The sequence below is a fragment of the Thalassophryne amazonica genome, chromosome 15, assembly GCF_902500255.1.
Source record: "Thalassophryne amazonica chromosome 15, fThaAma1.1, whole genome shotgun sequence".
NCBI classification, from domain to species: Eukaryota; Metazoa; Chordata; class Actinopteri; order Batrachoidiformes; family Batrachoididae; genus Thalassophryne; species Thalassophryne amazonica.
In genome coordinates, this window is record NC_047117.1 from 52575298 (window position 1) to 52637472 (window position 62175).

The 62175-nt window shown below is 40.1% G+C and overlaps 1 protein-coding gene and 1 long non-coding RNA gene across 3 annotated transcripts; both read right to left on the reverse strand.

Annotated features, from left to right (window-relative positions):
- Window positions 1–2444: 2444 nt before the first annotated feature.
- Window positions 2445–12790, reverse strand: LOC117526522. The gene is made up of 2 exons (XR_004565317.1): window positions 12648–12790; window positions 2445–2772 (listed from the first exon to the last, which is right to left on the reverse strand). It is a non-coding gene; the product is annotated as an uncharacterized LOC117526522 (long non-coding RNA).
- Window positions 12791–19838: 7048 nt separating this feature from the next.
- spink4 (serine peptidase inhibitor, Kazal type 4) lies at window positions 19839–57778 on the reverse strand. 2 transcript variants are annotated; one of them, XM_034188251.1, is made up of 4 exons: window positions 57649–57778; window positions 56473–56504; window positions 30552–30661; window positions 19839–19977 (listed from the first exon to the last, which is right to left on the reverse strand). In XM_034188251.1, exons 1-4 carry the CDS (start codon window positions 57698–57700, stop codon window positions 19923–19925), a joined length of 249 nt encoding a protein of 82 aa, XP_034044142.1. In that variant the 5' UTR covers window positions 57701–57778; the 3' UTR covers window positions 19839–19922. The 2 variants fall into 2 exon arrangements, with proteins under 2 accessions (XP_034044142.1, XP_034044143.1); XM_034188252.1 differs by lacking the exons at window positions 56473–56504; window positions 57649–57778 and adding exons at window positions 32418–32449; window positions 38626–38761.
- Between the last annotated feature and the right edge of the window lie 4397 nt (window positions 57779–62175).

Sequence of the window (62175 nt, forward strand, 5' to 3'; positions counted from 1 at the left end):
CAAAGGAATTCCGACGAGGGGCTGGACGACTCCTCCCACAAGGAGTGCTCACAGACGAATGACGTCACCGACAGGCGTGGAAAAACTCACGCATGCGCATGAGGGTTCAAGCATGTCTGACGTAAAAACATATGAATGAAATCCATATAGTTTTTGAAAAAAATAAAAAGGACCTATACTTTATTGACAGCCCTCGTATGATGCAATGCATTCATCAGCAAAACCTCAAAACCATGTCAAACCCCAGTTTGGAAAACTGGAAAAAGATCAGGCCTCCAACCCAACTTCCTTTACCACTTTTTTAATTTTTTTTTTTTTAATGAGCCCCTAATAATACAGAGAAAGATGAAAGTCAAGTGATCATTTTCATTCAACTAATCTTTGTACAAATTTCTGCTGCAACGTAAGGAGTTTATTTCTGATAACTCGTCTTTGATTAGAGATCCATGTTTCTGAGTCTGTTCACTCAACTTTGACCATGACTGATAATCTTTGATCTTGATGATTCTGATGTCATAACCTAAAATATTAAGTCTCCCCTCATAATGTCATGAGCCAGAATGTTAGGTTTTCCTTTATGGTGTCACCTTTTTGCTTATTGTAAGATGTCACAGGGCAAGAACATTAGGTTTTCCATCAGATGTCAGGAGCCCTGAATGTGTTCCTTTATGATGCAATTGTTGTGTGTTGGGGGGGGGGGGGGTTTGGCTGGACAAGGTTGGGTTGTTTTGTGTTTATTTTCCTTCCCAGGTGATTTGGGGCTGTTCTCTGAGGAAAATGTGCTGCAGAAGAGTCTCTCTCCTCTGTTACGATGATTGGCTGCACCTGTTGCATTCTCGTGCGGCTCTCTATCAGGACAATCCACGACACCTGTGATGTTCACGTGCAGATCTGAGGACTTCCAGCTGGTACCATTGTAGTGATGAAGAACTACATTTAAACCAGCAGTGAGTTGGATAAGATTTCCGGAGAATACGACCTTGTGACGACCGTGTGGGGACGCTGAGGGCCGTTTCATCGCGCCTGTGAAGGAGGACGAGGGTGAGAGACAAACGTTGTCAGCACACGGCAGAGGTGAATATTCTGAAAAGTTTATCCGTGAATGTAAATTGGCGTCTTATACGCAGCTATAAGTAATTATTGGTGGAAAGTGCCTGGCGTGCTCCTCACGGCAGTGGCATGCGGATTAATGATCCTCCACTAGCTGTGAGCAGCAGCCTCCTTGAATTAAGTTGGAATTCAGACCTAAACATGTAGCTGATAAGTTTGCCTCCAAACAATATTTCGTAGTAATAGTGTTGAATAATCTCATCTCTGTTCCTCCTTCGCAGAGTACAGTTCTGGGAAAAAGTCACCTGGGGGGGTGTCGGCGGAACTCCTGAGTCCTGAACGTTCGGACTCCAACTGTTGAGACGCTGAGAGAGCGCACCGCCTTTTCACCTCACCAGAACTTTATTTAATTAGTATTTTATGTATAGCACAAAGGGGAGAAAAATAAATGGGTTTTCTTTTTGGAACTGCTTCTGATTATTTCATGCTGGGTTCAGTCAGATACTGGACCGCTCCTCACTCCGCGTCTTATCCATAACAGCAATAAAGTAAAAATACAAGGTTTCCTTTTCATGTAGTTAGGGGACAATTTTAAGGTCTTCTCTATATAATCATGGGACAACAGCTTAGATTTTCTTTATAATTTTACAGACTCATAATATATGGTTTTCCTTTATGATGTCATTCTGGTGTCATAGGTCTGAATATTATGTTTTCCTTTTGACTGTTATGGTATCAGTGTTAGGTTTTCTGTTATGGTATCAGAGTGTTAGGTTTTCTGTTGTGATGTCACAAATCAAAAATATTGACCTTCTACTGCATTGTCAAAGGGCAAGAATATTGGATTTTCTTTTACTGTATGATGTAATGAGCAAGAACATTGGATTTTTCCTTCAGATGTCTGGGGACCAGAATGTTAGGTTTTCCTTAATGATGCAATAAAACAAAAATATTGAGTATCCTTTATGATATCCCCAGGATAGAATATTAAGCTTTTCTTCATGATATCATGGGATGAGAACTTAGATGTTCCTTTTACATGTCATGTGGTCAGGACACAAGATTTTCCTTTATTATGTCACTTTTATAATGCCATTATGGTTGAATATTAGGTATTTCTTTATGATGTCATGTGGTCAGAATTGGTTGTCATGGTGTCAAATGTTTTGGATTTCAACCAGGCAAAAATAATGACTTTCCACTGCATCATCATAGACAGCAGGGTTCCTGTACTTGCAAGAACACTGGAGTTTTCCTGAAGAGGTTATTTTTCTCAGTAACCCTGATACTAGAAACACTAGAAAGATGATTGGGAGTGCATATAAATAATAAAATACAATGTCATATTCTAATGTATATGTGACATCACAACTGTGTCATCACATGAACATCAAATTCTGTGGTGACCGATGTTGTCTGTATGATCATGAGAAGTACAAGTCTGTAAATAAATATTTACAAACTTTACTCACTTCTTTTGATTGTGATTTGTTATCAACTCAACAATAATTTTCTCTTGCTGCTATTGTGTTTGCAGTATTCACCAACACTGTTCTATGAATGCTCGTTTTTTTTATTGTGAATAAATTGTGATTAGACGAGGACTTGCAACATTATATCATTCTGGCCTATGATTAATAATTTAAATAATTAAAGCAACAGGAAGGACTTCTGTTAAACAATGTCTCACCTGTTTTGGGAATCCAGACTGATCCTGAGGATCTGTGAAAGATGAAGACAATTTGTGAGTCAAAAATGTCCACCACCCCACAAAAAAAAAAAAACACATGAAAGCGATGATGAGACCACAGTGAAACCCAAGCCCAGATATAATCTGTTTTCCTGTTTTACAATCCTTCTTTACTTCACCTCAACATGAAGCTGTGAATGAGGATGCAGAAGGCAGATGTTACATCCAAGTTCCCAATTTCTTTACTCATATCCACAGAACCCGAAAATTCTTTCAGAGCTGCTATGGGTGTTGTTTCGCTTCATGTATTTTTACAACTCTCACTATCAAAAGTGGATCATTTATTTAATATTAATCAGCTCACCTATTATTTATAGAGCACGCTTTTAATTAATATATAGGCTGTGGAGTGAAAAGACCAAGTTGTCTGTCTTCTATCGCTCAGATCTTCCTATTTTCAGTTTTATTCACAACTGCACTGGCCTGTATCTACTGAACAAAAAGTATAAATGTAACACTTGTTTTTGCTCCCATTTTTTGAGATGAGATGAACTCAAAGATCTAAAACTTTTTCTATATACACAAAAAAACCTATTTCTGTAAAATATTGTTCACAAATCTGTCTAAATCTGTGTTCGTGAACATTTCTCTTTTGTGGAGATAATCCATTCCACCTCACGTGTGTGGCATATCCAGGGAAGTATTGTTATTCAGGGTCTAAATATAACTCTTCAGAACCTTCACAGATGTGACCTGGGACAAGCACCAAACCCTATTTTATTTTACATCAACAAGGAGAGGCTTTTAATGAATATGATTCAAACCCTTGTCAACCCTTTCCTGTCAAGTTCACATAATTTGACAGGAGACTTAATTACAGGCCTGACTGCCTTAACTACATAGCATCGAGCAAGTGAGAAGTTGTCAAAACTAGGAAAAAATGTTTTAAAGTAATAAAAGAATCAGAGTAAAATGATTAGCAAAACAAGTAACAATGATTAGTAAATGTATTTCTGAATCATCCAAATTATATCAAAAATCAATCAGAAAATTATTAAGCTCACAAATACCACACTATTTAAGGCAAACCAAAATAGTCTGAAATGTTTCAAGGTTTAATATGCTGATTTAATAAATCAATGAACTTTGTTTAAAATTATTAAAATGGTTAAAACTGTGGATTAGTTAATTTGTCAAAAATTTAATTTCTCTCCATAAAATAATTTAATTCTTTAATTTAATTTAATTTGATCTAAATCTGTGACTGAATGTTATGGAGTTATTGTGTAAAAACACCAAGAATGGTGACAAAGGTCAATTTCAGTTTGTACATGTTGTGAAAGTGTAGTGACACGGACCCACAACAGGGGGCGCAAATGAACGGTCAATAGATGAGCCAAAAAAGTAACAATTTAATGTTGTGAAGGTGCCCAACGAATATACAGACAATTTCAGAATCTGATAACAGTCAATCCACAAAGGTGACGTGTGGGCAGGCTCGAGGATAGAAGACGTCTGTCCTGAGAAGAGCCGGAACCACACGATTTCCGCCGCCACCGAACCTGGTGAATACTGGAGCCGCCAAGTCCCGAATTCCCAGGTGATCACCGTCCCCGACTGTCGGATCTGGTACTGCTGGCGAAGAACAAAGACAGTCAAGTGTGGGTGTGTGTACACCCAGTAACAACAACGGTGGGAATGCCACCTCCACCTCTAACACACACTCGTGCAGCGTCTGTGTATCCACTTATCTGATGGGAAGTAGGACGAAACAGTCGCGACCCACGCCGGTCCTCTGGTTAGACAGCTGCAACACAATAGCTCTTGGAATCAATCAATACAGGCAGAGAAAGTTACCTCCATAGAAGTACGATATCTCGGCGATGAGGTGGAGATGACGTCTGGGTTTTATGGAGTGAGATGATGAAGAATGAGTGACAGCTGTCAGGAAATAATGAGTGACAGCTGTCACTCCGGCTGTGTCCGTGGCGGCAGCGCCCTCTCGTGCCTGAAGCCCGCACTTCAGGCAGGGCGCCCTCTGGTGGTGGGCCAGCAGTACCTCCTCTTCTGGCGGCCCACACAACAGTACAGGTGTCTAAAGTTAAAGTTGCTTCGATCTAAACTATACCTTTTTGGAATCTTTATGTTCAGACAAATAATCTGGTACACTTTTCAATATGATTGGAGCATTTTTAAATTTTGACCCCTGTGTAATTTGATCCCTACCTGTTGCCACTCGAGTAATGTCTAAGGAGTTCTGTAGTTGCATCACAATTTGAAGGATTCCTCTTTAAATATTATCTTCTGCTCTATTCCCCTAAAAAGGAGGTGTTTTAAACCTTGTTCATTTTTTTCTTTTTCTCTTTCTTTTTCTTTTTCTTTTTTTTTTTACACCAGACTGAGTTTTTTTTTTTAACAATATCTTATTTGGTAGTGCATTTCAACAACCATCACTCTAAGAAATGAAACACAGGGGTTTTAAATGTAATTAATACTATTGTTTTCAATATAATTGCAATTGTTAATTTTAGGGATTTAAGTAATAATGTTTCATTTGATTGAATTAATTTCAGCTACAATATTGTTTTGCACTTAATTGACAATGTTATGTGGAAAAAGTTACCTTAACTTTATCAATTAAATTCAACATTTTATTTCTTACAGTGTACATTACACTCAAAGTGGATCATTTACTTTAAAATCAAAAACCCTTATTTGTACAGATTGAACCCTTTGATTATATAACATCATGTGGTGACACGTTTTCCCGCTCTTATCTTCTTTGTGCTGTTTATGCCTTTCTTGGACTTTGGATATCATGACAAACAGGGATCTCATTACTTTACCTTCTGTAAATAAAATGTTACCAAATCATTATCTCAAAAACAACATACTGAGCTTACTGTTTCGTTAACTTCTTATGTCTTGGTTCAGCACATAAATGCATAATTCAAAAAACAACTCTGTTGTTCCGTGCCACCAAACAGTGACAGCATCACTTCCTAAAATTGCATTTCTTCACCATCAGCAAGTATGTGGCTAAACAGTTCCTCGGCTTCAATCGTGTTATGTCTGAAGGGGCCATAAACCCTGACACTTCACACTGATTCCTGGCCAAAGTTTAACAGACATCTTGAAATCATTTTCTCAGCAGCAAAAGTCACTCATGTTCATATCATACACATAGGAACATTGGGTGTCATTTTTCACTCATGTTAATGAATTCACAACTGTTATCTTTTAATTCCCAAACATGTAATCATGTAAATTTCAGCTTTATTGCCCCCACTCTTTCAGTTCCTGTTTTTTTCCCACCTTCAGCCGTTTATTTGTCAGCGGCTTAATAAACACCAGCACTATGCTTGTTTTGAACAGGCCAAGATCTAAATATCTGAAATATAATAATGGGTCAATATCCACATATGAAAATGTTGTTGGCTTCCCTCATGAGTCTCCTGCCAGCATGGTCACTCAGTTTTTCAGAACTGTGTACTTGTACTTCCATAAAACAGTACCATACTGTTTGTATTTCTTAATGACTGAAGTCAGTGACTTATTCAGTGACTTGCAAATGTTCATGTATCCATCCCTTGACTTGTCTCAAGAAAAATGGCTGTGAAAATGGAATGTGACATGTGTATTGGTTTTGTAAATATGTAGTATGATATACAGTTCTGAGAAATGTATTATTCAACTTTTCCTCTAAAATTACTGTAAAATGTCTGGAATCGCTTTTCTAAAGAATCATGAGGATGTACTTTCTGTGGCAGCTAAGGAAGTTCAACCTGTCAAAAACAATGATGGTGAACTTCTACACTACCATCGAGTCCATCATTTCGTCCTACATCACCGTCTGGTATGCTGCTGCCACTGCTAAGCAGTGTATCATCCACACAGCAGAGAAGGTGACTGCCATCCCTACAGGCCCTGTACACCTCCAGGGCCCTGAGGTGAGCAAGGAAGGCAGTGGTCAATCCCTCTCACCCAGGACACAAGCTTTTTGTCACCCACACATTTTTTAAGTGCCAAGGGAGTGGTGTTGGATGTTCATGTGTGTCAGATGGCTGAGGACCATGAGGACTAAAACCTCAAGACACAAAAACAGCTTCTTTCGATCCACAGCTTATAAATAATGGCAGTGACCCCCATTTACCCTGCCTCCCCCGACTCCCACAAAGTACAGATTGATTATCCCTGCACTGAAAGGTACTGTACATCTGCATGCCTTGCACAGCCCCATTCTACTATGTTATATTTATTTTACAGTGAACATAGTTTTGCCTATTTGTCTATTTGACTCATTTATTTCTTACAGAAGTAGTTTTTCCTTTTCTTTTTATTGTTGTTTTTGCACCAATGAGACCAGATCAAATTCCTTTATGTGAGAACTTACTTGGCAAGAAATTTGATTTTGATTCTGATTAATTTTGTATTCCTTGGCTGATCCCATGTAAGTATCATAATCAGATATTCAGATGAGATCAACCAACGAATTAAAAACACTTTTCCAATTTATTATTTACTATCATATAAGACATCAGGAGCAGGCGAAAGTAATTTTACATGATGTGATATGTGAACATGTAATTTGTAAATGTTTTCTGCCATCCCCTCATTACCCCATCCCCATAGAGACGGTGCCTGCTCCCAGACCACCAATAACCACTAAAAATCTATTTAAGCATAAAAATTCAAAAAGAAAAAATAATATAGCACCTTCAACTGCACCACAGACTAAAACAGTTAAATGTGGTCTATTAAACATTAGGTCTCTCTCTTCTAAGTCCCTGTTAGTAAATGATATAATAATTGATCAACATATTGATTTATTCTGCCTTACAGAAACCTGGTTACAGCAGGATGAATATGTTAGTTTAAATGAGTCAACACCCCCGAGTCACACTAACTGCCAGAATGCTCCTAGCACGGGCCGAGGGGGAGGATTAGCAGCAATCTTCCACTCCAGCTTATTAATTAATCAAAAACCCAGACAGAGCTTTAATTTATTTGAAAGCTTGACTCTTAGTCTTGTCCATCCAAATTGGAAGTCCCAAAAACCAGTTTTATTTGTTGTTATCTATCATCCACCTGGTCGTTACTGTGAGTTTCTCTGAATTTTCGGACCTTTTATCTGACTTAGTGCTTAGCTCAGATACGATAATTATAGTGGCCGATTTTAACATCCACGTTAAAACCAGGCTCCCTCAGCCTGGTTGGAGCTGAGGGAGAGAACTTTAATCATATCTTAGATCTTGTTCTGACTTATGGTATGGAAATTGAAGACTTAACAGTATTCCCTGAAAACCCCCTTCTGTCTGATCATTTCTTAATAACATTTACATTTACTCTGATGGACTACCCAGCAGTGGGGAATAAGTTTCATTACAGTAGAAGTCTTTCAGAAAGCGCTGTAACTAGGTTTAAGGATATGATTCCTTCTTTATGTTCTCCAATGCCATATACCAACACAGTGCAGAGTAGCTACCTAAACTCTGTGACTGAGATAGATTATCTCGTCAATAGTTTTACATCCTCATTGAAGACAACTTTGGATGCTGTAGCTCCTCTGAAAAAGAGAGCCTTAAATCCGAAGAGCTTGACTCCGTGGTATAACTCACAAACTCACAGCTTAAAGCAGATAACCCATAAGTTGGAGAGGAAATGGCGTCTCACTAATTTAGAAGATCTTCACTTAGCCTGGAAAAAGAGTCTGTTGCTCTATAAAAAAGCCCTCCGTAAAGCTAGGACATCTTACTACTCATCACTAATTGAAGAAAATAAGAACAACCTAAGGTTTCTTTTCAGCACTGTAGCCAGGCTGACAGAGTCAGAGCTCTATTGAGCCGAGTATTCCTTTAACTTTAACTAGTAATGACTTCATGACTTTCTTTGCTAATAAAATTTTAACTATTAGAGAAAAAATTACTCATAACCATCCCAAAGACATATCGTTATCTTTGGCTGCTTTCAGTGATGCCGGTATTTGGTTAGACTCTTTCTCTCCGATTGTTCTGTCTGAGTTATTTTCATTAGTTACTTCCTCCAAACCATAAACATGTCTATTAGACCCCATTCCTACCAGGCTGCTCAAGGAAGCCCTACCATTAATTAATGCTTCGATCTTAAATATGATCAATCTATCTTTATTAGTTGGCTATGTACCACAGACTTTTAAGGTGGCAGTAATTAAACCATTACTTAAAAAGCCATCACTTGACCCAGCTTTCTTAGCTAATTATAGGCCAATCTCCAACCTTCCTTTTCTCTCAAAAATTCTTGAAAGGGTAGTTGTGAAACAGCTAACTGATCATCTGCAGAGGAATGGTCTATTTGAAGAGTTTCAGTCAGGTTTTAGAATTCATCATAGTACAGAAACTGCATTAGTGAAGGTTACAAATGATCTTCTTATGGCCTCAGACAGTGGACTCATCTCTGTGCTTGTTCTGTTAGACCTCAGTGCTGCTTTTGATACTGTTGACCATAAAATTTTATTACAGAGATTAGAGCATGCCATAGGTATTAAAGGCACTGCGCTGCGGTGGTTTGAATCATATTTATCTAATAGATTACAATTTGTTCATGTAAATGGGGAATCTTCTTCACAGACTAAGGTTAATTATGGAGTTCCACAAGGTTCTGTGCTAGGACCAAGTTTATTCACTTTATACATGTTTCCCTTAGGCAGTATTATTAGACAGCATTGCTTGAATTTTCATTGTTACGCAAATGACACCCAGCTTTATCTATCCATGAAGCCAGAGGACACACACCAATTAGCTAAACTGCAGGATTGTCTTACAGACATAAAGACATGGATGACCTCTAATTTCCTGCTTTTACACTCAGATAAAACTGAAGTTATTGTACTTGGCCCCACAAATCTTAGAAACATGGTGTCTAACCAGATCCTTACTCTGGATGGCATTACCCTGACCTCTAGTAATACTGTGAGAAATCTTGGAGCCATTTTTGATCAGGATATGTCATTCAATGCGCATATTAAACAAATATGTAGGACTGCTTTTTTTTTTTTTGCCAACAATATTTTTATTGAATTTTTCATTTAAGGCAAAAAGAACATTTGCAAACATTTAACACATATGAAACATGGCTTGCATTCAGATATTTACACTTGGGGATCTAAATACTATTTCTTTAAAGTAGAGTACATTAAACATAAAAGAGTTTCATTTTTGAGGTCCACAGAGTAAATAAAAAAAAATAGATAATAATAAAGGTCTATTCTGCTTCTTCCATTATGTTTGTTAAATCTTTTGTTGTAATATTTTTAATGAATGGGTCCCAAATTTTGTAGAATTGGTTTTGTTTATGTCTGATTGTATAAGAGATCTTTTCTAAATGGAGTGTAGTAGCCAATTCAGAAATCCATCTCCCTATACTTGGACGCTTAATATCTTTCCAACAAATTGCTACCAGTCTTTTTGCTAATAATATACACAAATCTAGAAACATTTTCTGACTTTTCTTGAATTTTATTGCCTCTGGACAAATGCCAAAAATAAAAAAAAACTGGAGTAAATGGAATCTGGACACTTAATATACTTTGAATGTGGATTGTCACTTCCCGCCAAAATATTTGTATTTCTGTACATTGCCAAACACAATGGAAGAATGTACCTTTTTCCACGTTGCACTTGGTGCATGTGTCAGGAATAGCACAATTATATTGATTTAGCTTTTCTGGAGTTATGTATGTTCTCATCAGCCAGTTGTACTGCAGCAGATTCAGGCGTGTATTAATAGTCTGTGTTTGTGCTTTTTTACATGTTTCCTGCCACATCTCTAATGAAATGTCAGTACCAAAGTCCTCCCTCCAAGCCTCCAGTTTTTTTTACAGATGTTTCGGTGCATTCATCAATCAGGTGTTTATAAAATTTTGATATTAGTCCCTTTGCCCAACAATCCATTTCCATCATTTTTTGTAGGACTGCTTTTTTGCATTTGCTCAATATCTCTAAAATTAGAAAGGTCTTCTCTGAGTGATGCTGAAAAACTAATTCATGCATTTATTTCCTCTAGGCTGGACTATTGTAATTCATTATTATCAGGTTGTCCTAAAAGTTCCCTGAAAAGCCTTCAGTTAATTCAAAATGCTGCAGCTAGAGTACTGACAGGGACTAGAAGGAGAGAGCATATCTCACCCATATTGGCCTCTCTTCATTGGCTTCCTGTTAATTCTAGAATAGAATTTTCTTTCTTTCTCTTTTTGGTCTGTATGCACTACTCGGCTTTGCCTTACAATATAAAGTGCCTTGGGGCAGCTGTTTGTTGTGATTTGGTGCTATATAAATAAAATTGATTTGATTTTGATTTGATTTGATTTCTTAGAGCAAAAAAAGAGTTACCGCCTCAAAGTGGACTTTGAATCTGTAAATACGGTGCATCAGGAAAGTACTCAAGGCACTGCACTTTATCTTTTATGTTACAGCCTTATTCCAACATAGATTAAAATCATTTTTCCCTCAAAATTCTACTCACAACATCCCATAATGACAATATGAAAAAATATTTTTTTTTTTTGAAAATTTTGCATTTTTGTCAAGGATGAAAAAAAAACACACACATACATTTGTATTCACAGCCTTTGCTCAATACTTGGTTGATTTTGACTTTTGGCATCAATTACAGCTTCAAGTCTTCATGAACATGATGGCACAAGCTTGGGGCACCCATCTTTGGGCAGTTTTTGCCCATTCCTCTTTGCAGCACCTCTCAAGCTCCATCAGGTGGGATGGGGCACATCGGTGCACAATCATTTTCAGATCTCTCCAGAGATGCTTAATCGGATTCAGGTCTAGGCTCTGGCTGGGCCACTCAAGGACATTCACAGAGTTGTCCTGAGGCCACTCCTTCACTCCTTTGATATCTTGGCTGTGTGCTTAGGGTCATTGTCCTGCTGAACGATGAACCATCACTCCAGTCTGAGGTCAAGAGTGCTCTGGAGCAGGTTTTCATCCAGGATGCCTCTGTACATTGCTGCATTCATCTTACCCTCAATCCTGACTAGCCTCCTAGTTCCTGTTGCTGAAAAACATCCACACAGCATGATGCTGCCACCACCATGCTTCACTGTAAGAATGGTGTCTGGTTTCCTCCAAATAGCTTCTCCTCTCTCCCCAGAGGGATGTTGGAGCTCTAATAGATTGACCATCGGCTTCTTGGTCTCCTCCATGACTACAGTCTTTACCCCCGATCACTCAGTTTAGATGTGCTGGATCTGAACTCCTTCCATTTACAGATGATGGAGGCCACTGTGTTCATTGGGACCTTCAAAGCAGAAATGTTTCCGTACCCTTCCCCAGATTTATACCTTGAGACATTCCTGTCTCAGAAGTCGACAGACAATTCCTTTGACTTCATGCTTGGTTTGTGCTCTGACATGCACTGTCAACTGTCAGACCTTATATGTAGAAAGGTGTGTGCCTTTCTAAATCATGTCCAGTCAACTGAATTTACCCTAGGTGCACTCCAATTAAGCTGTAGAAACATTTCAAGTATGATCAGTGGAAACAGGATGCACCTGAATTCAATTTTGAGCTTCATGGCAAAGCCTGTGAATACTTATGTACATGTGATTTCATAGTTTTTATCTTTTTAATACAGTTGTAAAAAATTTTAAAAAGTTTTTCATACTGTCATTATGGGGTGTTGTCTATAGAATTCTCAGGAAAAAATGAATTGCATTCATTTTGCAATAAGGCTGTAACATTACAAAATGTGGAAAAACTGAATACTTTTCAGATGCACCGTACCTTCACATGATAACACAAAACCACCTCACTAAAGTTATTACCTTTTTCTGGCTTGTAACAATCAACTAAGTTTATAAGAATATTTCTTTCTTTTTATTTTCTTTATAAAATTATTTTGTTATTTCTCGTTTTACCTGCAAACACAGCAACAACCAGGAGTCCCAGAAAAAGAAGTTTTGCAGCCATGTTGACGATGGACGTGGAAATAAAGAGAACTTGGGTGCGTGTCTGTTATTATCAGTGCTGATAAGAGTGTTTGTGTGAGTGCAAGCAGCTGGTAGACACAGATCAACAATTGGCTGGCTGCAGGGGCGTAGCACCAAATTCTGGGCCCAAGGTACTTGCCATATTGAAGACCCCCCTGTTATATTCTTTTTTATTAATGCAAACACCAAATTTCTAATGCGTAGTCAAACCAGGTCTAAATCATGTATACCTTCGATCACACCTGGGAGCCAGAACCCTTTTTAAAGTTGGGGGAGCACGATTGCATTGGGGAGCCTGGGGGACCAAATTGCACCATTTTCTAGAAAAAATGGTGCAATTTGGTGCATTCCCGTCTGTTAAAAAGCACAGGAATGCACCAAATTGCACCATTTTTCTAGAAAATGGTTATGAGCATTTTTAGATGCCTACTGTTATATGGCTGGGGGGGCCTGGCTGCCGGTTTGTTTCTGTCTTTTGGTTTTCCTCCCAGGTGGCGTGCGTTTGGGACTGAGTGGCTGTGTTGCTGAGGCTGTCAGGACCTCATCCTGATCACCTGCGACTCGTCAGGACTCACAGCTGTGGTGCATCTGGATGGATTGGAACATGTTGGCATTTAAGACTGGAGTGCACAGTGTGTATTTGCCAGAGACTCGACCTTGTGACCAGACGGGTGAGATCGTCGTCTTGGGAGCCATCTCATCAGCAGCGGATGCTGAGAACGTCCAGGTTTGATGCACAGTCTGTGAAAGAGGAGGGGGTGAGGTTTCACGCTCGTCAGCACACTTCCTGAGGTACGTTAGATTTTGTGACTAACAGTTATACAGTCAGTAAATGTGGTGTCCCTCACACCTTATTGTATTGAGCTGTTTGTTAGTCATGTATCAGCTTTCACTGCAGTGGAGTTTTGTGAACTGATTGTTCCATGCCTGCAGGTTGGGAAGCTGATCAGTAATCAAGCCAGGAAGTGTTTGCTGTTTGTACACCTTTAAGTGTTCTGTGTGTAGAGTGTGGACTCACATAATGGTTCCTTCTTTCACAGACTCGGTTGTTGAGGCCACCTGGAAGGTGTCGGTGGGGTCCTTGGGTCCGAAACAGCTTCTGGCTCCGGACCGTTAGCGCTGCTGGGAGCGCACCACGCCAGGCCGCACCTTTTGTTATTATATTATCACTGTTATGTATTAAATTCAGTTAGCCTTTGAACCGTGCTCTGCTTATTTCATACTGGGTCCTTCAAACGCTGGTCGGTTCTCCGAGCTGCGTCCGACACATAACACCTACAGCAACTATCTCAACCAGTGACAACATATTACAGCAAGTATTTTAAAGGCCTGACTAAAGTGTAATGTGTTATATTTAATAAGATATTTTCATGAAAAAGACACAAATGTGCAGTTTACTGCATTTTATTTATTTCTTGTGTAAAAACACAGCTTAGATGTGGCTTGACCGAAACAAATTGTCATTAAACTTAAATAAAACAGGGATGAAGTGGAGGTTTAAGAGTCACTAGGTGTTCACAGGAACCAGTTATTTCTATATTTATTTATGTTCATTGTTAGTTGGTTTAATCTTTTCTGTTTTGTTTTATCAGATTCTTTTTGTCTGTTTCTCTAAAACTGTATTGTGGCATTATTAGTTATTATTACTATTATTGTTGTTTCTGTTATTATTATTGATATATAAATAAAAATGAATGAATAAAATTTACAATTTGTAATACATTTGACTCTTTTATGACAACAAATGATGAGCCATTAATTATTATACAGAAAACAAATGTGCTGACAGCTGCAACAGCTTAATGCTAACTTTAACATCGAAAACGCCATAGACATTTGCTAACGCGTTAGCATTGGTCCCGTTTTTAAGTTATAAAATACATCTATCAACTGTTTCAGAAGACCATAACAGGTCAGATTAACGTAAAAAGGTGAATATTACTCACAGATATATGCTCTTTGGGGTTTTAGTGGGGAAAAATTAAGATTAATGCTACGTTTACACATAACGACGACAAGTCACAAATGCCACAAAGTACACATTCTTGGCCGCTGATCACGAATGTGATGATTCGAGGCAGAGGCGTCAGGTGTCCTCAGGAACTGCTGCAACCTGTTACCACACGTTATGATTAATGGCACGTGTTGACGGAGAATTATCAGGAACCATTACGCACGGTCAAGAATAGTGTTCCGCGTTGTTACGCGCTATCGCGCGCTATTGCGCGTAACAGCGCATCGTTAAGTTCTGTCACGTTGTGAACGAGGTGAATTGTCTCCACACACACACCCCCATATTCATCCAACCGAATTCAGATCGCACCAGTTTTTCAGAAGAACTTTGTGACTGCATGTGTAGTTGGGCTCTGTGCCATGGAGTGGCGCAGAGAGGAGGAGGAGGACAGAGCCAGATGTGTGGCTTCATGCGGCTCTTGTCTGGCGCATTTCCCCAAACATCAGGCACATGCAGCAGGTGGAACACCTGCATGAGCGCGCTGAAGAGCACTGAAATTTGACTTTTAGCCGACTTGGTGTCAGCAATCAAACAATGTTGTGCAGCGCAGGGTTTAATTGTGCGTGCGCTTCTTCCTCCGCCGAAATGGAGGAGGTGCAGAGATGTCTGGCTGCACGTGAGTCTCCTCTCGCTCCTCTGGTTCAGACTCGCTCATTGGTTACAGCAGGTGGAACTCCTGCAGGAGCATCCTGAGGAGCTTCAGCAGGAACTGTGGAACGACATTTGGAGCCGAGTTTAATTGTGCGCACGTGACAGAAAACTGATCCGTCGTGGCGCGCAGTGAAATGTGACGCTGCGTTACAAGTCGTGTCAAAGCTTGACAGTTTCTGTGTCACTTCGTAATAACGCGTGACAGTTTGGGCTCCAAGAACCATCACAGGAACCACTACGAATGTTGTCATGTTCTATTAAGGATCAATACTCATCAAGACAGATCAATACGCTCAGTTGCGACCTCCACGACGTGAGACGAAATGAGGGTGGTGTGTGACATTCGTGGAAGAGTTTTTGACCGGCAAAAACATGCTCCACGAATATCAAGAATATCACGCACCAACACGCACTGTTAAGAAACCTATTCAGATGCATTAAGTCACATTAAGAATGTCAGGAATGTGTCACGAATGACAGAAAAATGACATTCGTAACGCGTCTTGGTTATGCGTAAACGCACCTTTAGCGAAATAAAACACTGAATCAACAAAGCACCAGATTGAAGCACTGCTTCGATCTGTGAATTACTGCTTCAATCTGCGACTCACTGCTTCGATTGGTTCAAGGTTCAAAGCAAAGCTGCGCTGCAGAAATGGTTGATTTATATGGAAGAAACAAAACATTTGTGGTAAAACAAAGTTATTTAACTAATTGATGACTAAATTAGTTAACAACTATTTTAATAATCGATTAAATTGATTAGTTGTTTCAGCACTACTAAACACCTCCTCTTTCTGTCAGATCCTATTTGCGATGTGTGTGTGTGTGTGTGTGTGTGTGTGGCAGCATGCGGGCCTGGACTAAACCATTGTACAACTGTGCAGGGGTGGAAGGGCCCTCAGAGATCTTTCAATATTATTGTTAGAGCAGAATTATGTTTTGCAACATTTATACATTCATTCTAATTATATTCTTTTACAACATGAATTGTATGGATATTAATAACATGCAACACATAAATGTATTTAATGCCAGTTTTTTGTGGGCCCCCCATGCTCTGGGCCCTGGGTACATAGTACCCTTTACCCCCCAGTCCGACGCCCCTGGCTGGCTGCCATCTGTAGATAAAGGGAACATGACACAGAGTTACAGCTTCATGCATAACTGACACTCAGGCAAAATGATACATAAAACTATAGGGGTGCGTCAAGATGCCCTAAAATAAAATTCCAAAGGAGAAGGGTTTGTTTTTCTCCAAGGTTTTGACAAAGAGAGGCATTTACCCTGTAAAATGCAGTGAGTGAGTGAATAGACAGATGAGTCCACCTTCTCCAGGGGTCTCATGTACAAAGCGTGCTTACGCTCAAAAACCTGGCGTATATCCGTCTCAACGCCAACGTTCAGATGTATCAAAAGTGAAATGACAGTGGAAATGTGCCGTCACGCATAAATCCTGGCTGGTGTACGCATGTGTCTACAGCTATTGTTCCACTGTGGACCTGTAAAGATGATGCTGGGAACCGTCAATAATGCAAAAACAAACATCTGTTATGGTTAGGGGTCTGGATGGAACCGGACCAGTACTTGGTGACGGACTTACACGCTGGGAGCAAATAGAACTGGTTATGAACAAAAAGAGATTTATTTCCAATAAACAAATGAACAATGCTATGCTGGTTAGATGGCCTGCTGAGTAGAGAGTCAGACCGTCAGCTCATGCAGTTCTTGGAAAACAGTTCTTGGAATTAGTTCTTGGATACAGTTCTTAGTCATGCACAGTTACAGGCAGGAATGTGTGAGAGCGGAATCCAACAGAAACATGAAGGAGCTTAACTGGAACGGGGCAGAGCTGCACCCTCTGAGCTGAGAGCCGGAGAGTTCCAAAGCTTCAGATCAATCCTAGAAGCAACTTTAATTTTTCTGTGTAATACCCCATAGACCTCTCGCCTAATGACAGCTGAGATACGAGGTCTGTTAGAAAAGTATCCGACCTTTTTATTTTTTTCAAAAACCTGATGGATTTGAATCACGTGTGCTTGTATGAGCCAACCTTGAACCTTCGTGCGCATGCATGATTTTTTTCACGCCTGTCGATTGCGTCATTTGCTTGTAAGCAGCCTTTGTGTGAGGATGGGTGGAGTCTCTCGTCATTTTTTCTTTGCAAGGAAATAACGAAACAACTGGAGCAGCGCGACTGCATCAAATTTTGCCACAAATTGGGCAATAGCTGGGTGGAAACCATTTGGATTATTTAGATGGCTTTCGGTGACGATCCTCTGGGCATCACACAGATTAAGGAGCGGGACAACCGGTTTAAAGACGTCCACACAATGGTGGAGGGCGAGTCACGCTCCGATCAGTATCAACACGCTGAAATGACCAGATCATTTCCAAAGTGAACGCTGTGGAGATGTGGGACCGTCGTGTGATTATCCGAGAAATTGCGGAAGAGGTGGACATCAGCACTTTTTCGGCACATTCCACTGTGAAAGAAGATTTTGCCATGAAAAGAGTGGCGGTGAAATTCATTGGCACGAAGCTGATGGCGTAGCAAAAGTGCCTTCATGTTGAAGTCTCACAGGACATGTTGTAACATGCCAAGCTCGTCAACCATTCGGAAGATTCAGACGGTTTTCGGTGGCTTTTCAGTCGTGTGACTATCCGAGAAATTGTGGACAAGCTGGACATGTCAGGGCATGTTACAACATGTCCTGTGAGGCTTCATCATGGAGGTGCTTCGTGCCGATGAATTTCGCCGCCACTTTTTTCATGGCAAAATCTTCTTTCACAGTGGAATGTGCCGAAAAAGTGCTGATGTCCACCTCTTCTGCAATTTCTCGGATAATCACATGACGGTCCCACATTTTCACAGCGTTCACTTTGGAAATGATCCGGTCGTTTCAGCGTGTTGATGCCAATCGGAGCGCGGCGCGCCCTCCACCATTGTGCAGACGTCTTTAAACCGGTTGTACCGCTCCTTAATCTGTGTGATGCCCAGAGGATCGTCATCGAAAGTCATCTGAATAATCCGAATGGTTTCCACCTGGCTGTCACCCAGTTTGTGCCAAAATTTGATGCAGTCACACTGCTCCAGTCGTTCCGCCATTCCTTGCAAAGAAAAAAACGCTGAGAGACTCCACCCATCCTCACACAAAGGCTGCTTACAAGCAAATGACGCAACCAACAGGCGTGAAAAAAAATCACGCATGCGCACAAAGGTTCAATGTTGGCTCATGCAAGCACACATGATTCAAGTCCATCAGGTTTTTGAAAAAAATAAAAAGGTTGGATACTTTTCTAACAGACCTCGTAGGCTTGATTTTAACATCAGAAATTAGTGGAGTGATACTATTATGCTGCTATATCCATTGTCGCCTACGAACAGCTGCCTCTAAAAATTGGTCTGCCCTGCCTTCACTGCGCATGCGTCTGAGACTGACTCTGACTCTCTACACCCAAAGCAATCAAAGGGAATAATGTTGTTATTAACCATCAGATGACAAATTAAAGCTTCTTAAATCATTCTAAAGTCAGTTTTAAGCAGAAACGAAGCAGTTTTAAGCAGAAACGAGGTGATAATCGGTGAATCGCTACTGACACTCTAAAATGACAGGCGCAGCAGCATCATGTCAGACTCAGATGTGCTGCTGTGGCGCTCTGATCGGTCACCTGCCTTTTATTATGAAAAAATGCCGAATTTATGTGGAAATGATTGTTGTACAAAAGCTTCACATATCTGTCACTGAGACAGATGATGACTGGAGTGCAGTTTTAAGCAGAAATGAGGTGATAATCGGTGAATCGCTACTGATGGTCAGAAATTACACATGAGCATTGAAGGTAGGGCGGACAGATTTTTAGAGGGGACCGTTGGGTCGGCGACACTGGTTCTTCAAGGCCTCATAAAAGTTCAAAGTTTGGCACAAGGCTCCCGCCAGACACGGGAAATTTTATCATTGCAAAGTAACAACAAAATCAACATGTCTGTTAATGATAAAAGATAAATGTACCCATTTAAACTTCACAGTCCACAGATTGTTCACACTGTCACACAGGTTCAAAACTGGAAAGTTATGCTTTGCTATTTAACAGCTGGCTTCTTCTCCTGGGTTCCTCCTGTGCTCCACTTTCACCTACTATATGTAGTGCTGCTCCCCAGTGGTGAACAAAAGCTGAGCAGAGGTGGCGCCAGTGCTCAGAAGTACAGCAGCAAAAACCTGACGAGGAATTCTAATTTATCATAGAAAATAAATGTCAACATTGAACACAGAACTTTATCAGATTGCATCAGATCACAGAGACTCGAATGGCACCAAACTAAAACTTTGCATAAAAAATGCCATCCCTGAGTCACGCTGTAGCCTCTGCATCATATCACATTGTTTGATAAGATGCCACTCTCAGTACGTGGATGAAAAAGAAACCACAGGAATGTTGAGTTTTATTGATGATGTTTATTTGTTATTGCATTGATCACAGTTGTGATCCAGCTGTCATTTGAGCTTGATTGGTCTCCTTGATGATGGCATCATCACCTAGGCCTGTGGACAATCCTCGTCTTTGGCAATCAAAATGTTCACTTTGGTTTCTCTGTCGGGAAGAAACAAATATAGGATGGTTATTTATTCTGCGGAAACTGAAATCAGCCAGAATGTCTCATTCAACATTGTTTCAAAAAGCTGTATATTGTAACAAAAACCCCAACCTATTTTACAGAAAACAGCTTTCTACGAATGTTTCTAAAATCCAGGACTACTAATATACGAGGTCTATTAGATAAGAAACCGACACTTTTATTTTTTTTTTAACTATATGGATTTGAATGACGTGCGATTACACCAATCATGCTTGAACCCTCGTGCGCATGCGTGAGTTTTTTCACGCGTGTCGGTGACGTCATTGAGTGAGATGTGGTCCAGCCCTCTCGGCTGAATTTCTTTGTTTCACACGCTGCTCGAGACGGCGCGCATTGCTTTATCAAAATTTTTTCTGGACCTGTGAGGAATATCCGAGTGGACACTATTCGAGAAATTTAGCTGGTTTTCGGTGAAAAGTTTAACGGCTGATGAGAGATTATGGGGTGTTTCTGTCGGTGTAAGGACTTCCCACGGAGCGGGACGTCGCGCAGCGCTTCCAGGCGCCGTCGTCGGCCTGTTTCGACCTGAAAACATGCTAATTTAAGGCTTAATTCACCCAGGACGTCGTGAGAGAACAGAGAGGATTCAGAAGAGGCCGGCATGAGGACTTTATGCGGACATTCCACTGTTTAAGGACATTTTTTTTAATGAAAGACGTGCGCGCAAATTCGCCGAGCCGTTTCCGTGACGACTCGACGAATCTGTGTGCGCCGCGACAGGAAAAACACCTCCGTGTTGAAAACCATTTGTAAAATTCAGGCGGCTTTTGATGGCTTTCAACAAGTGAGTAACTGAGAAATTGTTTAACAGCTTGGGCATGTTCCAACTTGCCCGTTAAGGTTTCCAACACGGAGGTGTTTTTCCTGTCGCGACCCCCGCCGTCGGGTCCGGCCCGACATGCGACTCTGCCCGCACGTTCTTTCATTACAAAATGTCCGTTAAGAATGGAATGTCCGAATAAACTCCTCATGCCGACTTCTTCTGAAAGTTCTCTGTTCTCTGATGACTTACTGGGTCAACAGAGCCTGAAATGTGGAAGTTTTCAACTTGAAACGGCGAGACGCTGCCGCCTCGAAGCGCAGATCGCCGTCAGGCGCTGTGGGCCGTCCTTACGGCGACACTACCAGACCAAAATCTCTCATCAGCCATTAAAATTTTTACCGAAAACCAGCTGAATTTATCGAATGGTGTCCACTCAGTTGTGCCTTACAGTTTTGAAAAAATTTTGATCAAACAAAGCAGCAGTCTCTGAGCCATTCCTAAACAGTGAAAAAAATCGACGTGAGGGTGGGCGACTCCTCACTCAGACTGCCCACAGGTGAATGATGTAACCGACAGGCATGAAAAAACTCTCGCATGCCCACGAGGGTTCAAGCATGTCTGATGTAATCACACGTGATTCAAATCCATATGGTTTTTGAAAAAAAAAACAAGGTCGGATACTTTTCTAACAGACCTCGTATATTTTTCAGTTATTGCAGTTACTGAGATGTGGTTAAAATAAGAGTGTGTTGATTCTGTCCAGTTTGAGGGTTATGATTTTTTTTTGCCAGAAATAGCGCAAATAAATGAGGTGGTGGTGCGGCTCTTTATGTCAGATCTAATCATTGTGAAATTATTCCAAATATGGAATTTTCTTTGGATGGTGTTATGGAGTATGTTACTGTGGAGATTATTTGTGAAAAATCAACAAACATAATTATAAGTTGTATCTATAGAGTTCCCGGAACAAATATACACATTTTTGTGGAGAAATTGACTGAGATGTACAGCTCAGTTAAAAACAACACGCTTTTATTTGTTTGTGGAGACTTTAACATACATTTTCTAAATCCTCATGGTCATATATTGGCTTCTTTCATGGCTCTTGCTTGCCTCTACTGGTGGTTGGCTCTCACTGCGGTATTGTATCACTTCCTGTTCCTGAGCACAGCGGTGTTTTGCTGTATCTGTTAGCTGTTTAATCTGCGCAGTTAGATTGATCTAGTTAACGATTTGTTTCACAGTGTAATCTTCACGTGCCTTAACTAAAGCACTCCCTCTGCTGAATCACCTCTAAATTATTTCAACATTATTCACTTTGTGTGCTTTTAGGAATCTGCTAGCTTAGCGCAGCTACTAGCTCTTAGCCGGTTTAGCATGGCGGCTTCTCCTGTCTCTCCTGCACTTTTCTGCTCTGGGTGTGAAATGTTTAGTTATTCCTCGGCCTCCTTTAGCAGTAATGGTACTTGTAATAAGTGTAGCTTATTCGTAGCTTTGGAGGCCAGGCTGGGCAAATTGGAGACTCGGCTCCGCACCGTGGAAAATTCTACAGCTAGCCAGGCCCCTGTAGTCGGTGCGGACCAAGGTAGCTTAGCCGCCGTTAGTTTCCCTCTGGCAGATCCCGAGCAGCCGGGAAAGCAGGCCGACTGGGTGACTGTGAGGAGGAAGCGTAGTCCTAAACAGAAGCCCCGTGTACACCGCCAACCCGTTCACATCTCTAACCGTTTTTCCCCACTCGACAACACACCCGCCGAGGATCAAACTCTGGTTATTGGCGACTCTGTTTTGAGAAATGTGAAGTTAGCGACACCAGCAACCATAGTCAATTGTCTTCCGGGGGCCAGAGCAGGCGACATTGAAGGAAATTTGAAACTGCTGGCTAAGGCTAAGCGTAAAATCTGGTAAGATTGTAATTCACGTCGGCAGTAATGACACCCAGTTACGCCAATCGGAGGTCACTAAAATTAACATTGAATCGGTGTGTAACTTTGCAAAAACAATGTCGGACTCTGTAGTTTTCTCTGGGCCCCTCCCCAATCGGACCAGGAGTGACATGTTTAGCCGCATGTTCTCCTTGAATTGCTGGCTGTCTGAGTGGTGTCCAAAAAATGAGGTGGGCTTCATAGATAATTGGCAAAGCTTCTGGGGAAAACCTGGTCTTGTTAGGAAAGACGGCATCCATCCCACTTTGGATGGAGCAGCTCTCATTTCTAGAAATCTGGCCAATTTTCTTAAATCCTCCAAACCGTGACTATCCAGGGTTGGGACCAGGAAGCAGAGTTGTAGTCTTACACACCTCTCTGCAGCTTCTCTCCCCCTGCCATCCCCTCATTACCCCATCCCCGTAGAGACGGTGCCTGCTCCCAGACCACCAATAACCAGCAAAAATCTATTTAAGCATAAAAATTCAAAAAGAAAAAATAATATAGCACCTTCAACTGCACCACAGACTAAAACAGTTAAATGTGGTCTATTAAACATTAGGTCTCTCTCTTCTAAGTCCCTGTTAGTAAATTATATAATAATGGATTAACATATTGATTTATTCTGCCTTACAGAAACCTGGTTACAGCAGGATGAATATGTTAGTTTAAATGAGTCAACACCCCCGAGGCACACTAACTGCCAGAACGCTCGTAGCACGGGCCGAGGTGGAGGATTAGCAGCAATCTTCCATTCCAGCTTATTAATTAATCAAAAACCCAGACAGAGCTTTAATTCATTTGAAAGCTTGACTCTTAGTCTTGTCCATCCAAATTGGAAGTCCCAAAAAACAGTTTTATTTGTTATTATCTATCGTCCACCTGGTCGTTACTGTGAGTTTCTCTGTGAATTTTCAGACCTTTTGTCTGACTTAGTGCTTAGCTCAGATAGGATAATTATAGTGGGCGATTTTAACATCCACACAGATGCTGAGAATGACAGCCTCAACACTGCATTTAATCTATTATTAGACTCAATTGGCTTTGCTCAAAATGTAAATGAGTCCACCCACCACTTTAATCATATCTTAGATCTTGTTCTGACTTATGGTATGGAAATTGAAGACTTAACAGTATTCCCTGAAAACTCCCTTCTGTCTGATCATTTCTTAATAACATTTACATTTACTCTGATGGACTACCCAGCAGTGGGGAAGTCTTTCAGAAAGCGCTGTAACTAGGTTTAAGGATATGATTCCTTCTTTATGTTCTCCAATGCCATATACCAACACAGTGCAGAGTAGCTACCTAAACTCTGTGACTGAGATAGATGATCTCGTCAATAGTTTTACATCCTCATTGAAGACAACTTTGGATGCTGTAGCTCCTCTGAAAAAGAGAGCCTTAAATCCGAAGTGCCTGACTCCGTGGTATAACTCACAAACTCGCAGCTTAAAGCAGATAACCCATAAGTTGGAGAGGAAATGGCGTCTCACTAATTTCAAAGCTCTTCACTTAGCCTGGAAAAAGTCTGTTGCTCTATAAAAAAGCCCTCCAAAAAGCTAGGACATCTTACTACTCATCACTAATTGAAGAAAATGAGAACAACCCCAGGTTTCTTTTCAGCACTGTAGCTAGGCTGACAGAGTCAGAGCTCTATTGAGCCGAGTATTCCTTTAACTTTAACTAGTAATGACTTCATGATTTTCTTTGCTAATAAAATTTTAACTATTAGAGAAAAAATTACTTATAACCATCCCAAAGACATATCGTTATCTTTGGCTGCTTTCAGTGATGCCGGTATTTGGTTAGACTCTTTCTCTCCGATTGTTCTGTCTGAGTTATTTTCATTAGTTACTTCCTCCAAACATCAACATGTCTATTAGACCCCATTCCCACCAAGCTGCTCAAGGAAGCCCTACCATTATTTAATGCTTTGATCTTAAATATGATGAATCTATCTTTATTAGTTGGCTATGTACCACAGGCTTTTAAGGTGGCAGTAATTAAACCATTACTTTAAAAGCCATCACTTGACCCAGCTATCTTAGCTAATTATAGGCCAATCTCCAACCTTCCTTTTCTCTCAAAAATTCTTGAAAGGGTAGTTGTAAAACAGCTAACTGATCATCTGCAGAGGAATGGTCTATTTGAAGAGTTTCAGTCAGGTTTTAGAATTCATCATAGTACAGAAACAGCATTAGTGAAGGTTACAAATAAACTTATGGCCTCAGACAGTGGACTCATCTCTGTGCTTGTTCTGTTAGACCTCAGTGCTGCTTTTGATACTGTTGACCATAAAATTTTATTAGAGATTAGAGCATGCCATAGGTATTAAAGGCACTGTGCTGCGGTGGTTTGAATCATATTTATCTAATAGATTACAATTTGTTCATGTAAATGGGGAATCTTCTTCACAGACTAAGGTTAATTATGGAGTTCCACAAGGTTCTGTGCTAGGACCAAGTTTATTCACTTTATACATGTTTCCCAAAGGCAGTATTATTAGACAGCATTGCTTGAATTTTCATTGTTACGCAAATGACACCCAGCTTTATCTATCCATGAAGCCAGAGGACACACACCAATTAGCTAAACTGCAGGATTGTCTTACAGACATAAAGACATGGATGACCTCTAATTTCCTGCTTTTAAATTCAGATAAAACTGAAGTTATTGTACTTGGCCCCACAAATCTTAGAAACATGGTGTCTAACCAGATCCTTACTCTGGATGGCATTACCCTGACCTCTAGTAATACTGTGAGAAATCTTGGAGTCATTTTTGATCAGGATAGGTCATTCAAAGTGCATATTAAACAAATATGTAAGACTGCTTTTTTGCATTTACGCAATATCTCTAAAATTAGAAAGGTCTTGTCTCAGAGTGATGCTGAAAAACTAATTCATGCATTTATTTCCTCTAGGCTGGACTATTGTAATTCATTATTATCAGGTTGTCCTAAAAGTTCCCTGAAAAGCCTTCAGTTAATTCAAAATGCTGCAGCTAGAGTACTAACAGGGACTGTGTAGAAGGAGAGAGCATATCTCACCCATATTGGCCTCTCTTCATTGGCTTCCTGTTAATTCTAGAATAGAATTTAAAATTCTTCTTCTTACTTATAAGGTTTTGAATAATCAGGTCCCATCTTATCTTAGGGACCTCATAGTACCATATCACCCCAATAGAGCGCTTCGCTCTCAGACTGCAGGCTTACTGTAGTTCCTAGGGTTTGTAAGAGTAGAATGGGAGGCAGAGCCTTCAGCTTTCAGGCTCCTCTCCCGTGGAACCAGCTCCCAATTCAGATCAGGGAGACAGACACCCTCTCTACTTTTAAGATTAGACTTAAAACTTTCCTTTTTGCTAAAGCTTATAGTTAGGGCTGGATCAGGTGACTTTGAACCATCCCTTAGTTATGCTGCTAGGGACTTAGACTGCTGGGGGGTTCCCATGATGCACTGAGTGTTTCATTCTCTTTTTGCTCTGTATGCACAACTCTGCATTTAATCATTAGTGATTGATCTCTGCTCCCCTCCACAGCATGTCTTTTTCCTGGTTCTCTCCCTCAGCCCCAACCAGTCCCAGCAGAAGACTGCCCCTCCCTGAGCCTGGTTCTGCTGGAGGTTTCTTCCTGTTAAAAGGGAGTTTTTCCTTCCGACTGTCGCCAAGTGCTTGCTCACAGGGGGTCGTTTTGACCGTTCGGGTTTTTACGTAATTATTGTATGGCCTTGCCTTACAATATAAAGCGCCTTGGGGCAACTGTTTGTTGTGATTTGGCGCTATATAAATAAAATTGATTTGATTTGATATACGAGGTCTGTCCATAAAGTATAGGTCCTTTTTATTTTTTTCAAAAACTATATGGATTTCATTCATATGTTTTTACATCAGACATGCTTGAACCCTCGTGCGCATGCGTGAGTTTTTCCACGCCTGTCGGTGACGTCATTCGCCTGTGAGCACTCCTTGTGGGAGGAGTCGTCCAGCCCCTCGTCGGAATTCCTTTGTCTGAGAAGTTGCTGAGAGACTGACGCTTTGTTTGATCAAGCTGAAAACCTCCACATTTCAGGCTCTATTGATCCAGGACGTCGTGAGAGAACAGAGAAGTTTCAGAAGAAGTCGGTTTCAGCATTTTATCCGGATATTCCACTGTTAAAGGAGATTTTTTTAATGAAAGACGTGCGGACGGGTCCACGCGTCGGGACGCAGCCGCCGCGATGCTCCGCCACAGGAAAAACACCTCCGTTGGAAGCCTTAAGGACAAGTTGGAACATGTCCAGCTGTTAAACAATTTCTCATATACTCACTCCACTGAAAGCCATCAAAAGCCGCCTGGATTTTACAAATGGTTATCAACACGGAGGTGTTTTTCCTGTGCCGCCGCTCCGTGCCGGCTGCGTCCCGACGCGCGGACCCGTCCGCACGTCTTTCATTAAAAAAATCTCCTTTAACAGTGGAATATCCGGATAAAATGCTGAAACCGACTTCTTCTGAAACTTCTCTGTTCTCTCACGACGTCCTGGATCAATAGAGCCTGAAATGTGGAGGTTTTCAGCTTGAAACAGGCTGATGACGCCGCCTGAGAGTGCAGCGCAACGTCTCGCACCGTGGGAAGTCCTTAAAGCGACAGTGTCACCTCAAAATCTCTCATCAGCTGTTAAAATTTTCACTGAAAACCAGCTTAATTTTTCTAACCATGTCCACTTCGATGTGTCTCACAGGTTTAGAAAAAATTTTGATCAAACAAAGCGCCAGTCTCTCAGCAACTTCTCAGACAAAGGAATTCCGACGAGGGGCTGGACGACTCCTCCCACAAGGAGTGCTCACAGGCAAATGACGTCACCGACAGGCGTGGAAAAACTCACGCATGCGCACGAGGGTTCAAGCATGTCTGATGTAAAAACATATGAATGAAATCCATATAGTTTTTGAAAAAAATAAAAAGGACCTATACTTTATGGACAGCCCTCGTACATAAAGCGAAATTCCTCTATTCTGTGTTCTGTATGAGATTATATCCAGCAATAACACACCCAACCAAGATTACTACGAAAACATGAACACTCATTGACAATATATTAACAAATGTTATTGTTGGGAATTTAACGGGTGGATTACTTATTAGTGACATCAGTGATCACTTGCCGGCTTTTGTTGTTTACAATTCTTTAGGTGATAAGGTTGATCATATTGACACTCCAAATTTCAAAAGAAAAATAACTGAGGAATCTATGGCCAATCTTATTATTTATCACACCAACACTGGCGTGGCATCTATACTGAAGACATTGACCAATCATATGAATCATTTATCTCCATTATCTTCAAGTTGTATGATAAACATTGTTCAATGATATCAAATGTTGCACACAAGCGAAATACTGACAAACCCTGGATCACTAAGGACTGCTGAACGCATGCAAAAAGAAAAAAATTTTGTACAAGCAATTTTGTAGCAAAAGTGTAGAACAATTGAGGCTGAGAGTAAATATAGGATATATAAAAACAAGTTAACCAGTATTGTGCGATCTTGCAAAAGGCAGCATTACAGTGATTCGTTGGAAAAAAATTAAACATCAAAGGTACATGGAAGCTCTTAAATGAAATCATCAAAAATAGAAAAGTTGTGCAAGACTATCCAACATATTTTTACTCAAATACTGATACAGCGGTTAAAGAAAAGAACGTTATAGTAGATCATTTCAATGATTATTTTGCCAATGTGGGGAAAAACTTAGCAAATGAAATTGAACCTTCTAATATGAGTTCTTGGGATAACAACAATGAGGACTAACCTTTCAGATTCAATATTTATCAGAGAAACTATTAAATATGAAATAATTAACATAGTACATAAACTAAAAGCGAAAAAAAAATCAAAAAAATCAACTGATCACAATAATTTGTATATGTCTTTGATAAAAAAAAATATAATTGATTGTGTCATTAAACCTTTAACTTATATCTGTAACTTGTCATTATTGACTGGCAGATTTCCTTCCAAAATGAAAATAGCTAAAGTGGTACCGCTGTTCAAATCCAGCAACAAACATGTTTTTCAAACTACAGGCCAATCTCACTGCTACCTCAATTTTCAAAAATTCTGGAAAAAGTATTCTTTAAGAGGTTGGATGATTTTATATCCAAACATCACATACTAAATGAGAAGCAATATGCATTTAGGAAAAATTGTACTACTTCACTGGCTGTAATTGATTTTTTGGAACATATCACAAATGCAAATGAAAACAAACAATACAGCATAGGTTTTTTTTTTTTTTCGACTTACAGAAAGATTTTAATACTACTTATCATACTGTAGTATTGGTTAAATTATGGAAGTATAGCATCAGAGGATTAGCACGTTTGGATAGTCAACTACTTGTACATACTGATACAATAGGTATCAGTATGTTCACTTGGGTGCACTTGTGGGGTGCCCCAGGGCTCAGTCCTTCGGCCTTTGCTGTTTCTTTTTATATTAATGACATATGCTTGGTTTTCAAGTTCGTGAGTTGTATTTTATTTGCTGATGACACAACTGTTTTGTAGTGGGGATCATTTGGGACAGATTCTGGACACGATGGAGAGGGAACTACAGAAGTTTAAGGAATGGTTTGATTATAAGAAATTGTTGTTTCACTTTGGTAAAACAAAGTGAATCATATTTGGTAATAAGCCCAGCAACTCATGTAGAAATTTATGAATAAGTGATGTTGAAATTGAACTTGTTAATGAAGCTAAATTTCTTGGGGTCTTTACTGACGATAATTTAAGTTGGAAAACAGCTATAAATTATGTTAAATCTAAAATGTCAAAGATCATTGTCATTTTGTATAAAGCACAAGACTTCCTCCCCCCAACACATTAGTTACTTTGTATCACTCATTACTTGTTCCATACATGACCTACTGTATTGAAGTTTGGGGAACCACCAACAAATCTAACACAAATCCCATATTTTTACTTAAAAAATGCTATAAGAATTGTTGATAAAAAACCTTATCATGAGCCAACAAATCCTTTGTTTGTCCATTTGCATATTTTGAAATTTTGTGATTTGATTGATGACATCATAATACAAATTATGCTCAAAGTGAAAAATAGACTTCTGCCACAACATGTCCAGGACATGTTTGGAATGAGGGACTCCAGTTACAATTTACAAGGAACATTACTATTTCAGAAATCAAAGATTCAAACTACTGCAAAAAGTCTTTTTATTTCTGTTAAAGGTGTAAATATTTGGAATAACTGCCCAGATAATATAAAAGTTTGGTTGGTTTTAAAAGGCTCAATAAAAATTATTTGATTACTTGCTATGGCATGTTAAATTAGGTTTATTGATTCTGTTATGTTGTGATTGATTGTGTTCTGATTCTGTTGTGCACTGCTGCTTGCATGTTTGTGCTTTTTTAAAATCCAGATTCATGGATCAGTGTATACTTTGAAGTAGTTATGATGGGCATGTGTATAATTTTATATACATATGTATCATTTTTAATTTTGGTTAAAGGGGTAGGTGTTTACAAGCTTTTGCTTCTACCTCCACCCTTTCAGGTACATGGGTGCATTGTTGGACTGTTTTATTTCTTTCATTTTAAGTTTTTTTTTGTTGTTGTTGTTCTGGACCTGTGTATGCCGAATAAATTCATTCATTGTCATTCGTTCATTCATTCAAAAATAGAAAGTGGTTTGTGCTTTTTTTTTTTTAAATAGTAGTTTTTTTTCCTGTAATATTTTCTTTTGCACTATACGGACTGGCCACAAGAGGGAGACTCTCCTCTTAAAGTGAACTTGTCACATGCGAAACCATAAGAGTGTATCAGCTGGATGTACTCACTTTCTTGCAACACATAAGGCACACTCGTTGGGATAGAGTGTTTTATCAGTACCGCACACAGGAAGATAGTTCATTGGGCAGGCAGACACGTCTGACTCAGGACAAGACGGCTGTCAAAATAAACAGTAAACACACATATATGATGCAATGCATTCATCAGCAAAACCTCAAAACCATGTCAAGCCTCAGTTTGGAAAACTGGAAAAAGATCAGGCCTCCAACCCAACTTCCTTTACCACTTGTTGAATTTTATTTTTTTTAATGAGCCCCTAATAATACAGAGAAAGATGAAAGTCAAGTGATCATTTTCATTCAACTGATCTTTGTACAAATTTATGCTGCAACATAAGGAGTTTATTTCTGATAACTCGTCTTTGATTAGAGATCCATGTTTCTGAGTCTGTTCACTCAAATTTGACCTTGATTGATAATCTTTGATCTTGATGATTCTGATGTCATAACCTAAAATATTAAGTCTCCCCTCATAATGTCATGAGCCAGAATGTTAGGTTTTCCTTTATGGTGTCACCTTTGTGATGTCATTTGTATCAAATATTAGTGGAGAATATTAATGCCATAATTTAAAATACTGCATGTCTGCAACATTGCAATACGGCAAGAATATTAGGTTTTTGGTTATTGTAAGATGTCACAGGGCAAGAACATTAGGTTTTCCATCAGATGTCAGGAGCCCTGAATGTGTTCCTTTATGATGTAATAAAGTAAAAATACAAGGCTTCCTTTTCATGTAGTTAGGGGACAATTTTAAGCTCTTTTCTATATAATCATGGGACAACAGCTTAGATTTTCTTTATAATTTTACAGACTCATAATATATGGTGTTCCTTTATGATGTCATTCTGGTATAATATTATGTATTCCTTTCTGATGTCATAGGTTTGAATATTATGTTTTCCTTTTGACTGTTATGGTATCAGAGTGTTAGGTTTTCTCTTGTGATGTCACAAATCAAAAATATCGAGCTTCTACTGCATTGTCAAAGGGCAAGAATATTAGATTTTTTTTTACTGTATGATGTAATGAGCAAGAACATTGGATTTTTCCTTCAGATGTCTGGGGACCAGAATGTTAGGTTTTCCTTAATGATGCAATAAAGCAAAAATATTGAGTATCCTTTACGATATCCCCAGGATAAAATATTAAACTTTTCTTCATGATATCATGGGATGAGAACTTAGATGTTCCTTTTACATGTCATGTGGTCAAGACACAAGATTTTCCTTTATTATGTCACTTTTATAATGCCATTATGGTTGAATATTAGGTATTTCTTTATGATGTCATGTGGTCAGAATTGGTTGTCATGGTGTCAAATGTTTTGGATTTCAACCAGGCAAAAATAATGACTTTCCACTGCATCATCATAGACAGCAGGGTTCCTGTACTTGCAAGAACACTGGAGTTTTCCTGAAGAGGTTATTTTTCTCAGTAACCCTGATACTAGAAACACTAGATAGATGATTGGGAGTGCATATAAATAATAAAATACAATGTCATATTCTAATGTATATGTGACATCACAACTGTGTCATCACATGAACATCATTAAATTCTGTTGTGACCGATGTTGTCTGTATGATCATGAGAAGTACAAGTCGGTAAATAAATATTTACAAACTTTACTCACTTCTTTTGATTGTGATTTGTTATCAACTCAACAATAATTTTCTCTTGCTGCTATTGTGTTTGCAGTATTCACCAACACTGTTCTATGAATGCTCGTTTTTTTTATTGTGAATAAATTGTGATTAGACGAGGACTTGCAACATTATATCATTCTGGCCTATGATTAATAATTTAAATAATTAAAGCAACAGGAAGGACTTCTGTTAAACAATGTCTCACCTGTTTTGGGAATCCAGACTGATCCTGAGGATCTGTGAAAGATGAAGACAATTTGTGAGTCAAAAATGTCCACCACCCCACTAAAAAAAAAAAAAAAAAAAACCCACATGAAAGTGATGATGAGACCACAGTGAAACCCAAGCCCAGATATAATCTGTTTTTCTGTTTTACAATCCTTCTTTACTTCACCTCAACATGAAGCTGTGAATGAGGATGCAGAAGGCAGATGTTACATCCAAGTTCCCAATTTCTTCACTCATATCCACAGAACCCGAAATTTCTTTCAGAGCTGCTATGGGTGTTGTTTCGCTTCATGTATTTTTACAACTCTCACTATCAAAAGTGGATCATTTATTTTATATTAATCAGCTCACCTATTATTTATAGAGCACGCTTTTAATTAATATATAGGCTGTGTGTTATGTGTCGACGCGGGTTGAGGAGCGGACCTGCGTCTGACAGAACCCAGCGCTAAAAATAACCAGAAAGCGGTTCCAGTAACAAAAACAATTTATTTATTTCACCCGCTGGTGCATAATAAAGTGTAAAAACTAAAATAGCGTCATTCTGGTGGAGTGAAGGCTGGCATGCTCTCCAGCGCCCAAAAGCATCGAAGCCCGGCGCTTCTGGACTCACAATTACCGCCAAACACCCCCCAAGTGGACACGACAAACCGACTCTCTGCGAAGGATAGAAGAGGTGAGGTAAGTCAGCAGTTACAACTAATATCCTTCAAAAGACACACACTATCAGCAACACATTCAGGTCTGTATTTTAAGCTTTATGCAAATGAGCAGCTTCTCACAACAGGTGGAGGATCACTTGTCTGCACGCCACAGCAGTGAGAAGCGAGCTGCACAATTCTCATCACAATTCAAATATACTGCGTAACAAAATACCAAGTTACTATCAACAAGTAGTCAAACAATTAATCACCTCTGATGTGTGCTGACAGCATGTGTCCCTCACCCTTCCTGCTTCACAGGCTCGATGTGTCAAACCCAGGCGTGGTCCTCAGCGTCTCACAAACGAACATCACAAGGTCGAGTTCCCGGCAATTCTGCTTGAATCACACATGACTTAAATGCAGAACGCCATCCAATTATCTGCTTCAGCTGAAAGTCTTCAAGGCTGCACGTGAGCACCATTCACAGGTGCTGCACATGATGTTGATGAGAGTGAAGGACTCTTCAGCCAGCACCTTCTCCACAGACAAATCAGTTTTCATGCCACCTGGAAAGCAAAGAAAAGAAAAGAACACCAAAATGTCCAGCCACACCCCCCCAACACACAACACTGTGGGGTGAAAAGACCAAGTTGTCTGTCTTCTATCGCTCAGATCTTCCCATTTTCATTTTTATTCACAAATGCACTGGCCTGTATGTACTGAACAAAAAGTATAAATGTAACACTTGTTTTTGCTCCCATTTTTTCATGAGCTAAATATAACTCTTCAGAACCTTCACAGATGTGACCTGGGACAAGCACCAAATCCTATTTTATTTTACATCAACAAGGAGAGGCTTTTAATGAATATGATTCAAACCCTTGTCAACCCTTTCCTGTCAAGTTCACATAATTTAGTAAATGTATTTCTGAATCATCCAAATTATATCAAAAATCAATCAGAAAATTATTAAGCTCACAAATACCACACTATTTAAGGCAAACCAAAATAAAGTCTGAAATGTTTCAAGGTTTAATATGCTGATTTAATAAATCAATGAACTTTGTTTAAAATTATTAAAATGGTTAAAACTGTGGTTTAGTTAATTTGTCAAAAATTTAATTTCTCTCCATAAAATTTAAAACTTCTTAAAAGCTCTGTTTCTGAAAGGTATAGTTTGGACTATCTGTGACTGAATGTTATGGAGTTATTGTGTAAAAACACCAAGAATGGTGACAAAGGTCAATTTCAGTTTGTACAGGTGTCTAAAGTTAAAGTTGCTTCGATCTAAACTATACCTTTTTGGAATCTTTATGTTCAGACAAATAATCTGGTACACTTTTCAATATGATTGGAGCATTTTTAAATTTTGACCCCTGTGTAATTTGATCCCTACCTGTTGCCACTCGAGTAATGTCTAAGGAGTTTTGTAGTTGCATCACAATTTGAAGGATTCCTCTGTAAATATTATCTTCTGCTCTATTCCCCTAAAAGGAGGTGTTTTAAACCTTGTTCATTTTTATTTTATTTTTTTTACACCAGACTGAGTTTTTTTTTTTTAACAATATCTTATTTGGTAGTGCATTTCAACAACCATCACTCTAAGAAATGAAACACAGGGGTTTTAAATGTAATTAATACTATTGTTTTCAATATAATTGCAATTGTTAATTTTAGGGATTTAAGTAATAATGTTTCATTTGATTGAATTAATTTCAGCTACAATATTGTTTTGCACTTAATTGACAATGTTATGTGGAAAAAGTTACCTTAACTTTATCAATTAAATTCAACATTTTATTTCTTACAGTGTACATTACACTCAAAGTGGATCATTTACTTTAAAATCAAAAACCCTTATTTGTACAGATTGAACCCTTTGATTATATAACATCATGTGGTGACACGTTTTCCCGCTCTTATCTTCTTTGTGCTGTTTATGCCTTTCTTGGACTTTGGATATCATGACAAACAGGGATCTCATTACTTTACCTTCTGTAAATAAAATGTTACCAAATCATTATCTCAAAAACAACATACTGAGCTTACTGTTTCGTTAACTTCTTATGTCTTGGTTCAGCACATAAATGCATAATTCAAAAAACAACTCTGTTGTTCCGTGCCACCAAACAGTGACAGCATCACTTCCTAAAATTGCATTTCTTCACCATCAGCAAGTATGTGGCTAAACAGTTCCTCGGCTTCAATCGTGTTATGTCTGAAGGGGCCATAAACCCTGACACTTCACACTGATTCCTGGCCAAAGTTTAACAGACATCTTGAAATCATTTTCTCAGCAGCAAAAGTCACTCATGTTCATATCATACACATAGGAACATTGGGTGTCATTTTTCACTCATGTTAATGAATTCACAACTGTTATCTTTTAATTCCCAAACCTGTATTCATGTAAATTTCAGCTTTATTGCCCCCACTCTTTCAGTTCCTGTTTTTTTCCCACCTTCAGCCGTTTATTTGTCAGCGGCTTAATAAACACCAGCACTATGCTTCTTTTGAACAGGCCAAGATCTAAATATCTGAAATATAATAATGGGTCAATATCCACATATGAAAATGTTGTTGGCTTCCCTCATGAGTCTCCTGCCAGCATGGTCACTCAGTTTTTCAGAACTGTGTACTTGTACTTCCATAAAACAGTACCATACTGTTTGTATTTCTTAATGACTGAAGTCAGTGACTTATTCAGTGACTTGCAAATGTTCATGTATCCATCCCCTGACTTGTCTCAAGAAAAATGGCTGTGAAAATGGAATGTGAGATGTGTATTGGTTTTGTAAATATGTAGTATGATATACAGTTCTGAGAAATGTATTATTCAACTTTTCCTCTAAAATTACTGTAAAATGTCTGGAATCGCTTTTCTAAAGAATCATGAGGATGTACTTTCTGTGGCAGCTAAGGAAGTTCAACCTGTCAAAAACAATGATGGTGAACTTCTACACTGCCATCGAGTCCATCATTTCATCCTCCATCACCATCTGGTATGCTGCTGCCACTGCTAAGCAGACTGCAGCGTATCATCCACACAGCAGAGAAGGTGACTGCCATCCCTACAGGACCTGTACACCTCCAGGGCCCTGAGGTGAGCAAGGAAGGCAGTGGTCAATCCCTGTCACCCAGGACACAAGCTTTTTGTCACCCACACATTTTTTAAGTGCCAAGGGAGTGGTGTTGGATGTTCATGTGTGTCAGATGGCTGAGGACCATGAGGACTAAAACCTCAAGACACAAAAACAGCTTCTTTCGGTCCGCAGCTTATAAATAATGGCAGCGACCCCCATTTACCCTGCCTCCCCCGACTCCCACAAAGTACAGATAGATCATCCGTGCACTGAAAGGTACTGCACATCTGCATGCCTTGCACAGCCCCATTCTACTATGTTATATTTATTTTACAGTGAACATAGTTTTGCCTATTTGTCTATTTGACTCCTTTATTTCTTACAGAAGTAGTTTTTCCTTTTCTTTTTATTGTTGTTTTTGCACCAATGAGACCAGATCAAATTCCTTTATGTGAGAACTTACTTGGCAATAAATTTGATTTTGACTCTGATTAATTTTGTATTCCTTGGCTGATCCCATGTAAGTATCATAATTTGTTATTCAGATGAGATCAACCAACAAATTAAAAACACTTTTCCAGTTTATTATTTACTATCATATAAGACATCAGGAGCAGGCGAAAGTAATTTTACATGATGTGATATGTGAACATGTAATTTGTAAATGATTTCTTAGAGCAAAAAAAGAGTTACCGCCTCAAAGTGGACTTTGAATCTGTAAATACGGTGCATCAGGAAAGTACTCAAGGCACTGCACTTTATCCACATTTTGTTATGCTACAGCCTTATTCCAAGATAGATTAAATTCATTTTCCCCTCAAAATTCTACTCACAACACCCCATAATGACAATATGAAAAAAGGTTTTTTTTTTGAAAATTTTGCAGATTTATCAAGAATGAAACAAAGAAACCACACGTACATTTGTATTCACAGCCTTTGCTCAATACTTGGTTGATGCACTTTTGGCAGCAATTACAGCTTCAAGTCTTCATGAACATGATGGCACAAGCTTGGTGCACCCATCTTTGGGCAGTTTTTGCCCATTCCTCTTTGCAGCACCTCTCAAGCTCCATCAGGTGGGATGGGGCACGTCGGTGCACAATCATTTTCAGATCTCTCCAGAGATGCTTAATCGGATTCAGATCTAGGCTCTGGCTGGGCCATTCAAGGACATTCACAGAGTTGTCCTGAGGCCACTCCTTTGCTATCTTGGCTATGTGCTTAGGGTCATTGTCCTGCTGAACGATGAACCATCACTCCAGTCTAAGGTCAAGAGCGCTCTGGAGCAGGTTTTCATCCAGGATGCCTCTGTACATTGCTGCATTCATCTTTCCCTCAATCCTGACTAGCCTCCTAGTTCCTGTTGCTGAAAAACATCCACACAGCATGATGCTGCCACCACCATGCTTCATTGTAAGGATGGTGCCTGGTTTCCTCCAAATGTGATGCCTGGCATTCATGCCAAAGAGGTCAATTTTTGTTTCATCAGACCAGAGAATTTTGTTTCTAATGATCTGAATATCCTTCAGGTGCCTTTTGACCAACTCCATGTGGGCTGCCATGTGCCTTCTACTAAGGAGTTTCTTCCATCTGGCCACTCTACCATACAGACCTGATTGCTACAGAGATGGTTGTCCTTCAGGGAGCTTCTCCTGTCTCCCCAGAGGGATGTTGGAGCTCTGATAGATTGACCATCGGCTTCTTGGTCTCCTCCATGACTACAGTCTTTACCCCTGATCACTCAGTTTAGATGTGCGGCCAGCTCTAGGAAGAATCCTGGTGGATCTGAACTCCTTCCATTTACAGATGATGGAGGCCACTGTGTTCACTGGGACCTTCAAAGCAGCAGAAATGTTTCTGTACCCTTCCCCAGATTTATACCTTGAGACATTCCTGTCTCAGAAGTCGACAGACAATTCCTTTGACTTCATGCTTGGTTTGTGCTCTGACATGCACTGTCAACTGTCGGACCTTTTATGTAGAAAGGTGTGTGCCTTTCTAAATCATGTCCAGTCAACTGAATTTACCCTAGGTGCACTCCAATTAAGCTGTAGAAACATTTCAAGTATGATCAGTGGAAACAGGATGCACCTGAATTCAATTTTGAGCTTCATGGCAAAGCCTGTGAATACTTATGTACATGTGATTTCATAGTTTTTTGTCTTTTTAATACAGTTGTAAAAATTTTTAAAAAGTTTTTCATACTGTCATTATGGGGTGTTGTCTGTAGAATTCTCAGGAAAAAAATGAATTGCATTCATTTTGGAATAAGGCTGTAACATAAAATGTGGAAAAACTGAATATGTTTCAGATGCACCGTACCTTCACATGATAACACAAAACCACCTCACTAAAGTTATTATATTTTTCTGGCTTGTAACAACCAACTAAGTTTATAAGAATATTTCTTTCTTTTTATTTTCTTTATAAAATTATTTAGTTATTTCTTGTTTTACCTGCAAAAACAGCAACAACCAGGAGTCCCAGAAAAAGAAGTTTTGCAGCCATGTTGACGATGGACGTGGAAATAAAGAGAACTTGGGTGCGTGTCTGTTATTATCAGTGCTGATAAGAGTGTTTGTGTGAGTGCAAGCAGCTGGTAGACACAGATCAACAATTGGCTGGCTGCAGGGGCGTAGCACCAAATTCTGGACCCTAGGTACTAGCCATATTGAAGACCACCCCCCCCACCCCCCCACCCCCACTGTTATGTTCTTTTTTATTAATGCAAACAACAAATTTCTAATGCGTAGTCAAACCAGGTCTAAATCATGTATACCTTCAATCACACCTGGGAGTCAGAACCCTTTTTAAAGTTGGGGGAGCACGATTGCGTTGGGGAGCCTGGGGGACCAAATTGCACCATTTTCTAGAAAAAAATGGTGCAATTTGGTGCATTCCCGTCTGTTAAAATGCACAGGAATGCACCAAATTGCACCATTTTTCTAGAAAATGGTTATGAGCATTTTTAGATGCCTACAGCAACTATCTCAACCAGTGACAACATATTACAGCAAGAGTCCACAAAAGTATTTTAAAGGCCTGACTAAAGTGTAATGTGTTATATTTAATAAGATATTTTCATGAAAAAGACACAAATGTGCAGTTTACTGCATTTTATTTTTTTCTTGTGTAAAAACACAGCTTAGATGTGGCTTGACTGAAACAAATTGTCATTAAACTTAAAACAGGGATGAAGTGGAGGTTTAAGAGTCACTAGGTGTTCACAGGAACCAGTTATTTGTATATTTATTCATGTTCATTGTTAGTTGGTTTAATCTTTTCTGTTTTGTTTTATCAGATTCTTTTTGTCTGTTTCTCTAAAACTGTATTGTGGCATTATTAGTTATTATTACTATTATTATTGTTTCTATTATTATTGATATATAAATAAAAATAAATGAATAAAATATTACAATTTGTAATACATTTGACTCTTTTACGACAACAAATGCTGAGCCATGAATTATTATACAGAAAACAAATGTGCTGACAGCTGCAACAGCTTAATGCTAACTTTAACATTGAAAAAGCCATAGACATGCTAACGCGTTAGCATCGATCCCGTTTTTAAGTTATAAAATACATCAACTGTTTCAGAAGACCATAACAGGTCAGATTAACATAAAAAGGTGAATATTACTCACAGACATATGGTCTTTGGGGTTTTAGTGGGGAAAAATTAAGATTAAGGGAAATAAAACACTGAATCAACAAATCACCAGATTGAAGCACTGCTTCAATCTGCCAATCACTGCTTCGATTGGTTCAAGGTTCAAAGCAAAGCCGCTACAGAAACGGTTGATTTATATGGAAGAAACGAAACATTTGCGGTAAAACAAAGTTATTTAACAACTAACTGATGACAAAATTAGTTGACAACTATTTTAATAATCGATTAAATTGATTAGTTGTTTCAGCACTACTAAACACCTCCTCTTTCTGTCAGATCCCATTTGGAATGTGTGTATGTGTGTGTGTGGCAGCATGCGGGCCTGGACTAAACCATTGTACAACTGTGCAGGGGTGGAAGGGCCCTCAGAGATCTTTCAATATTATTGTTAGAGCAGAATTATGTTTTGCAACATTTATGCATTCATTCTAATTATATTCTTTTACAACATGAATTGTATGGATATTAATAACATGCAACACAAAAATGTATTTAATGCCAGTTTTTTGTGGACCCCCCATGCTTTGGGCCCTGGGTACATAGTACCCTTTACCCCCCAGTCCGACGCCCCTGGCTGGCTGCCATCTGTAGATAAAGGGAACATGACACAGAGTTACAGCTTCATGCATAACTGACACTCAGGCAAAATGATACATAAAACTATAGGGGTGCGTCAAGATGCCCTAAAAATAAGATTCCAAAGGAGAAGGGTTTGTTTTTCTCCAAGGTTTTGACAAAAAGAGAGGCATTTACCCTGTAAAATGCAGTGAGTGAGTGAATAGACAGATGAGTCCACCTTCTCCAGGGGTCTCATGTACAAAGCGTGCTTACGCTCAAAAACCTGGCGTATATCCGTCTCAACGCCAACGTTCAGATGTATCAAAAGTGAAATGACAGTGGAAATGTGCCGTCACGCATAAATCCTGGCTGGTGTACGCATGTGTCTACAGCTATTGTTCCACTGTGGACCTGTAAAGATGATGCTGGGAACTGTCAATAATGCGAAAACAAGCGAAAACAAACAACATCTGTTATGGTTAGGGGTCTGGATGGAACCGGACCAGTACTTGGTGACGGACTTACACGCTGGGAGCAAATAGAACTGGTTATGAACAAAAAGAGATTTATTTCCAATAAACAAATGAACAATGCTATGCTGGTTAGACGGCCTGCTGAGTAGAGAGTCAAACCGCTCGTAGTGTGGAAATTAGGGTGCTGCAGGTTTCTGTTCTGGAGTTGGGAGCAGGTGGGATGCACAGAGCCGAGAACAAGAACTAGGAGAATGGAGGAGAGAGATGGTGAGTGATTGCACTCGTAACACTGGAAGCCTTTAACAATTCACAGTTCATTGAAGGCTTAAAACAGAAATGTTCACAGTTCTGGAAATAATGTTCTCCATTTAGGAAATAAGGCTTGCTGTCCAGGAATCGTTCACAGTTCATGGATTATCTTCAGAGGTCAAGTGCTGCACATCTGTGACGCAGTTCTAATTAAACAGGACCTGACAATAGATTCAGCTTGGAAAGTTCTTAGTAGTGCAATATCAGAGCTCATGCAGTTCTTGGAATTAGTTCTTGGAATTAGTTCTTGGATACAGTTCTTAGTCATGCACAGTCACAGGCAGGAATGTGTGAGAGCGGAATCCAACAGAAACATGAAGGAGCTTAACTGGAACGGGGCAGAGCTGCACCCTCTGAGCTGAGAGCCGGAGAGTTCCAAAGTGACGTTGTTGTGCAGGTAGCTGTGGAGCCAGGAGTTGGTGCAGCTTGGAAGCTGTGCAGGATAGTGTCTGGAAACACCAGGGAAATCAACACGCTCTAATACGGGAATTAGAGAGTTGGCCAGGTTACCTTGAATATAGCTGCGGGAAGCTCTGTTGTCAGAGTGAATAGAAGTGCCAGGAAAGGCAAGGTCATGGTCATGGAATCTCAGGTGGAGAAACTGGCTTCATGGCAAGGACGTCAAAAAACCAAGAATCTGGAAGGCAGTAAGCTGAAAGCCTGGGTTTAAGTAGCCCACTACTAATCAGCTGCTATGCACGTCAGGTGTGTGGCGGTGATAAGCAGCAGGTGTTACTCAGCTCTGAGTGCACCATCTGGGGGAAAAAACCCGCAAGCTACACTCCAGGTTAAAAACAGACAGGACAGGGAGGCAGACAAAGGCAGACCATGACATCATCAGAGTGATGTGCACATCAGAGAGACAGTGATGAGCAATTAACACACCCACATTTTTGCAGTTACAACCCCAATTCCAATGAAGTTGGGACGTTGTGTAAAATGTAAATAAAACAGAATGCAATGATTTGCAATTCCTCTTCAACCTATATTCAGTTGAATACACCACAAAGACAAGATATTTAATGTTCAAACTGATAAACTTTATTGTTTTTGTGCAAATATTTGCTCATTTTGAAATGGATGCCTGCAACACATTTCAAAAAAGCTGGGACAGTGGTATGTTTACCACTGTGTTACATCACCTTTCCTTCTGACAACACTCAATAAGCATTTTGGAACTGAGGACACGAATTGTTGAAGCTTTGGAGGTGGAATTCTTTCTCATTCTTGCTTGATGTACAACTTCAGTTGTTCAACAGTCTGAGGTCTTCGTTATCATATTTTGCGCTTCATAATGCGCCACACATTTTCAATGGGTGACAGGTCTGGACTGCAGGCAGGCCAGTCTAGTGCCCGCACTCTTTTACTATGAAGCCATGCTGTTCTAACACGTGCAGAATGTGGCTTGGCATTGTCTTGCTGAAATAAGCAGGGACGTCCTTGAAAAAGACATTGCTTGGATGGCAGCATGTGTTGCTCCAAAACCTGGATGTACCTTTCAGCACTGATGGTGCCATCACAGATGTGCAAGTTGCCCATGCCATGGGCACGAACACACCCCCATACCATCACAGATGCCTGCTTTTGAACTTTGCACTGGTAACAATCTGGATGGTCTTTTTCCTCTTTTGTCCAGAGGACACGATGTCCATGATTTCCAAAAACAATTTGAAATGTGGACTCATCAGACCACAGCACACTTTTCCACTTTGCGTCCATTTCAAATGAACTCAACCCCAGAGAAGGCGGCGGTGTTTCTGGAGGTGTTGATGTATGGCTTTCACTTTGCATGGTAGACTTTTAACTTGCACTTGTAGATGTAGCGACGAACTGTGTTAACTGACAATAGTTTCTGAAGTGTTCCTGAGACCACATGGTAAGATCCTTTACACAATGATGTTGGGTTTTAATGCAGTGGTGCCTGGGGGGGGTCGAAGGTCATGGGCATTCAGTGTTGGTTTTTGGCCTTGCCGCTTACATGTAGAAAGTTGTCCAGATTCTCTGAATCTTCTGATTATATTATAGACTGTAGATGATGGAATCCCTAAATTCCTTGCAAGTGAACGTTGAGAAACATTGTTCTTAAACTGTTGGACTATTTTTTCACGCAGTTGTTCACAAAGTGGTGATCCTTGCTCCATCTTTGCTTGTGAATGGCTCAGACTTTTGAGGATGCTCCTTTTATACTCAATCATGGCACTCACCTGCTTCCAAACAGGTATTCTTTGAGCATTCATCAACTTTCCCAGTCTTCTGTTACCACTGTCCCAGCATTTTGAAATGTGTTGCAGGCATCCATTTCAAAATGAGCAAATATTTGCAGAAAAACAAAAAAGTCTATCAGTTTGAACATTAAATATCTTGTCTTTGTGGTGTATTCAATTGAATATAGTTTGAAGAGGATTTGCAAATCATTGTATACTGTTATTATTTACATGTCACACAATGTCCCAACTTCACTGGAATTGGGGTTGTATCGGGAGACACTGACAAGCCAAAATGAGGCAGGTGGTAGGAGGTTAAATAAAAAAAAATCAATTAAATCAAAACATTGTCATTATGGGGTGTTGCGTGTAGAATTTTGAGGAAAAAAATGAATTTCATCCATTTTGGAATAAGGCTGTAACATAACAAAATGGGGAAAATCTGAAGCACTTTGAATGCTTTCCTGATGCACTGTACCTTCACATGACAACACAAAACTACAGTACCTAACTAAAGTTATTACTTTATTATTTTTCTGGCTTGTAACATTAAAACTAAGTTTGTAAGGATATTTCTTTATTTTTATTTTCTTTATAAAATTATTTGCTTATTTCTTGGTTTACCTGCAAACCCAGCAATGACCAGGAGTCCCAGAAAAAGAACTTTTGCAGCCATGTCAATGGTGGACGTGAAAGTAAAGAGGGTGCATGTCTGTTATTGTCAGTGCTAATAAGCGTGTTTGTTTGTATGAGTGTGTAATCCAGCCATGGGGAAGATTTTAATTTGTTTGCATGTTTCATGGTTTTTTGCTGTGCCTTTTGAGTTCTGCCTCCCCAGTGGTTGCCATGGCAACCCCAAAAGCACCTGATTCTTGTTTAATCTGATAACACCTGCAATCATCACACTTGGGGCATGGCGCGTAATGTGGCCAATAAAAGACAGTGGAGTTTGGCAAATTGTGGGGTGGTATCCTGAGCTGTGTGGGGCAGAGGGCAGAAGACGGGAGAAGAGTTGGGAACCACACCGATACAGGCACCACAGGGCCCAGCTGGATTACTGTCCAGAAACAGCACCACAACATGGATCACACGTAGCGGCAGGAGGAACTCTGCCGTGTCTGTGAGAACATTTCATGTATTTTAATGGTGCTTGTGAAGCAAGAGTCTTGGGGGCCAGTCCAGGGAGGTGTTGTTGTGCGTTTGCTGGCCCTGTGTGTGTGTCTGTTTGGTGTAGAAGAGGAGTGATGAGAGGGGAGACGAGCACGGCGAAGTTGATCACACACAGTGGCAGGGGAGGAACCCTACCCCGCCTGTGAGTATTTGTAGCAGTCCTTGGAGCAGTGTAACAGGACAGACTTTAGCAATTGAAGTACATCCAGTGTTGGCGGCGTTGTACTGGCTTTGTCTTTATATTCCCCCGGGGGGAAGATTGCGACGCACTTTAGATGTTAAGAGGACCCTCCCCAAACAAGCCAACATCTTGAAGATCCCACAGACCGACCCGACTCCGGATGCTTTGTTTGGCCTGGACCGCCCACTCTCCACCTACTGGCATAAGTAATATTCTTATTTTAGAGACTCCTCATTTTAACTTGTGTTTTTATCTGCTTAAATCCTATTAGCTATTTTTAAAATAAATTGTTAACTGTTAATGGGTGGTTGCCTTGTTTAGCTGCTCCAGTTCTCCTTTTAAACATCAGTTCAAATCAGCCCATTTGATTCATAAAATCCACTTTTTCAAAAAAAATTACAATACTTTACTTACCCCCTCATCACAAGTGCAGCATCTGATGTACACAGATCAACAATTGTCTGGTTGCCATGTGAAGATAAAGCGAAACATGACAGAAGCCTAAAAACAAGATTCCATCAGGGAGAAGGGTTTGTTTTATTCCTACGTTTTGACAAAAACCCTGTAAAATGCAGTGAGTGACTAGAGTCCATCATCTCCAGGTTCTTACCCTGATAACTTAAAAACAACAAATGTTTTCTTATTTTCCACATTAAAATGTCATATAATGAGGATGCACCGATTAAAATTGGAGTAATGCTGATGCACCAGATCAAGTGATTTTCTTTAATACAGCAGGTTCCACCTTAGAAACAGAATCAACTTTCTTGGCAAGTGGATTTCCACTGATGAGCAATTTCTCCTTGTGTTATGGCACAAACTGGGCCAAAAATAGAGCCGTCTCTTGCTGTCACTTACTTTGTCCCTCACAGAAAAAAAAAGGCACACTCTTGTGAGAAGCTCTCTCCTTGAGGTGTTTGCTGACTCCTGATATGTGTAAGAATTTACTCTCTCACCAAATTAGCAAAGTCTTAAACACAGTAACACTCTGGAATACAGGACCACATAACATGACGGTTACAACATAATTTAACAAGACGCAATCAGTCTATTTAAAAACAAATCCATCTCCTCTTGGATGTGGAACATGCCAAGGCTGCCCGTTTTCACCTTTGCTCTTTGCTATTGAGCCTCTACCCATTGTGTTGCCTTCTTCCTCTTTACTGAGATGCATTTTCTCAAATGGGATTGAACACAGATTGTGTTTATATGCGGACGATCTGTTGTTATATGTATCAAATCCTATTAATTCTATCCCCATGGTTCTGAGTATTTTAAATAATTTCCCATAAACACTGCTGCTTGTGGTCTTCAACAATCTGACTTAACTTTTAAATGAAGTCTCACAGGAATTAAGTATCTTGGTATAAATGTGACACATTCTTTATCTGGCCTTGCTTCAGCTAATTTCTCCCCTCTTTTTACAAAAATAACTTTTGATATGCAGAGGTGGTGTGATTTCCTTCTCTCCCTCTTGGGTAGAATTAATGTTGTCAAGATGAATATATGATCAAAAATTCTTATTTGTCTATTCCTCTTTTTCTGCCAAAAATCTTTTTTGATTCCTTGGACAAGTTCATTTGTGGTTTCGTTTGGGATGGGAAACTTCCTAAAGTTCATCAAACATGACTGCAAAGACATAAACTCAGTGGGGGACTTGCACTGCCAAATTTTCAGTCATATTACTGGGCTGCTCACGTACAAAAACTGTTATTGGTTAAAATTGTCTAGCTCCCCTTGGTGCAGATTGGAACTATCATCTAGTACTGGCTGGGTCTTTATTACCTGGTCTCATTTTTCTTCTTTGCCTATTAAACCCTCTTTATATACTAATAATCAAGTCATTGTTAATACATTGAAAATCTGGTTTCAGTTGAGATGTCGTTTTTAATTTTGTCCTTCAACAAATAATTATGTTTCCTCCGTCTTTTTCAGATCCAGTTCTCGGCTTTCTGAGTTATACCCTGAGATTACACGGTACAATCACCAGTGTTAAATTAACACTGACAGTGAACATGTGGCCCCACTCTGACCAGAGTAGGATCATATGTACACCGTCAGTGTTAATTTTACACTGGTGATTTTACTGTGTATGGCTGTATGTGACAAATGTAAAGGCTCTCCATGTCACCTTAGCCACGTGTCACCTGGAATTTGGCCGACATCTGCCGTGAGAGGGTTTGATTGGCTCTCACAGTGCACACTCTCTTTCAGCTACTGGTGTGCACATAGCAACAGGTGTACAAGGTGTTAGAGGCAGCTATGATTTTACACGTTTTGCATACGATTCCTGCTTCATGCGCACTCCATGCGCAGTTCAACGAAATTCACATTATGTGTGAAGGGGCCCTTAGGCTTTGTTCCCAGTTGCTGGGTTTTTCTGGTTCATTGTGTTCTTGTTTAGTTTTTCTGCATTGTTCCTATCTTCTTGCCCTGGTGTTGCTGCTCACTCTCATCCTGTCCTTCAGGATGAACTTCGCCGTGGACTGCTTCTCCAGAGCTTTAGCAGTCACTGTTCACCTCGACATGGACGACATCACCTTTGGTGAGGGTGGCACCATGCTGCACTGCGACATCTCCATGGGACAACCATGACCCGTTGTCCCCGCAGCATGTAAGTGGTGCGTCTTTGATGCTGTGCATGGCCTTTCCCACCCGGGGAGTAAGCCATCACAAAGACTCGTAGCAGCCAAGTTCATGACACTCACTGAGGGCTGCTACAGCCCCCATATTATGGCCCGTTTCAGGTATTAGAAACAGGAGCCAAAAACTTTGTGGCCAATATCGGTGGGAAGACTCAACGCATTTCAGTGGACCACCTCAAACCAGCCCACCTGGATATGTGGGCTGGTTTGGTATGTGGGCTTGTGGTGGGGGACGGGCCATGGAGCTGGCCCGTCCCCCACCACACCCTCACCAGCCCAGCCACCCAAGACACATGCCAACAGCTCCTTTATGCCACAGTGCCTCCAATACCCTGGTACGAAGAATTCGTGGGCAGATTATTTGCCCGCCCCCTCAATAACATTTTTCCCTATTTGTTGTTCTTCCTTATGGTGAATTTTGGGGGGACCTGTGTGGCACACATGCAACACTCTGTTCAAACACAAATTCACCAAGTCAGCTCACCACCTGTGACTACAAAGTGTGTCCAGCTCTTTATGTTCAAACCTGTCTCACATGTGTATGTGAATTCTCTGTTGTATTCATGTTAATAAGCCAAAGACGTGCACACTGCTTCCTCAGCAGGACGCCTGTTGCGCGATGTACGATTGTTCTCCAAGCTGTCTGATAACGCGTACTCAAATGCTGACCAATCACTGCAGGGCAGCAGGAGCAGGTGACAGTCTGCTCCTGCTGTGTCTGTAACCAGGACCCCCGTGGTGTGAGGATCCACGCCAAGCTTTTTAAAAGTCTGTGTGTGTGAAACTTTTCAGTGCGCTTTTCACGGAGTAAAGTGACACGCTTTGTGTTGCTGTCTCTGTTTATTTCGCCTGGTTCAGTTTCTACACTGGTCTGGACTGAAATGAATCGTGAAGCCCCCCGTCAGTAAAACTACAGCACATGGAAGTTATGTTAACAACAGCCGCGCAAAAGCTGAAACAATCATCCGAATGGTCATAAGGGCATTTCCATGCTGAATGAGAAAATTAGGTAAGATGTTTCTCCACAGTGCTTCTTCTGCATTTTCAGTGTTCTAGATATAAAATAACTTCTCTTTGACAGAAAAGAAAGGGCTTTCATTGTAATGCTGTAATTATGTAGAAGACTAATTAAAGACTTATGTTACTTTTTGTTTATTTCTGTTGTCATTATGGTTTAAAAAGAGTAAACAGTTGTTTGACAATAAATGGCTTCACACAACCGCCTCCATTGAGTGATTTGTGTGTGTGTGTGTCTTATCATTCATATTCTCTGAAAAATGGTCAAAAAACTGAAATTCTGCCAGGAGCACAATTGGAGGTACACAAAAAAACTAACAATGACACATAAAATGAACTGATATGCATTTGATGTGTACGTGATCATCATGAACCCTGAGCTCATAAACATAAACTGCTACTATATGTAGTGCTGCTCCCCAGTGGTGAACAGAAGCTGAGCAAAGGCGGTACCAGTGTGCAGAAATACAGCAGCAAAAACCTGAAGAGGGATTCAAATTTACGTATTATAGAAAATAAATGTCAACATTTAACAAATAATTTTATCAGATTGCATCAGATCACAGCGACTCTAATGGCACCAAACTAAACTTTTCCATAAAAAAATGCCATCCCTGAATCATGCTGTAGCCTCTGCATCATATCAGATTGTTTGATAAGATGCCACTCTCAGTACGTGGATGAAAAAGAAACCACAGGAATGTTGAGTTTTATTGTTGATGTTTATTTGTTATTGCATTGATCACAGTTGTGATCCAGCTGACATTTTAATCATCGTGTTTGGATTTCAGCGTGATTGGTCTCCTTCAGGATAACATCTTCACCTTGTCAGGTTACACACCCCCTTTTTGGCAATCCAAATGTCCATATTGGTGAGTCTGCAGGGTTAAAAACAAAAATATGATGGTGATTTATTCTGCTGAAACTGAAATCAGCCTGAATGTCTCATTCAACATTGTTTCAGAAAGTTGTACATGGTAACAAAAAAAAAAAAAAACAAACAAAACAAAAAAAAAAAAAACCTGTTTTACAGAAAAATCGCAAGTGTTTTGTGCTCGTTACATCTGCCAAGGATGTAATAAAATCATTGGTGTTTATTTATTTGTCTATCTGTCAGCAGGATTACGTCTGCACGGATTTTGACAAACTTTTCACCACAGATAGATATTAAGCCATGGAAGACTTCATAAATTTTTTTTTGAAGTGATCCGGAACCAGATTCTGGATCAAGTTTCACTTTACATAGGCTTTGACGGATTACTGTTAGCAGGACAAAGTTACAAATACTGCACAGTTCACAGTTCAGTACTGCATTTTCAACACAGATACATGTTAGGCCATGGAAGACTTCATTAAATTTCAGAGGTGATCCGGATCTGGATTCTGGATCACGATTTCCCGTGATATAGGCTTTGAAGGATTACTTCAAAACTACTTCACGGATTCTCACAAGATTTGCACTACAGATAGATATTAGGGCATGGAAGACTCCACTGAATTTTGGAGATGATCCGGATTGACAGATGTTAGAAATCTCTGATTGCTCTTGTTTTTTTAATATAGTGATGATCATGTTTTACTGTAATATTTTCTTTTACACTATATGGACTGGCCATGAGAGGGAGACTCTCCACATAAAGTGAACTTGTGACATATGAATACATGAGAGTGTGTCAGCTGGATGTACTCACTTTCTTGCCATACATAAGAAACACTCGTTGGTATAGTCTTTGCCATCAGTACCACACAAAGGATCATAGACCGCTATGCAAAATGACGCAGCCGGATCAGGACAACACGGCTGCCAAAATAAACAGAAAACACACAAATATGATGCAATGCATTCATCAGCAAAACCTCAAACCATGTCAAGCCCCACTTTGGAAAACTGGAAAAATGTCAGGCCTCCAACCAGCTTCCTCTATCACTTGTTGAATTTTTATTCATTTTTTTCTTTTATGAGCCCCTGATAATACAGAGAAAGATGAAAGTCAAAGGATCATTTTCATTCAATTAATCTTTGCAAAAATTTCTGCTGCAAAATAAGGAGTTTAATCCTGATGACTCATCTTTGGTTAGAGATCCATCATTCTGAGCCTGTTCACTCAACTTTGACCTTGATTGATAATCTCTGATCTTGATGATTTTGATGTCATAACCTAAAATATTAAGTTTCTCTTCATAATGTCATGAGCTCGAATGTTAGGTTTTCCTTTAAGCTGTCAACTTTATGATGTCATTGGTATCAAATATTAGTGTAGAATGCTCATGCCATAATTTAAAATATTGCGTATCTGTAACATCGTCATACTGCAACAACATTAGATTTACCATCAGATGTCAGGAGCCCAGAATGTTTTACTTCATGATGCAATAAAATGAAAATAGAAGGATTCCTTTTCATGTAATCAGGGTACAATTTTAAGCTCTTCTCTATATAATCATGGGACAACAGCTTAAATTTTTCTTCATAATTTTACAGGCTCATAACATATGGTTTTCCTTTATGATGTCATTCTGGCTGAATATTATGTATTCCTTTCTGATATCACTGGTCTGAATAATATGCATATGTTGCGGACATGAATGAGCATCAGCATCTCACCATGTCATTTAGGTCCTTCAGACTTTATTTTGAGTAAATGGTTCAGGGGAGCATTAGCATGGCAAAAAACCTTTCAGCTTCTGGGGAGCTACACTCCCCCCCCCCCCCCCCCCCCCAGAACCTCCTGCCTTTTTAAGCATTTTTTATTTGCCTCTCACATGCCTGGAAAAGCTCCTCATCATCTAATCATGTCCTTTAGGTCCTTCACACTTTTTCAGTAAAATGGTTCTTGGGAACATGAGCATGACTAAAACCTTTCAGTTTCTGGGGGGCTCCTCCCCACAGACCCCCCACCTTTTTGAGCATTTTCCTTATTTTGCCTTTCAGCTTCTGGAGGGGATCATGCTCCCCACCTTTTTAAGCATTTTTCTTTTTCTTTTTTTTGCTTTGCAGCTGACCCACCTAATTACAGCCCTCTTAACCCCCTGTCACTTTAAGCATTTTTTTAATGTAGATGTAAATTTATATTCAAAGTTTTCAGCTAGTTGACAGTAGGGTTGTACAATATGGCCAATTTATCGTATCTCAATATTGTCATATAAATTGTCATGTAAATGTCATTTATATACAGGCTGTCCATATTCTTGAGCTGCTTAGGTGGGTATAGGGAGAGTTCCCATGGGATAAAAAAATCTTTTGAACCTACCATCCCTGGTTCTCAAGACCAGGCACCTAACTGGCTTTACTCTCTCTTAAAAAAAAAAAAATATATATATATAATTTATATATATATATATATATATATATATATATATATATATAATTTTATATATTTTTTATATATATACTTAGTAAACACTAGTAGAGTTCCACCTTAGATTTGGAATGTATAATAGAAGATATACCTTACTGAATTTTCATATCAATATACGATATACGATATGACTATGATTTGACACAAAGTGCAGCAATAGTGAAATTTAAACATTCTTAAACAAAACAATAATAATACCACACTCATTTTGCAAGGTTAGGTACTGTGCCCTCCAAAACTATTGGAACTTTTGGAATTTAACACATTTTAATTTGTTTATGCCATTTTAAATACAAGAAATACAAAAAATAAAATAAAATAAAAAATAAAAAATTCTAAAATTATCTCCCTCAAACTCAAACTGAAATCAAATCTCTAAAACCTGATAATTCCTGTAAATAATAATCAGTTTTATTGCCAGTTTTCTTTAGACAAGTCAGGGGATGGAAGCATGATCATTTCCAAGTAAGTCACTGAATATGTCTCGGACTTTATTTACATCAATTATGAAGAAATACAAAAGTTTCTTTCACCAAAACATCAAATGTAGGCTTTCATCTCAAATGTACTTTCTGGCAAATTGTAGAGGAACTTTCAGGTCTTTTAAAGAAAATCATCCTTTACACCACTTCATCAGGAAGCTCTATCAGGTTTTAGAGATTTGCTTTCAGTTTGACTTAAGGAATTTTAGAAAAAAAATGTATTTGAAATGGAATAAACAAATTAAAATGTGTGAAATACCAAGTGTTCCAATACTTTTGAGGGCAATTGAGAAACTCTGAAGAGCAGCATCTTACATCTCATATATAGTGCAGCAAATAAGAGATTATTTAGAGTGGAATCCTGCAAATGGTGATTCAAACATCAAATTTGGCACAAACAATCCATAGACATTAACTCTTTTTAAAAAAAACTGATTGGCCACTTGAATTTTCAATAGGCAGCCATTTAGGGGTCAATTGAAGAACATGGAGCTGTATACAGTAGTGTTCAGAATAATGGTAGTGCTATGTGACTAAAAAGATTAACCCAGGTTTTGAGTATATTTCTTATTGTTACATGGGAAACAAGGTACCAGTAGATTCAGTAGATTCTCACAAATCCAACAAGCTCAAGCATTCATGATATGCACACTCTTAAGGCTATGAAATTGGGCTATTAGTAAAAAAAAAGTAGAAACGGGGTGTTCACAAAAATAGTAGCATTTGCTGTTGATGCTACGAACTCAAAACTATTATGTTCAAACTGCTTTTTTTTAGCAATCCTGTGAATCACTAAACTAGTATTTAATTGTATAACCACAGTTTTTCATGATTTCTTCACATCTGCAAGGCATTAATTTTGTTGGTTTGGAACCAAGATTTTGCTCGTTTACTAGTGTGCTTGGGGTCATTGTCTTGTTGAAACCCATTTCAAGGGCATGTCCTCTACAGCATAAGGCAACATGACCTCTTCAAGTATTTTGACATATCCAAACTGATCCATGATATCTGGTATGTGATATATAGGCCCAACACCATAGTAGGAGAAACATGCCCATATCATGATGCTTACACCACCATGCTTCACTGTCTTCACTGTGAACTGTGGCTAGAATTCAGAGTTTGGGGGTTGTCTCACAAACTGTCTGCGGCCCTTGGACCCAAAAAGAACAATTTTACTCTCATCAGTCCACAAAATGTTCCTCCATTTCTCTTTAGGCCAGTTGATGTGTTCTTTGGCAAATTGTAACCTCTTCTGCACGTCTTTTATTTAACAGAGGGACTTTGCGGGGGATTCTTGCAAATAAATTAGCTTCACACAGGTGTCTTCTAACTGTCACAGTACTTACAGGTAACTCCAGACTGTCTTAGTTTCTGGACCTATTGGCCGCAGCTCTACACAGCAGAGAGAGAGGGGCAGTGTGAGTGGCCCGCTGCGGTGCGAGCCCGCAGACACGGTAAGCGCATCGGAGACAAAATATCTTGAGACTGGTATACGAGGTCTATTAGAAAAGTATCTGAGCTTTTTATTTTTTTCAAAAACCTGATGGATTTGAATCACGTGTGCTTGCATGAGCCAACATTGAACCTTCGTACGCATGCGTGAATTTTTTCACGCCTGTCGATTGCGTCATTTGCTGGTAAGCAGCCTTTGTGTGAGGATGGGTGTAGTCTCTCTGCGTTTTTTCTTTGCAAGGAAAATGGAGGAACGACTGGAGCAGCACGACTGCGTCAAATTTTGCCAGAAACTGGGCAACAGCCAGGTGGAAATCATTCAGATTATTCAGACAGCTTTCGGTGACGATCCTATGGGCATCAAACAGATTAAGGAGCGGTACAACCGGTTTAAAGACGGCCGCACAACGGTGGAGAGCGAGCCGCGCTCTGGGCGGCCATCAACATGCTGAAATGACCAGATCATTTCCAAAGTGAATGCTGTGGTGATGTGGGACCGTCGTGTGACTATCCGAGAAATTGCATAAGAGGTGGACATCAGCACTTTTTCGGCACATTCCACTGTGACAGAAGATTTTGCCATGAAAAGAGTTGCAGCGAAATTCATCAGCACAAAGCTGATGGCGCAGCAATAGCGCCTTCGTGTTGAAGTCTCACAGGACATGTTGTGACATGCCCAACTCTTCCACCATTCGGAAGATTCAGACTGCTTACGGTGGCTTTTCAGTCATGTGACTATCCGAGAAATTGTGGAAGAGCTAGGCATGTCACAACATGTCCTGTGAGACTTCAACACAAAGGCGCTTTTGCTGCGCCATCAGCTTCATGCCGATGAATTTCGCTGCGACTCTTTTCATGGCCAAATCTTCTGTCACAGTGGAATGTGCCAAAAAAGTGCTGATGTCCACCTCTTCCGGAATTTCACACGACGGTCCCACATCACCACAGCGTTCACTTTGGAAATGATCTGGTCATTTCACCATGTTGATGGCCGACCGGAGCGTGGCTCGCTCTCCACCATTGTACGGACGACTTTAAACCGGTTGTACCGTTCCTTAATCTGTGTGATGCCCATAGGATCGTCACCGAAAGCCATCTGAATAATCCGAATGGTTTCCACCTGGGTGTCGCCCAGTTTCTGGAAAAATTTGATGCGGCGCAGCTCCAGTCGTTCCGTCTTTTTCCTTGGAATGAAAAAACGCAGAGCGCACGACACACACTTCACACAAAGGCTGCTTACCAGGAAATGATGCAATCGACAGGCATGAAAAAGTTCACGCATGCACACGAAGGTTCAAGGTTTGCTCATGCAAGCACACATGATTCAAATCCATCAGGTTTTTGCAAAAAATAAGAAGGTCCGATACATTTCTAACAGACCTCGTAAAATAGTCCCAAATACTCACACATTTTTATCAAGTTCTGTTAACTTAAATAAATATTTGTGTGTTAGCTCACTGTGTGGGACCATGGTATAAGCGGATTAAACAACTCGAAGCTGTGCATTATACGGTTTGAATGCACTTCGCGGAGTAACACCACTCCGCTTCACGTCTTGGTGTTTTAGACTCCACGTCGTACATTCAAACCATATAATGCACGGCTTCTCGTTGCTTAATCCTTACGTATAATCCTTACAATACATCACATTAAATTCTGTTGTGACCTGTCGTGGGCTGCCTTTGTCTGCCTTGTATGTAGTTTGTTAGTTTTTCCTCCAGATGCCGCACTCTAAGCCGAGGAACATCTGCTGCTTATCACAGCACACACCTGATGTTCATGAGCAGCTCATCAGGAGCGGGTTACTTAAACCCCGGCTCTCAGCTCATTCACTGCCAGATTCTTCCAAGAGCCAAGCCAGATTCTTTGCTATGATTCCATTACCCTGACCTTGTTTTTCCTGCCGCTTCCATGCGCTCTGACATCTGAGCTCTCTGCAGCTCTTGTCAAGGTAACCTGGCCAGCTCTAATTTCCGTATTAGAGCTTATTGATGTTTCTGGTGTTTCCAGACGCCCTCCTGCCTCCTTCCATGTCGCATATGTTCGTGGCTCCCACACCGCTACCAAGCACTATGTCACTTTAGAACTCTCTGGCTTTCAGCTACTGAGGGTGTAGCTCTGCCACGCTTCAGTTAAGTTCCTGCATGTTCTGTGAGATCCTGTTCTCACACTGCTCCTGTTTGTGACTGTGCATGACTAAGAACTGTTCCAAGAACTAGTTCCAAAAACTATTTCTAAGAACTGTTTTCCTAGAATTGTATGAACTCTGATATTTAGTTCTAAGAACTTTCCAAGTCATTTCTAAAGCAGCTCACTAATTTCCACCGCTACGAGCGGGCTGACTCTCTACTCTGCAGGCACCCCAGTGCAGCATTATTATTTATCCATTTATTGTCAATAAATATCTTTTCATTCATATCAGTTCTGTTCCTTGCTTCCAGCATTTCAGTTCATCGTCTGTAACTGTTCGGTCCCGTCTGAACCTCTAACCATAACAGTGACCGATGTTGTCTGTATAATCATGAGAAGTACAGGTCTGTTTGTAAATAAATATTTACTATCTTTACTCACTTATTTTGATTGTGATTTGTTGTGATAAACTCAACAATAAGTTTCTCTTGCTGCTATTGTGTTTACATTATGAATGCTTGTTTTTTGTTTGTGAATAAATTGTGATTAGACGAGGGCCTTGCAACATTATATCATTCTGACCTATGATTAATAATAATTTAAATGAATGAAGCAACAGGAAGGACATCTGACAAACAATGTCTCACCTTTTTCGGGAATTCAGACTGATCCTGAGGATCTGTGAAAGATGAAGACAATTTGTGAGTCAAAAATGTCCACCTCCCCACTAAAAAAACCCCACATGAAAGTGATGATGAGACCACAGTGAAACCCAAGCCCAGATATAATCTGTTTTCCTGTTTTACAATCCTTCTTTACTTCACCCCAACATGAAGCTGTGAATGAGGATGCAAAAGGCAGATGTTACATCCAAGTTCCCTGTTTCTTCACTCATATCCACAGAACCCAAAAATTCTTTCAGAGCTGCTATGGGTGTTGTTTCGCTTCATGTATTTTTACAAGTCTCACTATCAAAAGTGGATCATTTATTTAATATTAATCAGCTCACGTGTTATTTATAGAGCAAGTTTCTGATTAATATATAGGCTGTGGGGTGGAGAGACTCAGTCCAACAAGCTGTCTGTCTTCTATCTCTCAGTTCTTCCCATTTTCAATTTTATTCACAAATGCTCTTGCCCTTATCTATATTTGCGTATAAAATCATTCAGTTTCACGACAGACCTCTCCTGAAAGCGTTGTTGTTAAATATGTTGGAGTTTTTTAAAGATATGAATATTCTTTCTTATCCAGGGAGCTATTGTTGTTCAGGGTCAAGGATGACCTGGAACAAAGCCTATTTTATTTTACATCAACTTGAGGCTTTTAACGAATTTTATTCAAACCCTTTGAAAAAGTTCACATAACAGGAGACTTAATTACAGGCCTGATAGCCTTTACTACACAGCATCAAGCAAGTGAAAAGTTTTCAAAACTATTAAAAAAAATGTTTGAAAGTAATCAAAGAATCAGAATAAAATGATTAGGAAAACAAGTAACAATGATTGGTAAATGTATTTAGAATCACCAAAACTAAAAAAAATTTGATTAAATCAAAACATTGTCATTATGGGGTGTTGTGTGTAGAATTTTGAGGAATATAATGAGTTTCATCCATTTTGGAATAAGGCTGTAACATAACAAAATGTGGAAAATCTGAAGCGCTTTGAATGTTTTCGTGATGCACTGTACCTTCACATGACAACACAAAACTACCCCACTTAACTTATTACCTTTTTCTGGCTTGGAACAGAAAACTATGTTTATAAGAACATTTCTTTATTTTTATTTTCTTTATTAAATTATTTACTTATTTCTTGTTTTACCTGCAAACACAGCAACGACCAGGAGTCCCAGAAAAAGAAGTTTCGCAGCCATGTCGATGGTGGACGTGGAAGTAAAGAGAACTTGGGTGCGTGTCTGTTATTATCAGTGCTGATGAGAGTGTTTGTTTGCCTAAGTGCAGCATCTGATGTACACAGATCAATTGTCTGGCTGCCATCTGTAGATAAAGGGGAACATGACACAGGCTGATGGTCACCGCTGAGTTCACCAAGGAGCAGGAGCAGGACATGGTGCACTGGCTCCAGGCCCCAGAACAAGAGTGCCTCCTGAATAACGTCAGGAGGCGCTGATAGACGCACTGTGGGAGGACAAGGCCCGGAAGATGGGCAAAGGCATCAACCACCTAAAGAAGTGGTACACGAACACCAGGATGAGGTTTTGGACACTGAAGCAGGCCCCCTCAGGTGCAGGATTAGAGGAGCTGACCATGAGGGGCAGCTGGATCCTGCGTCACTTTGAGTTCCTCAGGCCTCACCTCATCGTTCAGGCCAAAAACAGGGTCACTGTCAGTATCCGTATGTAATTACATTAATGTGATGTGGACATGTTGTGTGTAGTTCCCCATGTTGATATACGTATTATCCCCTTATGTATACTTTGGTGATGATACAGCAACATCTGCCTACATTTGCTCACGCCACGTCTGAGTGTGCTCCCTGCAGATATAAGCCACGATCCATTCTAGGGCAGGCCAGCTGGTGATACTGAGACCACCATCACCCAGATCGCAGAGCTGCAATGACAGCTGCTGTAAAACCTGTGTGACACAGACAAGTCACCTCTTCAGTGTGAGAAGGACACCATTGCAGAGCGCTGTGGCTGAGGTTGCACAGTGAGGTCGGCGGTCTGCTGCAGAGGTACCAGCACGAGGTGCAGCAGGCCATACTCACACACAGCCATGGCATGAGGAACCTCACGGCCTCACTGCATTGGTGGAAGTACTAACAGCAGCTTCACGCAGCTACTCCACACCAACCTGGACCACATCACCATGAACTCCACATCCCTGGCACACATGCACCCCCCCACACAGACACTACTGACTGAGCAGCCCAACCAGGGAAATGGGGGACAGGGGTGGCCATGTCACCGTGGCATATATACACCATGTGGTGGTAGGTCTTGTATTTGTTCATATGATTTTTTTCTTTCCAATGTCCACATGTCGTTTTGGGTGTACACCATGTGGAGGGTGGTTACATACATTTGTTGGTATCTATTCTATTTTGTCTGTGTTGATCTTATTCTTTCAGGGTTTTCACCATGTGGAGGGTGGGTGTTGTGGAAATTTGCCTGCCAGCTACATCACCAATAGCTCCTGTCTCACATCAGTATACAGGTCCACTCAGCAACATACAGTGTGCGTGTATGTTCAGGGGTCCACCTTCCTGGACGTCACAGGCCTCTTCGCTGGTCGCCGTGCCAATGCCCATTGTGAAAATTGCATGTTACGTCATTGACGTGTTGTCATATGTGCACTTCATGTGGGTGGACATTACAGGATGTATCATATGGAAACGAACTGTACCCAACCCACAGGAGAGTAGTTCCGGGGGGAAAGAGGATTTCCAGTTTGGGGGCTCAGGGTTTCATCACTGCTTTTTGCATGTGGTCCTGTTGGCTTCATCAGCTACTACGAAGCCATGCTGTTGTAACACGTGCAGAATGTGGCTTGGCATTGTCTTGCTGAAATAAGCAGGGACGTCCCTGAAAAAGACGTTGCTTGGATGGCAGTATGTGTTGCTCCAAAACCTGGATGTATCTTTCAGCATTGATGGTGCCATCACAGATGTGTAAGTTGCCCATGCCATGGGCACTAACACACCCCCATACCATCACAGATGTTGGCTTTTGAACTTTGCGCTGGTAACAATCTGGATGGTCTTTTTCCTCTTTTGTCCGGAGGACACGACGTCCATGATGTCCAAAAACAATTTGAAATGTGGACTCATCAGACCACAGCACACTTTTCCACTTTGCGTCTGTCCATTTCCTGAGCCCATGCAGTAAGATGCTTTACACAATGATGCCTGTTTTTAATGCAGTGCCGCCTGAGGGATCAAAGGTCATGGGCATTCAATGTTGGTTTTCGGCCTTGCTGCTTACATGTAGAAAGTTCTCCAGATTCTCTGAATCTTCTGATTATATTATGGACTGTAGATGATGGAATCCCTAAATTCCTTGTAATTGAACATTGAGAAACATTGTTCTTAAACTATTGAACTATTTTTCATGCAGTTGTTTACAAAGTGGTGATCCTTGCCCCATCGTTGCTTGTGAACAGCTGAGCCTTTTGAGGATGCTCCGTTTATACCAAATCATGACACTCACCTGTTTCCAATTAACCTGTTCACCTGTGGAATGTTCCAAACAGGTGTTCTTTGAGCATTCATCAACTTTCCCAGTCTTTTGTTGCCCTGTCGCAGCTTTTTTTGAAATGTGTTGCAAGTATCCATTTCAGCAATGAGCAAATATTTGCAGAAAAACAAAAAAGTCTATCAGTTTGAACATTAAATATCTTGTCTTTGTGGTGTATTCATTTGACTATAGGTTGAAGACGATTTGCCAATCATTGTATTCTGTTTTTATTTACATTTCACACAATGTCCCAACTTCACTGGAATTGGGGTTATATTTTTGTTGTTTTTATTGTTGTTTATTGTTTTTATTGCTGTGCCTATTTTATTGTAAAGCACTTTGGGAGGCCTTTGGCTGTGTAAATGTGTTATATAAATAAAGCTGACATTGACATATTCCTCAGTAAAGGTGAAAAAAACATATGTCCACCCAACTGTCATATGTGCCTGTGGATCTTGGCCTATCCTGTTATTACACCATGTCACACTGACACATCAGCTGTGGGGTCACACAGGCTCCTTCCTGTCTGTGTGCTGACACACATGCCACCAAACAAGGCAAGGCTACTGAATCACATTGTGACAACAAGGTTGACATATCACATAAATGGTTAGATACTGTGTACAACAGACCTGACAATTCTAACACAGACACTCACGTACATGTCAATAACAACTACTGGTGATATGTGTTGGATACACAGATAGCATGCCAATTGATGTGTTATACTGCCAATAAATATATAGCAGACCCCAGGCAACTCCAGAAGGATAGCTGAACTACATGTACTAAGTATATGAGCACATATGATCAGCCCATTGCAACAGCGATATATGTTTTTATGTCTGTCCACGTGAGGACAGCAAGCAGACACACGCGCGTCACAGTGGGCAGTTGTTAGTTCATGTCCGCCCAAACATGGTACATGTTCCCCAACTGTGACATCCAGATCCACAGATCGTGCTAATAGTGCGAATGGCCACACATTTTCTAAGTGCCAAGCAAGCAGTGTTAGATGTTTGTGTGTGTCAGCTGGAATTTGTCGCAAGAGGGATCGAATGGGCTCTCACAGCGCACATTCTCTTTCAGCTGCTGGTGTACACAAATAGTTGTAGCAACACGTGTACAACGCACTGGAGGTAGCTACGAGTTTACACGTATTGCATACAATTCCTGCTTCATGCACACTTCACACACAATTCAACTACATTCGTACTTTGTGTGAAGGGGCCCTAAGGTGCAACTTTTTCCAATCAACTTTTTGTTTTCACAGCATTCATCCTTGACCCAAAATGCAGTTGTTCTGCTCTGTGTGAGCTTGATCCCCCGATTGCAGAAGCAAGCAGTGCAGGATCTGGTTTGTACTTGGATGGGAGACCTCTTTGGAACACCAGCGGCTGTGTGTATTTCTCCAGGTGACACTGGAGTTGCGTCAGGAAGGGCATCCAGTGGAAAACATGTGCCAAATACCAATGCGGATCTGGCAGGAGCCGCTGTGGTGAACCTGAATAACAAATGGGAGCCATATACACATACACACTGTCAGAGTTGAACCTGCTGGAAGAGGCAACTCAAATTTAATCACAGAAAATGACCACACAGAAACACTGAATTTCTTTCCTGGGCAGGAGAGAGTGGATGACGAGCCCTCACTCCGTCATTCACCAGTCAGCTCTGAAGAGCCCGTCCACCCCTCTCCTGCATTTTATTGAAGCAAAAATGAATACAGGCAGATGCAGAAACACAACACAAAACATCTTGGAGTCACACAGTCTGTTCTCACATAGATATGGCATTATTATGAATTTCCAAAACAGAGACAAAACAGGACCAGCTTGAGCTGGTGTGAACAGGGCGCAACATTCCTACTCAAGGCTGATCTACTAATTAAAATGTACTACTGTGTTCAGTAAGCAAGATTTACACTTTCACACATTCCTCAAGGCAGCAAGAGGTCATTTTACCGTGTGAGTGGTTCAGTGGTTAACTTGGAAAGTAATATCAAGTAAAATCACACAGACTGTTGTGAAAGTGTAGTGACACGGACCCACAACAGGGGGCGTAAATGAACGGACAATGAAAGAGTCAAATATGAACACTTTACTGTTGTGAATGAGCACAACACAGAGGAATGTGAAATTTTACAGACA

What these genes read in the sequence shown, in the direction of transcription:
- spink4 (XM_034188251.1), bottom strand. Translation starts at nt 57,700, where the DNA reads ATGGCTGCGAAACTTCTTTTTCTGGGACTCCTGGTCGTTGCTGTGTTT. An exon ending in GGTCGTTGCTGTGTTTGCAG is followed by an intron (nt 56,505 to 57,648) that starts GTAAAACAAGAA and finishes CATCTTTCACAG; the next exon opens with ATCCTCAGGATCAGTCTGAA. An exon ending in GCCTTATGTGTTGCAAGAAA is followed by an intron (nt 19,978 to 30,551) that starts GTGAGTACATCC and finishes TCTTCCCGACAG; the next exon opens with AGAAACCAAAGTGAACATTT.